General features: G+C 38.3%; 2 protein-coding genes across 4 annotated transcripts; one reads left to right on the forward strand and one right to left on the reverse strand.

The window, feature by feature from the left end:
- Window positions 1-5,320: 5,320 nt before the first annotated feature.
- LOC149016762 (las1-like family protein) lies at window positions 5,321-32,361 on the forward strand. 2 transcript variants are annotated; one of them, XM_089154833.1, is made up of 10 exons: window positions 5,321-5,608; window positions 9,344-9,517; window positions 9,588-9,679; window positions 10,030-10,101; window positions 15,224-15,330; window positions 15,479-15,534; window positions 16,900-17,062; window positions 27,038-27,121; window positions 29,836-30,147; window positions 31,222-32,361. In XM_089154833.1, the coding sequence occupies exons 2-10, from the start codon at window positions 9,359-9,361 to the stop codon at window positions 32,103-32,105; spliced, it is 1,929 nt and encodes a 642-aa protein (XP_089010959.1). In that variant the 5' UTR covers window positions 5,321-5,608; window positions 9,344-9,358; the 3' UTR covers window positions 32,106-32,361. The 2 variants fall into 2 exon arrangements, with proteins under 2 accessions (XP_089010959.1, XP_089010960.1); XM_089154834.1 differs by lacking the exon at window positions 27,038-27,121.
- Window positions 32,362-37,561: 5,200 nt separating this feature from the next.
- On the reverse strand, window positions 37,562-58,430 carry LOC149016763 (putative glycosyltransferase At5g03795). Of its 2 annotated transcripts, XR_016173366.1 has the most exons (5): window positions 57,317-58,430; window positions 57,080-57,210; window positions 51,081-51,429; window positions 39,257-40,226; window positions 37,562-38,575 (listed from the first exon to the last, which is right to left on the reverse strand). XR_016173366.1 is itself a non-coding variant. In XM_089154835.1 (4 exons), exons 1-4 carry the CDS (start codon window positions 57,761-57,763, stop codon window positions 39,519-39,521), a joined length of 1,635 nt encoding a protein of 544 aa, XP_089010961.1. In that variant the 5' UTR covers window positions 57,764-58,430; the 3' UTR covers window positions 38,589-39,518. The 2 variants fall into 2 exon arrangements, 1 of the variants encoding a protein (XP_089010961.1); XM_089154835.1 differs by lacking the exon at window positions 37,562-38,575 and having other exon boundaries at window positions 38,589-40,226.
- Window positions 58,431-72,089: the final 13,659 nt, after the last annotated feature.

Consider the following 72,089-nt stretch of genomic DNA (forward strand, 5'->3'; position numbering starts at 1 on the left):
TTAGATCTTAGTAGCATTCATACTTTTGCATATCATACATATCATATATGCATTGTTGATTGTGTTGACATATGGATGAGAATTATGTTATCCTTATTGAGTTTGTCATAACTCATTCATTTTCTTATATCTATTATATAAACTGCACAGATGGTGGCCCAACGTCGGAAGTTGGAAGTGATCCATATGAAAGACCCTTCTTATATGAAGAAGATGTGGCACCGTCAATGGGAGATGGAGATAGCTTGTATGGGAGCTCATGAGAGTGCATGGAGTGCGCTTATAGCACCCATTGATGGACGAAGGAGACAGGTTGCCAAACATTTTGCTGACCGTCTGGAGAAGAACTGGAGAACCCTTTTTCTTGATAAACTTGAGTTGCAGTTTTTAGTTGTAGAGAAAGAAACTGGAAAGAAACTTATTTAGTTATTTAGATTGCTTCCGCTAAACTTTTTATTCTTTTTTATCATTGATTATTTCCTTTTTGTTGGAGTATTTGGACTCCTGTAATCTTTCTCTTAATTATTGCACTTATTCTTGCTCATGATTATCTATTACTTGCATTTATTATTATTGATGGTAAGATCGTGGATCCTGTGATGGTTCGCTCCCACGAGCTGTTGGGCGGGTAACCGAGACCGGTGGGTGGGGTGTGATAGGTTTTGCTAACACGTGAGTCATAGTTTAAATATATGTACTAAAACGGTAAACAGTCTAAAGCTTTAGGTTATTTCTAAAACCTAGGGGTGTCAACGGTGCGGTTTGGAGCGGTTTTGGGCCGGGCCTAACAGTTTCGGGCTGAAAAACCCCCAGCCCAAACCAGCCCATTTAAAAGATAACGGTTTCGGTGCGGTTTCGGTTTGGTGCGGTTTGGGTTCGGGTTGATTAACGGTTTGGACTAATAGTTTGGATTCAATTTGACTAACAGATCCAATAAACATTCCAATTGATTGAACCATTATCCATTTTACATAGAAGAAGATATAGACAATCTAGTAGAGTAAATCTTCAAAGCTATTTTCCATGTTTGCATCCTTAGATTAATTGTAAATTGTACAAATGGGCTGGACCATCTCTGTTAAAACCCCCAATGCAAGGATCTGTGATGTTCTCCAAAAATTCAGATAGCTATTGCCAATATGGCATTTTGTCTTTTCCTTTAGGGGGTCCATATACACAAACAATCCAGCCTCTTTTTATAGAAGGATTACCCATAACCCACAACCCACCTTGTCTTTCCACCTTCCCATAATAACAGGGGATTTGAGCAATAGAATTAATTAGTTAAAGAAATAGAGAGGGAGGGAAGTTTAACGTGAGAGAATAGATGACATAAATGAGAAACCACTTGGCTATGACTTCGTGTTCCAATCTCATTAGGTTAGGACTTAGGACCCACATAGAAAACAATCAAAACATCAAAACATCAATGGAGTTTTCAAACACTAAATGTCTCAAACTAAAACTAAAACAGCGTTAACAATTAAGAGTTATCAGTTAAGACTTTAAATTTTAAAATAATAAAACTAAATGAAATTTGAAAATTAAAAAGTTAAAACTTAAAACTTAAACGTATTAAACATTCAACTACTCAAACTCAAGTCTTAAAGTCTCAAACAACTGAAATTCAATGGGTCATTGATTACATTTAATATTTTAATTTTATTTATGTAAGAGGCTAACGGGCTAACGGGCCGCACACGGGCTGGCCCGGCCCAGCCCAAAACAGTTCGGGCTGAGGACCCTCAGCCCAATTACGGCCCATTAAGGATCGGTTCGGGCCGATTCGGGCTATAACAGGCCAGTTCGGTCCGGTTTTAACGGTTTGGGTTGAAAATTGACACCCCTACTAAAACCTATTCTCAGCAACATTTGGGTTTCAGTAATTAAGTTTTCATGTGCAACAAACAATGGAGTTGTAGAGCTAATACATTCCATTTTAATTGAGTGCACCTAGCATGAGATACTTGGCTTCTTTATCAGCTTATGGTTCTTGTAACAAAATCAAGTCCTTGTAAGCATGTCAGGATGCACTCTGTGCTGTAGACGGACCTTCATCTGAGCCGATCGTCTGTTTGGTTGCAGAGAGACAAACTGAATTATAGTCTGAACAGACGAACGTTTGTCTGGTTTTAATGAAGCACAACGGGTATTTCTTAAATGAGAATCGAGGAATATAATGAGATCTCATTATTTCATTAAAAGTAAAAAAAAGCATTCCCATTTTGTACCCTAACATTGTACATACCATACAAGACTCTATGCCAATTTTGCCAGAGAAATGTGTCAATCCGTGTCCAACCATAAAAGATTTCAGTATAGATTCTATGTCAAATTTGCCCAATTTGGCACAGAAGTATAAAAAGTGAATTTTATGCAGAATTGGGAAATTTGTCACAGAATCATTGCCATATGGCACACTGATTCTGTGCCATTTGCCTAGTTTGTCACAGAAGTTGTCAAAATTATTTATGGTAAACTAGTTTAAAATTAGTGTGTTGGTTCAACAAAAGTGTTCTGAACTGGGTGTTTGGCACACAATTTATGTGTCAACAAGAAGCTTCTTTGACACAAAAGCAATTATCGTGAAAAAGTGGGGCACACTGCATAAAGGCGACGGTGATGAGGGTTAATTTTGTTAGAGCCTTCTTCCTTAATGAATGCCTACCCCAGGAGTTAACCATACTCTAGTATGTTTTATTCCTAAAAAAGGGGAACCTAAGGAAGTGTCGGACTTTAGGCCTATAAGTTTGTGTAATGTGTCTTATAAAATTATTGCAAAATTTTTTGCCAAAAGACTAAAACCATTTCTTCCTAGTTTTATTTCACCAAACCAGGGGGCTTTTGTGGCAAATCGACAAATCACTGACAATGTCATCATTGCCCATGAAAACATCACGCACCAAGACTGGATTTCTTGCGCTGAAGTTGGACATGACCAAAGCTTATGATGGAGTTGACAAAAATATTATTCTAAAACTCTTTAACTTTCTTGGTTTTGAAGAAAAATGGTGCACTCTTATCATAGCTCTAATCTCTTCACCTACTTCTTCAATAAAGCTAAATGGGTCTCCTTGTCATTGGTTTTATGGATCTAGAGGATTAAGACAAGGATGCTCCTTGAGTCCTTGTCTATTCCTTTTGGTTATGGAGGTCTTATCTTGCCTACTTGATGAGTACAGGAATCTGAACCTTCTTAGTGGCATAAAAGTGGGACGTGAGGCACTAGAAATTTTCCACCTCTTCTTTACTGATGACACGTTTCTTTTCTGTAAGGCCTAGATGGAGGAAATACTTGCTTTAAAAGCATTATTGGAACTTTTCTCGGATTTAACAAGCTAAGAAATTAACTTCGACAAAAGCAGGGTCTTTTTCATTAGAAGTGGAGCAAGAGAAGACAGAAACCGGATTTTGGCTATACTGCAAGTGCCATAAATCAAGAAGGAAACCACTAACTTGGGAACAACATTGTTGGTGGGGAAAGGAAAAACAAGATTACTACAATCTGTTTTGGATCGGATGGTGAGGAAGATGGCATGATGGAAAGCTAATAACTTGTCACTTGCAGGGAGGGGAGTTCTAATGCAGTCTGCAATTCAATCAATGGCACTGTATCATATGCAATGTATCAAATATCCAAAGAACATTTGCACAAAAATAGATGAAACTTGTTGAAGATTTTGGAATGGGAAGCCAGGAAAGCATATGCAATTGAGTATGATTTCTTGGGATAAATGCTGCCAAATGAAAAGAATGGCAGATTGGGATTCAAGAAAATGGAGGATTATAACTCAACTTTATTACTTAAACAAGGGTTGCGGACAATCACTCCACCACAGGCGTTGTGGGTTAGAATCCTGAGAGCAAGATATTTAAAAACCTCCTTGATTTTTTATCCCAAAGTGGGTAAGAAGAGAGGGTCTTGGACATGGAACAGTATCTCAAGCATACTCCCACAACTAAAAACAATGATGTGTCGGCAAGTAGGGAATGGAATGCATACTTCTTTGTGGTTCAATCCTTGGCTGCCACACCAAATTGAGCTGCTATCAAATACTCAAGATTTTTCACTTTGGCAAAGGTGGAGTACGGTCGCTGAAGTATTCAACGACTTACAAATACTTGATAGGGAAATTTCCTCTAACTCTTCTAACCCCACCCCCATTTTACATCTACCACTTAATTTGTCAGATCAGAATGATGTTTGGGTATCTCGGTTGACCTCAAATGGGGAATTTACGGTCAAATTAGCTCTTCGAGCAATAGTGGAGTCAAGATCATCACCGTAGGTAGATCACGTGGCCAGGTGGTGGAAGTTCATGTGGAAATTGCCAATTCACCCTAAATTTTGAGTTTTTTTTTATTTATTATTATTATTATTTTTATGGCATGTACTGAATGAAGGCTTACCTGCTAGAGCTAAACTTGCTCAATGGAATCACACCCAACCTGATTGCGTGTAATGTGGGAAGGGAAGGGAAATTATTTGGCATGTTTTGATTTCTTGTGATTGGACAAAGAGAATCCATGCGGCCGCGCCATTAGGATTGAGAACTAAATACTGGAACGATACATCATTGTTGAGTATGTATCAAAATACTCAATGTCAAATGGATAAATCAAAGGCTACATGGATTTTCTCTGTTTTCATAATCACTAGTTATTTTATATGGCATGAAAGAAACTGTAAGGTTTTTTTTCACAAAAAAATTCAGCACCACTCTCAGTTCTTTCTCACATTAATAGTTGGGTTGGAACCCTACAACTGCAACCACATGCAAATGAGAACTTTGAGAGACTTCAAGATGACCCCATTAATGAGATGATGTCTTCTACATGTGTAGAAGAACATGTATGCCAATTTATACCAATTAATACTAATATTGTGTTAATGTGTGCATGGATTTTTAACAAATGGATGAACGCGGTTGGATGGAGCATGGGGATTGCAGTCATGGACATATTAGGTCCGTCAATTTTGGCAAGTTAAACACTGAAGACATATTGGAAGCAACACTTGTTGGATTGCAAGTAAGAATCAATGCTTCGTAGGATCAGGGACTTGAAGTGGGAGAAATCTGAAGTAACCATTCGGCACTAACAAATTTCTTACCCAAACCTATCGCTTCTTTGTGGCCTTTATTTGTAATAGATAAGTTAATGCAGCTAGGTAATATAATATAGACTATTAGATTTGATGCATTCCCATCCCGGTGCTCCATCAATGGATAGTAACCTAGCTCTAAGGGCTACAATCTTATATTTGTAAGCGTTTTCAAATAATTTAACCTTTTATTATTAAAAAAAAAAAAAAAAAAACCTCTCTCAACTCTCTTGACTCTCTGGTTCGTCTCGTCTCTCTGGTCTCTCGAGACTCTCTCGTCCCTCTAGTCTCTTTCGTGTCTCTCGTCTGTCTGGAGCCCTAAGCAAGCGTAACAGGTCGAGGCAAGCTCTCTGTTTGGAAGCATTTCTGCAACCCATCTCTCTGCCAGAAGCTGAAGCCCTCTGTATGCAAGCGAAGCCCTGTTTCTGCAACCGATCTCTCTTCAACAGAAACCGTGTGTCTGCAACCTCTTCTTCATCTTCGTTCAGTTGCTTCTGATTCGAGGTATTTTCCACTTCCTTATGCATATTCTGGGTAGTTGCTGCTTTTATTAGTCCTGCGTTCATAGGCTATTGGGGATTTTCTTCAGATTTTTGATCATTGAAAATGTGTTGTTTACAAATCATTCGTCTCCTAAACTCATTCGTCTCCTAAACTCATTTTCGGTTTTTCAAATGGATTGTGTAATTTGTTGGCCCTCTTATCATGTTGGCTTTGGCTATAAAAGTATTCAGACTTGCGTTATACGACTGTTATTTCTTAGTTCTGTTTCTCACTAAAATAATAGGGAAAATCAAATATTACCGTCAGTGGGTCTTGTTGATCAAGTTGAGATTGTTTGGTGGGATTCTGGATTCCTAACGATATAATGCCTTTTCAGATTATGGTTTTCTTGTTGAAATTCGTTGATTTATCTGGGAAAAAAAATATCTGTACTTTCTTGCTCACATCTACAGGTTATCATTGGAACTTCTTATTATTCTCATCTCCCAAAATCCCATTTTCAGTAAAGGGACTTCCAATTGTCTGTGTAAAATTCTGCAGCAGTTGTAGAAGTAGAGTGTTTGGAGAGAAGAACATGATGCAGATGAAATGCTTGTTATTGGCACCTGCTAGACCTTAATTTTCTCCAAGCTGCAGAATGTAAAATTTCTGGACCTTTATGAATGTGAAATATTTCCTATGTATCATCACTAAATTAACTAAGGGCCTGTTTGGTTACTTGGGTCTGTAGATTTAAAAAATCTAGAGATTTCAAATCTATAGACTTCAAATCTCTAGAGTCATGGTTCATAAAATTAACTGTTTGGTTAGCTTGAATTTTTTGAATAAAATTTGTAGATTTATCTTAAAAAAATATTTATTGAATTATGGTTCAAGTGTTTAATGCTTTGATATTAGGGGTGAAATCCGAGATTTCACCTCTTACCAATAAATCTACAGATTCACGTTTTTAGTGTAACAATGCGAATCTCTAGATTTCATGAATTTAGGGATTCACACAACCAAATGGGTAAAAATCTCTCATTTGTGAATCCAGATATTTCAAATCTCTGGATTCACGTAACCAAACAGGCCCTAACAGAAGGTCCTTCAAATGTTTTTTGTTCAAATCTGGTTTCATGTATGCATGGGGTCTGTCATGTAGCTGAATGTAAAGCTATGAAATTAACAAAGAAAATATGGTAATAACTTGAAGAATGCATGGTTTCCGTATGTGGGCTTGGTTTGCATCAGTAGTTACTTTTTCTTCTTTTTAGTTTTGAATGGGTTAGTGACAAGTAAAACAAGATAAAGTTTGAATGGTAGGCAACTGTTGTTCCCTTTCCCCTCTTTAATGAACACTATTTCATGGCTTTATATTAGATATCTGATAGCATTCACTTTTGGAAGAGTTGCTGTCTTTATTCAAAGTGATCCTTGTGTGATCACATACCAAAAATGGTAGACTAAATTCTCTTTCTATCCATATGTGAAGAAAATCTTGGGTGACAAAAGTATAATTGTGCTTCACCAAGAGCATGTGAACTTACAAACCCTTCGAAGCCGCTGCTTGGATTACACAACCACAACAACCAATCTGATTAGTCATGTGAAAATTAGTCTTGGTGTTCTAAAATCGGAGTTATATATAAGCTGCTAATCTGTTCCCACAGGCTATGATCTTAGGTTGCAATGCCATGAAAAGACCTGAAGTTTGAGAAAGTGATTGAAACTATTCTGTTTAAAATTTGTAGACTAAAAGAAATTCAATAAGAACTTTTTTGTTGACTTTTACTGTTTTACCTAGGCTGAACATTGCCATTCCAAGACCTGCATTTAACAATTGGCTTTAGAATCTAGACACTTTAGCAAATGTGAAAGTTCCCCTAACTGCATATAATTGTAATTCAAGTTTTTAAAAAACTTGTATTACCTACCAATGTGTATGAAAATGAGGAATGGAACAGCTTCATTGTGTTACTCTTTCCTCCCCTTCGTCACCTGCTGTCAACATAGAGAAGTTGGTCTGCTCTATCAAATATTATTCAACACAGATTTGCATCATAATAGGTTTGGAATCCAGTATCTGACATTTCTTGATTTGTAAGTATTTTCTGGTTGTCAATGATGCACGACATTTATTTTTTGAAGCTAATCCATTATTTTTTCTCAATAGAACAGGAAAAAACCTTGTTGATTGAATGCATAAATGGCATCCGTCAGAACTATATCGCATTGAGATCATTGTCATTTTCAGTCTTCTTGCTGGCTGTACTAGGCAGACTCTTTCTTTCCCCTGTAAACGCTGTGCACCACTTCTTTATTATTTGAAGAACATGGCCTTGTAAAATGTGTGATCAATTGATTAGTGGTTGAATATATACCATATGATCATCAGTTTTGTTGTAGAATGAGGACATGTAAAAAGGAAGACAACCTGAACTGAGGGGGTCAGCTATTGTCTACATTTTTTTTGGGGGGGGGGGGGTGGAGTAGAAAACATGAATTTGTTCATGCAGAGAATCAACCCATTTGGTAACTAGTTTTCTTGACTCCACCCAACCCAGAAAAAAAAAAGGAAATCATACAAAGTGAGAATTTCCGTACAGAATTTCTACTGTTTAACTGCATTCAAAGCTTCTTAGTCTGAGTATGGTTTCCCTTGGCAAAGAGAGATGCCAAGTATAGATGTTGTTTAGCTGTTGCACCTCAATTAGGTGCACTGTTACAGTGTTACTCTGCTAGTGATCATATTTGGTTGGAAGATGGATTACTCTATAGCTCCGAACCAGGGGAGAATTCTGAAAATTAAATGTCTTTTTCAGTGTGGCTCTTGCCAGACAATCAATTAACATTTATCACAGAAAAGATCCTCACTAAATTTATGTTGCAAGGTTGCCCTACTACCTAGGATGAACATTTTACATTATATCTGAATCAGGTGGTTGTGCTGTAAGTTCGACAGAGTTCAAATAACTTGTGAAGTTGACATTTTGGATTTGTGTTTTCCATTTTCTTGTTCTTCTCCACCTTGGTCTTTTGGTTGGTCTCCTGAATGATCCTTGAAGTTTAGATTGCTCAATTTCAGTGGACCACACTGCCACTAATCACTTGAAACATTATAATCTCACCTGATTTTATGTGAGCAATTGTGTTTCAACTGATGTGTATTTACCTTTTTTAATTATTTTATTAAAAAATAAAAAATGTACATTTTGTACTTGGGTTTTGTACATACCATACAAGATTTTGTACCAATTTTACCAGAGAAATGTGCCCATCTATGCCCAACCACACACGATTTCAGTAAAGATTATGTGCCCAATTTGCCCAATTCAGCACAAAATCCTAAAAAGTGCATTTTATGCTGAATTGGGAAATTTGGCACAGAATAATTGCCATAAAACCCCTAATACTGATACTGACCACTAAAACCCTCCAGTTGGAATCCCTTATTTGAAAATTTTCATGCATTCTCCTTTGCTAGGTGGGACCCTGGGGGGGGGGCCCCTGTGGGTTGGGGGTTTTTTGGTTTTTTTTGTTTTTTTTAATAGGGGGGTTATTGGGGGTTTTAAAAGGGGGGGCAGGAGTGGAGGGATAGGAGTTTAGAGGTTCTGGGCGGGGGGGGCACCATAGAACCAGTGTACTTGTTATTTCTTGCATTCTGGTATGAATTTTTGGGAAATATTATTAGGGTTTTATCAGCTACTTTGCAGCACAAAACAGGCTTACTGAAGCTAGGTTTCTGCTTTGCAGAGTTCAACTTAATTCATGGAGACTTTTCTAGGGTTCCAGTTGACAAAAGAATGGGAAGATGACATGTCCGGCAGCTACAAGTTGGTTCCATGGTTAAGCTGGAATGAATGGAACTTTGTCAGAGAATCTCTGTTCTCGTCTTCTCCAGATTCGATTGCCACAGCTCTTAGAAGAGTAATGCAGAAAACCCTTTGTTAAGGAAGGAAGGTCTTTTAATTGTGCACTAATTTGTGTGTGGTTTCAGATATCCGCATGGCGAAGCAGAGGATGTCTTCCTGTTGTGATTGATGTTATGGCATCTATAGTTGAAATTCAGCAGAAAGATCCCTTTTTCCGGTATCTATCTTTTGGTATTTTTAGTTGTCTCCCCCTCTACCTTTCTAATTATTATCGTCTGTAATTTTGGGTTTGCACTCTTTCTCTATGTATCTCAGTGCTCTCTTTTATTATTGTGAAAACAGCAATATCAAAGAATGGAATAGCCATTATGGATGGAATTAACGAATTCTCTAGCATTCTTTCTTACAATTTATATGTGGTTTTGTGCAATCTTCTGGGTATGTCTTTGGGTGATGATGGAAGTGCTTACTAATTAAAGAAGAAAAAGGAATTCTTTGACTAACTTTATGATGATGACGTTGGTTACTGCCTAATTGCTATTTCATCTTTGTTGTGGTTGGTTGCAGGGAGGGTTGCACTAATGATGCTTTGGAATCAGAGGAAATGCTGGCTATGTTGTATTGCATGGCAATCACTAGGTGAAGATTTTTTATGAACAACTTTCCTGAATATGGTTACCCTTTGTAGACCCTGCAGTAGCTGGAGCCTTGTCTCTGGGATGCTCTTTTATCATTCCTGAATGCCTTATGGATTTTTGATATTTTAATACATTTACAATCATTTACCTCTGAATAGTTATCCTTACATGGTCTGAATGATGTCTCTAACTATACTTAAAATGTATTGACTGGTGATGGGAGCTCAAAATTTTTTATGGCTTGAAACAAAATGTCAGCGCCTTCACCAACAAGATTATCATAGAATGAACTTGTATAGATTTTTCTATCTATTTAAAACGACATATCAAAATTAACTTAAAAAAAAAAAAGGTGGCAGGGTGAAGCTCTGTGCTTGGGGAGTGCTAAATTTATTCTTCACCATTTTGTTCTTGTTACCAGATTCATCCCATGCATCAGCATTCTGTGGAATTAAATTAGTTTTTTCCTTCTCATTTTTTATGGGGCTATGCTCACTAAACAGTAAAATAAATTCCCTGTAGACAAATAGTTTTGTCTGTTACTATTGCTCAGCAATGTAGAGGACTTAATAACCACTGTAATGGGGCTTAAATTAGACCTAGAATTTGGTGAGCAAGGAGACAACAAATGTATCCCCCCAAAAAAAAATTACACAACAACAGTATTGTACATTTGTAGTCCTCAAAGATGATTCCAACAATTACTGCATATCAATGTAAATAGAAACTTGCTGAACAGATTTTTGTTTTAGCTAGAAGATCCATATAGACCAATGGTCTTGGATGTTCACCTCCCTCCACAAACTCATAAAAGGTGTGACTGCATGAGCAATGAGCATGGTTTGTGATCTTGGCCGGCCTAAAAACTAAGATCTGGTAATTTTTCTAGGCTCAAGTTGAGTGAACTCAAGTATGAGCAATGAGCATGGTTTGTGATCTTGGCCAGCCAAAAAACTAAGATCTGGTAATTTTTCTAGGCTCAAGTTGAGTGAACTCAAGGGTCCATCTTGGTGGGTTTTATGGCTCAGTTTGGGCTGAAATTGAGTATTTAGCCTATTTTACGCCTTCTAAAAACGGCAGTGACCTTAAATTGTGAGAAAACAAGGTATTTATTGATACATTGAAAGAATGAACATGCAGATTTATAAAACATGAAATGAAATGCGCAACTGTTTCTTGATATAAATGAAAACATAAAGATGAGATTTAATATAAATGTGTAGATTAGGGAAAGATATTCAGTATACATTTAATCCACATCCAAACACCTAATGTAGACCATATACATTTGAAAAAAAATTAAAGTTGGGAAGAACACTCGCCTTGCTTGAAGATTGGCTTCAAAATCACTAGATTCTTGGTGATTAGTTGTTGTAGATGAGCTAAATGGAGTGTTGATGCAGCCTAGGGAGAAATCTGAGCATCTTTCCGGCGAAATATCCGGCCAAAAGATGAAAACCAGCAAGGTGGGTAGAGGTCAAGTCTAGAGAAGGCGAGATAGTCGAGATCCTGTATTTAAATGAGTAGGTTGGACCAAATCCTTGTTCGAAACTGAGATCTCAATTTGATCAACATCTTGATCAAGATCTTGTATTCTCTAGATTTTGCTTCAAGTCTTGTCTCGGGGTCTCATGAAACCGAGATCTAATGAGATCTCGAACCATGGGTGTGAGTTTAATGATAAAGTGGTGGAACTTAAAAAGAGGTTGGTTGAAATCTTTCATTAATGAAGTAATCAAACAAGAGAAGCGGGAATTTGAGGGCGGCGCTCATATGATATGGAATGAGATGGGTACTTGTACTAGGAAGGTGGTTGAAGATGTCATTGGTGAATCAAAAGGAAAGAAATATTCTTATAGAGAAATTTGGTGGTAGGATGGTGAGTTTCCCGTAGCCATTAAGAATAAGAAAGCTAGTGTTAATATTTGGCAAAGGACTAAGGATTTAGAGGATCTACAAATGTATAAGTTGCTAGAAATGAAGCTAAGAAAATTGTGGGAAAGCAAGGGAGAAGAAGTATGAAGATATGGGTAACAAGCTAGGCACAAAGGAAGGGGGAACTGTTTATAAGAAGCTAAATAAGGGACATGAAGAGTAGAGATCTAGACCACCTTAGGTGCATTAAAAGTGAAGATGGTTGATGTGAACTAGAATCAAGACCGAAATGGGGCCTATGGAGATAGCCCCACACCCTATGGCCCTCTAGTAAAACTAGAGGTATTTTGATAATTTTAAATTATTCTAGTATTTTCATCTAGGGTTTTGTTGGATCCAGTATGTTTGCAGGATCCCACATCTACTTTTATTTTTGAGTTTGAGTCCTTGGTTGTCAAGTTATTGAAGAGTACTAGTCAGATAAGGAGTCCCAAGGAGAGAGGTATTCCCTTAGAGTCCACTTCTTACAAGGGACCTAGATCAACTGTTATTTTGCAAATTGGATCATCCTAGGATAAGTTATGATAGAGTCCTAGTATGAGTGTGTCTCAAGTCTAGCTAGAGGCCAAGATAGAGTCACCTTCTTAAGTTGAATCCTAATTTGATTGCACACATGTAAGGCTATAAATAAAGCCACCCCAAGCTCGTCAAAGATAGATTATGGTTGTTGAATATAATTTGAGATTTGAAGGTGCAAGTGAGGAGTTGTGGGTTTTCTCTAGGAGGGAAGACTTGCGCCTACTGTTGTGAAGAGTTTTCTGCAGAATTTTAATTCCACAAGCTACATCATCATCTTCAAGTATAAGAAACCCCCACCCAATCTTGCCTCTCTCCCTTCTTCTTCTCTCATCTGCAGCATCTCTCCCCCATCCCCCACCCTAATTCTGCAACTACAGCCTCCTCCCCTCATCGCACATCACCTCTCCCTTCCCCTAAATCTGCAGCGGCATCCCCTCCCCTCCCTTCCCCAGCCTAGACTTTTCTTCCCCAACCCCTCTCTTTCTATTTCTTCTTCTTCGTTTTCTTCCTTGTGGCAGTGCTGGAATTTCCAGATTTCTTAAAACCAAATTTACCTAAACCCTAAAATCACTAGATTTCCCTAACCCCACCCCCTTTAGGAATTAAGCGCCTCTCTCCCTCCCTTACCTTTGATCCCCATCTCAGCCCTTCCCGTCCCCCTAAACCCCTAGTGAAATCTAATTTTCATCTTTTTCATTCACACGTTGTTCATAACCTTCAAATCACTCATCCAAACCCTAAATCCTTTTAGGATCATCCTCCCTAAATCCTCCTTGACACTCAACCCTGACCTTAAACCTAGGCCATCTCGTCAAAACCCTAATTTTGGAATTAAATCTGGAAATTAAAATTCAGAATTAACTCCCTCATCTTCTAACCCTAATTCAGCTTGGCTGAACCCTATTCTTCTTTTACCTCAACCCTAATTCACTCTAGGCCTTTAGGAACCCTAACTACAGGGTGTACTAAGCCCTACACAGCTGCTATATTCCTTTGAATACCTAATTACAGGGTGATTAAGCCCAGTTTACTGCTGTTTCAATTGAGTAAGATCTTGATGGTGAACCTTAGATTTAGTGTTTAATCCATTTTTATACCCTAGATCCTTGGTTCACATCAATGGTAAAGTATAAGTACTTGATGAAGACATCAAGAATTTCTGTTGCCTACTAAACCATAACATACTTCAAGTATCTGTGTCTAGGATGACCTTTTGCCATGGTACTAGCTTTCAAACATATATGTGGAGAATTACAATATTCGAAGTAAAAGAAGCTTTAAGGAGGATGAGTTCCTAATAAAATTTCAGTATAAGTATGAAAAAGCTTAGGAACCTATGGGCGGGGTTGTAGAACAAAGATGAAACTAGTGTAACTTTGGTTGTGACCAAAAGGATGGTGAAGGGTGAGACTTGATAAGGATATTCTAGAACGCGATTGTTTTAGGTACCTTGGCTCAAGCATAAATAAAAAAGTGATATCTAGGATGATGTTTCCCAAAGAATAAAAATAGGTTGAATGAAGTGATTAAGTTAAGAGTGGTGTTTGAGGTCTTGTGAGATCAACGTAGTCTTTTAAAGTTCAAAAGAAAGCTTTGTAGGACTGTTGTACGACCAGCTATGATGTGTGATGAAGAGGGGTGTCTGAGGTCTTGTGAGATCGACGTATTCTTTTAAAGCTTAAAGGAAAGTTTTGCAGGATTGTCGTACGACCAACTATGATGTGTGATGCGGATTGTTGGGGTTGTTAAAAAGCATCATATAGATAAACTTAGTGTAGCAGAAATGAGGATGGTGAGATGGATGAGTGGCAAAACTAAGAAGGATAAGGTAGGAATGATCTTATTAGATCTGGTATGGAGTAGCTTTGATAAATGATAAGCTACAAGAAAGCCGATTGAGGTGGCACAACCCTATCCAACAGAGGCCTTTAAATGCTCCTGTGCAGAGAAGCAATTTAATCAAGATCAAAGGAATTAGAACTAGGGCAGACCTAAGATAAACTTAAGAGAAGTGGTGGAAAAGGATATGCATAGTTTAGGCCTTATATCTAGTATGGCCTCAAATAGAGCTAATTGGAAGGCAAGGATCCATGTAGCCACCCTATGTAGTTATAAAAAGGCTTCTTATTGTATCCATACAAAATATATTAAGAAAACAAATGTTCAAATTGATATCTAAGAATATCTAGATGGTTACAAAGAACAAAACTTGAAGGAAAAAGAAAACCCACCCTTGGCAAAGCTATTTTCAGGAATCCTAATTCCTCAATTGAAGGAAACAAAATCAATCTAGGTCTATTGTGACTCACTCTTGGTTCAGTTTGATGCCTGGTTTTCTGCTGGCTTGTTTTTCTGAAATACATCAGTTTTACAGATATATGTATGGAACCTTCTAATTTTTAATGGAAAATATCTGTTAAATTTGCAGGTATCTGTCTGAATCCTGTGAGGTTTAAAGCTGGATTTTCTTAGAATTTCTTTTGCTTGACTTACACAATATGTTCAAGGACGCTTTAGTACTATTTTATGCTAGAATAACTGTTCTCCCATGTATAGATTAGGTTATTGTCTACAATTTGCCAATTTGCTTGTATTATATATGCCTGTAGGGATGAACAAATGTTACAACCTATTGCTTATTCTTTTTTTTTCCCCTCTCCTTTCTGAAGGCTCGTGAATGGTGTCATTGAGAAAACACGTAATAGAACTGCCATTTCAATTGCTGTAGCAGCTGATGCAATTGGTATTCCTCGTATGCTTATCGACATTCGCCATGGTCTGTAGATCTACTGATGTACATTATTCTTATGCACTTTCAATCTCCATGTGTGTGTGTGTTTTGGGTTAATTCATGATTTTTCTCTACCTAAGTTTTGGTGCTTGTGACTGGCGATGTATTTATGATTTCATTTGAATCTATGCAGAGGGTTCTCATCGTGATCTTCCTTCACTTCAGCTGGTTCGTCTTGCCTCCATGAAGGTAAGCTATGTACTTTGGTGATCACTTACTATTATTGAATTTTTTATTTTTTACATATAAGTAATTGTGCTACTACCTTTAAGTGGGTTGCAGACATATGAACATCTCTGTAGTGCACTATCATAGACCTACTTCAAGTTCAGACAACAGTGCTTTTAAAATTAAGTCAAAGATTTCTTACTTTACAAAGACTCTCTAGACCTTGTTTGAGCTTTTGAGGTTTAAGTAAACCCCAAATAGTCAGAATACAACTCAGTGTGTGTACTGGTTTCATAGTTGAGAACGACAGATGTATATGAACTTAGTAATAATTACATCAGGGTATGGCTTGCCTTGAACTCCCAATTATCCTTGCACTTGTGTCTGCAAGTCTGAAGCAGGTCAGAGTGTTCGTGATCTACAGTTTGCAGTTACAAATCACCAGTGAGGCTAGATGCTGAGGTCAGCTTCATCATCACTTTGTGGACATAGGCACATTACTGAACCATGTTATATCCTGTGTTTCTGTGGTTTGCATTATTATTGTTTGATATTGGAGTGCACTGGTTATTTGGTAGACCTAGCCACTCTGGAAGAGATATGGCAACGAGTCTGTAACTATGATTGTTTGAGACAGTGTCATTGGTATGGGAATACCTAGAGTGTGTTGGAAATTAAATTTGAAGAAGTTTTGTGACTCTGGTTCACCCCCTTTCGCAGTTGGTTATCTAGCTTTCCACTTGTACGACCACCATGGCACGACCTTCCTAGGAGGCACTTCCTTTTAGAGATGTTTGCTTGTTTCCATGGCATCAGCTTTCTTTTGCACCTGTGAGAATATCTCGTTTCTGGTGGCTTACACTAGTCTTCTCTGGGGGCAGAACTCCCTTAGGGCCAGGGGGGCCTTGGCAACCCCCCCCCCCCCCCCAAAAAAAAAAGAGTAGAAAATTTTTAACAGTGAAGACAATGGGTAGAAAGGTCATTGTGTTTTTGTTGCTTTTTACTTGTTCTTATTTTTGTAAGAAACTAATATTGATTTTGAATTAATACCTGGTACCTTTTTTTATTTATTATTATTAATGGTAGAAATTTTGTAATCGTTATTTGGTCCCTCCAGATGTTTAGTCCTGGCCCAGCCCCTGGTCTTCTCCTCTAATAACTAGTTTGTATGAACTTTCTACTGTCCTTGCTGGATCTGTTGATAGTTTTTTACCTTTGAAATAGAATGCCCATGTTTATGGGACTGTTATTTTCTCTATCATCTCTATGATTTTTCTTATATACTTTTTCACAGATTCATTTGTACTCAGTGATTTTTTTTTTGTGTGGAATAAGGTGAAGTTAATATCACCACTAATTTGGATTCTGTTCTCTTGACAATTTCAGGCACTTGATTGGTTGCGATCTTATTATTGGGAACCTCAAAGGAGTGCAATTCCATTTCAAAAGGGTGGGGTTGGTAACATTAGAAAAGAAATTATGTCTCGACTGCGTGAATTAATCTTTCATCTAAAGAATAGGCAGTCTATCCATTCAATCAAGGGAAAACGTGAGTATAGAACCTCTTTTTTCACCAAGTTCAATTTATAAATATGCATGGAAAAGTTATTTTCTATGTATCTTTTTATAACTATATATGATGTAAGCGTTACTTTCCATGGTTGATTAAAATGTTTTCAACTCTCTCTCTCTCTCTCTCTCTGTGCATGCATGTAATTATGAGTGTAGATTGAGTTTTGGTGGAAAACAGTGAAATATTGAGACAAAAACTAGAGAGGAATGTAAAAGAATTCAAGATTTATGGAACTCAATCTTCAGTTTCACTTCTGATGGAGATAATTGTTGCTTTGGCATGTAGCTTTAATTTGGACAAACAAATGTATGCTTTGTGTTAAAATTTCAGCAACTGTAATCAGCCTAGGGACCGAAAGAAAAATTCAGAAAGAAGAAGAAGAATAAAGGACGAATGGAGGAAGACTGAAGAAGAAGAGAAGAAGGAGAGAGCTTGTGCATTTGTCTTTTGGCTCTCTCCTTGTACTTCATTTATAATGTAAAATCAAGTCTTAGTCTAGGAAAGTTTCCTAAACTGAGTTCCAGCAAAAAGGAAAATTACATATTGCATTGGATATCTCAAATCCCCTAAAACAGACCCTATCCTTGGGAGATTACTTGTTAACCAACAATAAGGAAAATAGAAAAGTAACCAAAATAGAAAGTAACGGGAATAGAAACCTAAGCTAAAACACAAAGTGATATTGTAACACTCCCCTTCAAGCCGGAGTGTACATATCAAAGGCTCCATCTTGGAATTATAAGAACATATCAAGGAACTTCATTAAACTTGAGTGTATGTAGCAATAATAGATGCCGATAATACTTCACTTAGGAGATAATCAACAGCAACTTAAGTAATCAATCTTCATGTTGGACGAACCATCCAACAATGAGAATAAGAGGCGATGGTGAAGAGGAACCCTATCCGTAAGTATAGCAACAACAATTACTTCAAGGGCACTATCCAAATAATGCCAAGAGTAGGGAGCAATCTACACACAAGAAGATAAAAATTTGAGCCAAAAGTCGCATATCAGCTCTTCGCAAAAAGGGAAGTAACAGGTAAACGTATGGGTAGGTAAAAGGTAGTATGGGTTACTGCGGACCACATGTAGACAAAAGACAATATTGGTTACTACAGACCAAGTGGATAGATAAAAGACAATATGGGTTACTGTAGATCAAGAAGGTAGACAAAATGCAGTATGGGTTACTGCGGACTAAGTAGGTAGATAAAGATAGTATAGGTTACTACGGATCAAGTAGGTAGATAAATGACCTAGTAGTTAGGCGTTGCTATAGAATACCATTTTAACGAGGATAAAAATCTTCACTAATAATATTCTACAAATTATGAGTAGATATAAAAAGAGTCTCCGATCTCCCTCTCATGTGTTGCATCACACGTGGACAAATAATGATGACTAATTACTAGCATCTTAAAGTATGAGTACAAAAGACATCCAAGAAGCAAAAGTAGTAGCCACAAAGTAGTGTATTATTCACCAATAAAGCTGACAAAGTAGCAATAAATCGTCTCACAGGACAAAGTCTTGTTTTTCCAGAAAAGAAATTCTGAACCACTGATAGCACTCAAACAGGGCAGCAACAAATTAAATCAAAAGAAATTACTGAAACATCTTTGAACCTCAGACAATAGTAGCTCAGCAGAAGTGCAGTAACAATTGCCACAGTAGCAGATACAATTAGATGTGTTTACCAAGGAAAAAAGAAGCAGCAGCCACTGTGGTGCAGATCGGATTAAATTTATAGTTCATAAAAAAATCCAAAGGTCCTCGCTAGTGCAGTCTGATCTTCAAAAGAAAGGAGACGTCTTGCTTTGTATCTGGGACCTTAAAATCAAACTTTCGCTAGATTTGAAACTCTTAACAGATCTCGTTATAAAGAAAAAATAGTCCTCCAAGTCATTGTAGAAGTATTAGATAAAGGGAAGGCTGGACTTGATTCTCAAATAAACAACGGAAGCAATAGTAAAGCAATACAGTACCAGCAGAATTTTTTAGAACATAGAAATTCAAAGAAACAGGGGCAGCAGTATACAACTTGCAGCAGAACTTATAGCATGAACAATGGAGGACAATACTTAGGTCTTGCAATCCAAATAATGGTCCTGTCTTTGCAAAAATCAAGAGGAACCCCAAGACATGAGTACAGTGCAGATCCAACTTCAGATTTGCACAAAAAAATAGGTTAAGGCAGCAATAACACCCATGGAACGTTATATCGGCATTCGCTGGTTTCGCCAGAAGGCGAAATAAAATTGCCATCGAAACGATATTCAATTGCCCCGGAAAATCGTCCCGGCGACCATTTCAGGCAAACTTCCTTTCGCGGAAATCGTTCGCCACTTTTTTTTTTTCCCTTTTTTTCCTGCTCTTTGGTCGTGGGTAGCTGGCTAACTGGCGCTGTGTTCCTGCTTGGTGTGGTTTTCACCAAAAGACTTGACGTGGGCTCTGTTTGCTGGTTTTGGCTCAGGACTCCAGTTCATCGCTGGAGACCGTCTTCTGGGCCTGGAGTTTTCGCCTTTTCCATTGCGACATTCCCTCTGGAGTTGGGTGGAGATTCCCCTGTTCGCTGCCTATAAACAGGTAGTTACAGATTGAAGGGAGGCAGAAACCGAGAGAGTGGAGTGGAGGGATTGGCACAAGTGGTAGGGTGTGGGATGTTGCTGTGCGAGAGGGCAGGTCCGTGGTGCTGTTTCTGCACGATTTCCTGACTTTGGTACTCTGGGGCCCAGATATGGACTCGCTTCCCATGGCTCCGAGCTGTGCACCTGATCTCCGTGGTTTGGTGCCCGTGCTCCACCGTCTCCTACTAGCTATCATACTTTCAAATCGTCGGCGATCTCACATCCAAGCAGAAAGAGAGAAGAGGGAAAGATCCCGAAGACTGAACAACATCTCTCCGCCGAGATCTCGCCGGTCTCGGTGTTTCTTTCGCTCGGTTCGCCGGGCGGCGCCGGCGCTCGCTCGTTCCTTGATAACACCAACCAGAATATGGAATCGAGGTTACTAATTGAAGCGCTGTAGCAGTTGAATTTTTTTTCCGTCTAAGCAATAGATGCTGTCCAAAGAGTCAATTAGATTCAATTGATAGCAAAATAGAAGTTGTTCAAGCTGGCATAGGGCTGTAGCAGGTTCGATAGGCCCTCCTGTGTATAAAATTCTTCACTGATCTTTGGTTCTATTGTATTGGTAATAGAAGGTACGTAGATCGCTTCATGAATTTTGAAGAAAGATCTAATGTATCACTAATGCAGCAAGGGGTGGCTGCGCACCATGTACATACGAAGGAAAAGCAGAGAGAGCTGATCAAATTGAAAGGGAAGAAGCAGCCCCTAGTCTGGTTAAACCTGCTTTGATACCATGTTAGAATTTCAGCACCTGTAATAAGCCTAGGGACTGAAAGGAAAACTCAGAAAGAAGAAGAAAAAGAATAAAAGAAGAATGGAAGAAGACTGAAGAAAAAGATGGAGAAGAAGAGAAGAGGGAGAGAACTTATGCTCTTGCACATGTCTTTTGGCTCTCCCGTGGTGCTTTATTTATAATGTAAAATCAAGTCTTTAGTTTAGGAAAGTTCCTGAAACTGAGTTACAGCCAAAAGAAAATTACATATTGTATAGAATCTCCCAAATCTACTAAAAAGGACACTATTTAGGAGAATACTTGTCAATCAAGCAATAAGAAAAATAGAAAGTGACTAGAATAGAAACCTAAGCTAAAACAGAAAGTGATATTCTAACACTTTGTAATATCCAAATTTGACAAGCAAAGATATTTTATTACACCTTCCAATCACGTGCTGTGACTGTTGTCCTATTTAAAATGGGCAAAGCCTGCTATCTTTGGTTCCAGTTTGGGACAGCAGAGAGCTCACTTGAGTGAGCTGTATCTGTTATCTAGTTTTCTGCCTTCTTTCCCCCACATTTTGTTAGCTTTCCTAGAACAACTCTTGATTATGGGATTTTCTGTATATGTATTAAATTTTGTTTTCTTCAGAAAATCAGAACAGGTATCAAATATTTTTTTCTTTTAAATAAATTAACTCACTCTCGTTTAAAAGAGTAGATGTGCTAGCACACTTAAATTAGCAAAGCATCATGCCAAAAGGCTGGCGTGCTACTAGTCAGCTTCAATTCGATTTTGTGGCTCTAACCTGCTTAGCACATTCCAAACTTTCAGAATAAAAAACCCAACATTAATGACTTGACTTTACTTCTTTGTCAGTTGTGTGATCTTGTTCAACTGATTGTCTAAAAAACATAAGTGAGAGTTCATGGGGACATTTGTACGTATTTCTTGATTAGTCTGTTGAAAATGGCCAGCTTGCCACAACTTGCACCAGTATAATAGAACAGAGGTGTTCCCACCCATGGTGACTTTAACAGAATCTTATATATTTATATTTTGATACCACCATTATTTTTACTATGACCTCCATTTCTTTACAAGACAAAAATAGAAATGAAATATGCAAGCTCTATTATTTTCTTTCATTTCGTTCTTGGTTATCAATCTAAATATATGTGGAAGTGCTTTGAATTTGGTTTCCTTGGGAAATTTTTTGTATGATTAGCTTTTTCCTGGGGATAGTGGAGGTGATGTGGGTTTGGCCATATGCTTCTTTTAGTTCTTGTCCTTTATACTGCTACTTGCTTAGCCATTATCTGTGGTGCTTAGGGAGCAGGGGAAAGCAAGACCTCTGGAGGCTCAAAATTTCCGGGTAAGGTAATCCTTCAGAACACTACAATTAGGCACCTGGTAGCCTATAATGTAGAAATAGGACTGGGATCCGATGGTCCAACCAGAACCATAAGGCTGCGTTTGTTTGCTGGAATAAAGGTGGGGTGGAAAAATTCTTGAAATATGTGTAGATTTCTTACTTTCCTTAAACCTAAAATGGTAAGTGTTTGGTGCTTGGGGTGGGGGAGACAGGTCCTGATCGGCCTGTCTGTGGGTTCCTTTCCCACCCCTGCTTTTAAACCCCCTTTTGGTGGGTTTTGTGGGGGGGGTAAAAGTGGGCCCTCCCATCCTTTCCACAAAACCCTTCCTTCCTTTCTTCTCCCTCCCCCCCTGTGGGCCCCCTGTTTTTTTCCCCCCTTTTTCCCCCCCCCTGCCCCGCCTCTAAAATGAAAATTTTACTGTTTGGACCCATGTGAGTACGGTGAAAGTTCAATTTTTGAGGCTGTACCTGTACTCTTTGCAAGCTAAAATCCTACTTGGGAGAAATCCTTGGTGATCAGTGAAGGGTGTTAGGAGGTCATTGTGCTGGGAAATTCAGTCTACTATTGGATGATTCATTGTGGTGGAAAATTTTCAGTGTGTGGAGATTACAAATGGGGTTTCTGCTCATTCTGATCAAACTGGAGGTGATCTGAAATAACTCAGATTGTTGAGACCCTTGCAGATGAGATGGAGGTTCCTTCCCCCTCTTTTTTTTTGGGTGAATAAGTAGTTTAAATAAACAAAGAGAGGAGAACAAAAATCTCCATAGGGGATAAGGAAAAAGTGCAAAGAGCCTCACCTCTAACATGGGTTTTCGTGGCTGGAAGGAGAAAGGGTGGGAGATCCCCCATAAGGCTAAAATCTGCCTATTCCTAGGAATGGAGGTTGAGGTTCTTGCTGACCTGTTGAATGGATGTTGGCTGATGGTTGTGATTGTGATCGATGACTTGTTGATATTAGTAGGATTCTACTTACTTGACAACTAGTGTCTCACTAGTTGTCCAGCCATAATAGTTCCACCTAGTCCCACTGTGGGAGTCTCACCTAAGCATACTTGATGTTCTCACAAGTACTCTAACAAGTCCGTTCTTCTAATAGAAGAAAGTTTGGACTGGCTAAAGCTGCCTCCGTGAATTTGAATTTATAGGAGGAGGAAGAGGTTAGGCTGCCTCTTGGATACACAGACTTAAAATAAATGGACCAGTGGAATTCCCAGCACCTAGAAAACAAAAGCCAACATGTAGAAAATAAAACCTGGACTTTGAAACTAAAACCAAGAAATAGGAAAATGTTCTGAAGACTTGGGAACAATAAGAATAATTAAGGAAAATATTATAGCCACTTAGGAATAGGAAAAGACACCTGTGACAAAATGGCACTAAATAAACCAGAGATAACACGAAGAAGCTGCAATCCTGCAAGAGGGGCACAGGTTGTAGCAGCTCTCCCTCTCTTAATTCATATAAGTTAAGTGTGTCCCAGAGGGCAGTTACAAGCAGGGGATGTAACCTTTTAAAAACTAGGAACATAAATTATAAACTGCCAAAAGTAGTAAAAAAGAAATATAACATAGATAATAAAATTACCGTTCACATAAAGAGTTTCCAGGAAAGCTGTTTGCAATACTGTTCACATAAACAGTGTAGTGAACAGTTAATTGGAAACTTCTAAGTTTTAGCAACACCTAACTAACTAAAAAACTAACCAAAAACACCTGATGCTGCCTAGGAATTTAATAAGACATACGAACAAAATTCTATTCTAGGTGGCTTGCTTGATTGTCCCAAGGAATTTGCTATAATTGCAAAAAAAAAAAAAAAAAAAAAAAAGGAGAAGAAGCAGAAATCAATTGAGGTTGGACTGTTCTTGAACTTTGACTCACTGGTTCTTGAGTTTGGGTTGGGACGTTAGCTTGGGCAGGGGCTGATAAGGCCTGGCTTGGACCTTAGCTGGTACCTTGTGGGTGATAGACTGTTCTGAGCTGGGCCTGGTAGGGTTGCCAATGGCCCTGCATCAAAGCACATTGTTCATTTGGGAAGCTAAACAAGGAGTTTGTTTGTCTGTAGATATTTCATAGATGCTGAAGCACATTATTCATTTGGTATTTACCTATATCCATGAGACTGATTCAACTCAAAATGGGGTTATCATTCCCAAGAGTTTGATGCTACCTCAGGTTCCAAAACCTGCTTTTGGGTTGCTATGTGCCTGCCTAAGTGATCGGAACTTAGGGTAATAGGGAGAGGGGACTTGTTTATTTCAGAAATAATTCAAGCCGTTACAACTGAAGGAAACAAAATAGGATCAGCTGAAACAAAATGTCGAAAAGGGCTTTTCCGATATTTAAAGTGAAGTGGGGATGAAATAAAAATAGAGTTTAGAACTGAGAGCTTTTTTGTTCCCCAGGTAACGAATTTGGCCTTATGAAGAAGAAGAAGAAGAAGGATAAGTACTAGACTACTAATTGTAGTAGTAGTTGTAGTATTAGTGGTCCATGCTTGATTTTTATATTATGTCTTAATTGAACCAGTTCGAAGGAATTAGAAGTTCAAGGGGCAGACGTAAGATAACCTTAGGAGAAGTGGTGACAAAGGATATGCATAGCTTTGCTTTGTATTTAGTATGACGTCAAAATATAGCTGACTGGAAAGCAAGGATCCATATGGCCTACCAGTTGGGACCAGGCTTATTGTTTTAATTGATCCAGTGGTTCAATTCGAGTACTTTTTTCCAATTTCTGTTGTGGGAATATCCCCTAAGCTAGACCCCCAGGAAGGGGGGAGGGGATTTTTTTTCTTCCTTAAAGGATATAGTATAATGGTAGTCCATCCTCCATGAATTTAAGAGGAGGTGCATACTGTTCTAGACCCAGCCTTGGAATACAACTCTTAATCTGAACAGGATTCGGCCCTATTACCATATTATGACTATAGAGGATCATGGGGAGGCAAGACCCAACTCAGATTTTTGTAATTGACTTATGCGAGCTACTGCCTCCTCCTTTTTCCAACGTGAGAACTCATTTTAGTGTTTGATCTGTACTCTGGTGGGACCATGGGATTGTTGTGGAACCAATTGACTCCTTGTGGTGGGAAGGTGTCCAGGAGGTTCAATTCAAGCTGCCTTTCAAGTTGATCGAAGATCTCCTTCAGTTACTTGAGTTTACATCAAGTAACAAGCTTATGCCAAGGATTTCCTGTAAGTCTGTAACTACAGTAAATTATTGACAAACCCCAGCCCCCAGCTCATTTTTTAATCCTCCATAAGCTTGAAATTTCATCCTTTTTTTCTCAAGTTTCTATTTTCATACAACCTCCATTACTTTGCAAACCCATGAGAATCCTTCCATATTTGGATCACAGCTCCCCAACTAACCCCTATACTTGGTCCCCCTTGTAGCTTCATCCATCCTTCAAAACCCTAGAATATCACTTTATTGTTTATTAACTTGAAGAACCAATTTTCAGATTTGACTATCCAACCATCAGTTCTGTTTAATATGTGGACTGAATAACCACTCACCAAACCCTACTAGAGCTCGGTCCAAACCCTAGCTCTAAATTGCCACTGCAAACACTAATTTCACCAATGATTTCTTTTTCTTCTTTCCCCAAAACCTGGAAACCAAACCTTTATTTGCTGGAATTTCAATTTCAGTATTCAAACCTCATGAAACCCCAAACTTGGACTGGTAGGTTGCCTATCATCCATTGACTGAACACAGAGATCAAACCCTAATTTATGGCACCTAAATGAATGCCACACCCCACCTAGGGATCCCTCTACTGCCTTGACCATCAGGTCACCTTGACAGCCCTTATGACACTTGCAAAACAAGTGTTCTGAGCATTGTGCATCATAGATAATAAGAAGTGACATCCTACAAATGTCAAGTTATCTCTGCTTCATGCCATCTCTGTGATTCAAATTTTCATTGACAAGCACCAAACCTACTGGTAAGTAATAGAAAATGATGAGCAACTTTACACCCCCCCCCCCCCCAAAAAAAAAAAAAAAAAAGAAGCAAGAAGATTTGAAAAAGAAACTTCTTTGTGTAGTACTGGCGTAAAGCAATTCCCTGAAGTTGGTGCTAACATACATAGGTATAGCCACATGAGAGAGTACAGTAACATAGATTGAGAAGAGAGGTATGTATGTCTAAGTTCCAGTCTAAAACTCTCAGTTCAACCAAGGTAGGGTCACCCAATTGTTAGGATCTATCTCCCAAAGTTTATACTTAGACAGGACTCAACCGAGAGAGGCAGAGAGAGAGAGAGAGAGAGAGAGAGAGAGAAACAGGAATTACTGAAGATAGGACTCAACCGATAGGAAGTTCTGAACTGAGCCAGAGAGAGAAGGATCAGCAGGATGCAACACGTTACACCCGTGCCACTCAATATGTCAGACAGCACATGAATTCATAAACAAAGGAAAAACACTCAAAAGTCAATGCTAAAACAGAAATATAAAACAAATCAAACTAGGAATTACTAAACAATCTCCTACATTTCCCATATCTGTAATATAACATAAATAAGATAGGAGATTACAAGAGTAGCCCTTGTTGGGTCATAATCCAAGTTTTTGACCTGGTTCATCCCGGTTTGGGTTTTTCCAGTCAGATCTACCTGTTCAGCCATATACATGCAACTGCATCAGTATTCTTATGGGAACTCCAATTTCATTTGTGAGGTTTCAGTTTCTATGCTGTTGTAGGTTTTGGCTATTTCTCAGTTTTCTTGTCTTGGTTTGTGAGGGTTCTCACAATCTCATTGTAAGGTTTCAGTTTGTATTCTGTTGTAGGTTTTCGCTATTTCTCAGCTTTCTTGCCTTGGTTTGTGAGGGCTCTCATTCTTTCTCGGGGTTGGATGTTCTGTACTTGTAACATTTCTTGCCCTCATATCAATAAAATCTTGGTGGCTTATTATACAAAGTCTGTAAAATTTCAGACCTAACTTCATTATGAGTTTCATAATTTAATTTAAATTTAGTTGAACATTCTAGTCGAATGGGATATGATTTTATACACGGAACTTTGCTATAATGAAACAATAACATTTCCCTTACTGGATTTCTGGGACAAAAGGGGGAATTGGTTGTTAGATAATTATGTTTAATAAGGTGTTCTTACCCTGATATGCATGTCTATGATTTGCTGAACAGCCTATTCCTATTTCCAACATCAATTGGCAATCGTTCTTTTATTAACTTATCTTGATTTTTAGGTGTCAAACAGTCTGACCTATTGTGTGGGGGTGCTAAGTTCTTCTCCCGCATGGCCGGGAAGCTCCAATCTTCGAAAACTCGAGGTATGATCATCAAATTAGATTGTAATCTCTCAAGGTAGCTCCCAACTACTCTATAGTTAATTTTGTCTGTTGTAAACTATGAGAGACAGCTTTTCCCTACCTCTCTGCTGTTTCTTTTTTGTCTTCATGATCAAAACTTTTTATACAATGATGAAAATGTCATCATCTAGCTAACGCCAATCAACTACTGAGATTGTTGAGGCCTGTATATGCATCCATATGTGCAATAACCAGTAGCGGTTACCTGTTGGTCAACATCCAGGTCTTCAAATGATGCCTTGAGTAGTTAAAAGTATTAAACCACCATGGCTGTCCTAACCAATTCCAGAGTCTCCAGGCACTGTATTGAGACCACCCAAGCTAGGAGATGCTCTTAATCTCACGTCTGAAACAAAGCCTGCAGTTGGGTCATGAGTTACTACCAAGCAAATGACCAGAAGTCCATGAGTTGCTACCAAGCATATGACTTAAGTTGCTCTTTGACATGAAAAATTGCATTGTTGAATTCTCTTGATTTGGCATTGACTCACATATTACTTCTTCGATGATTCATCCAATAACCCTGTTGTGGAGTTGAGCTAAATCAAGCCAATTCTCCGGCATGGAGATCCATATGGTGCGGAGGTTTGATGCATAGCACTTTCCTGGTCTTTTAGGTTCCTCTTCTGGTCTTCCAAGTAACCTTGGATCTGTCTAAACTCCATTGTATATGTTCCCATAAATTGTGAATAGAGAACCACAAGTTGAGAGCTGTGGCTTCAACAAACCCACTCAGCCTCAGAGATTTCTACTTGGAAGTGCTCAGGGGACCACCGCTTGTAAGCAGTCCCTGAAGTACCTTTGCTGTTCTGGAATCAGGGGCAACCAAAAGAATCCCTAAGGACCCATATAATTGCATTGATTTCTAAACTGGATAGGTTGATTGAGGATGCTCTGGAAGTGCATTCCCCTTGGCATGTGGCGTCAGTGTAGTTCCCAAAGAAACCAATAGGCTGCTTGGAAAATTATACTGGGCTTCTCAGAGCAAAGAGCACCGAATTCCTGAGCTTTGTGAACCAATTTTGTCTTTGTGATCATGACTTTCCACTTATGCATCCAAATTGGCACTCATTTGAGTCATGCATCTTCCTTTCTGGCCTCAAATTGTCTGTGTACCACTACAGGGATCTAAAAGGGCACCCAATGTTGCAATGGTTGCCACAGGCCGGTGACTACATTGGACACCATACAAGTCTGGAAAAAACTCAAAATCGCACGATATGCTCATGACACCATACAAGCTAGATCACAATCAACTGTGGAGTCTAAGTCGAGGCATGCAGTCTAGACTCCGGTAGTAGCTGCAGCCTATGTACATGCATCTATGAGTGTTGAAGTATCCAAGGTCTCAGAGTTGGTTGATGTGGAACTGTTCCCCCTCACTCCCTCCCATCACTCCCTGTCTTGTATTTATCGTTAAGGTGATGGGCATGGTGGCTCTGATTCAATTGAATTATCCAACATAAAGTACATGCTTTAGGTAGAGAGGCCTAACTAATAAAAGCTTATGCTTTTGGCAGAGTCCTAATTGATATGTGAAGTTTGCTAGGCACCCAGAGCTAGTAAGTGTGGGATTGTCACTAACACTCGTCTTAGCATGTGCCTTTTTTTGGGTGGCAATATACATGACATGTGCAGCCTCTATTTAGTTTTTCCATTACATGGGGTTATCATTGTGGTAGGAAATATCGGCAAAATATCGTCAAAATTGGGCGACATTTCGTTGTGTCGCTATCTAGCAACACGAAACATGGGTCGAAACGAAAAGTCTCAAATTTTGGTCATTTCGCTGAGGAAATTCCAGTGAAAATTTGAAAATTCCAGTGAAAATTTGAAAATTCCAAGGGTTTGTACCATACAAGGCTTATGGATATGGATATGGATATAGTGGTTAATTTGTTGATTGTAGTAGCATGTCTGCATGAGTATGTAGATGGATCAGGTGCATCTTTTGTCTCTCAATCTTTGGATATCTATTAGGACCAGCACAACTAGTTATGCCAATGATGGACTATATGGATAACTTTATTCGTACCATGTTATGACATGCTTATGTCCAGTATTTAGAGTACTCCTCCATGACCCAGGGATTTATCCATCCCAACACATACTTGTATATTGAATTCTACTTGTTGTATGTATTGCTGCATTTCAATGAGAATCTTAGTGTTTTGTTGCATAATATTCATGTTTCCATTGGTTAAATTTCACATTCAAGACTTCTAGTTTTGCCCGCATACAATGGGCATGTGGTAATAAAAAACGCCACTTTAGGGTAGGTTTTAGGCAAAACTAACACTCCCACTGTGTTTATTGGCCTCAAATTAAGCTAGACACAAAAAACCAGCCCAAAATGACCCCAAATACCACCAGAAACTGGGGGGGGGGGCCGAAATTCCACCGAAACATTCCCAAATTTCAGCGAAATTTTGCCCAAGTTTCGGGGTTTTGGTGGTTTTGCTAGGTGGTGAAACCTGAAGTTTCCGTGAAATTTCGTACCTTGGTTATCTCTCCATGATGGGCCTGGTGGCTCTGGTACCACATCGAAGTATCCAAGGGCCCTAAGTTGGTTGATGTCAGACTATTTTAAAGCATGCAAACTGTCTACTGTAAATATTACAAGCTTCTCTCATATATTCTTCTCAATCGCTTAAGGATGTACCATCTGATTTCAGGACCTAAAAGACATATTACCAAGATTATACGAAATCTTGTTCAGCTATATTCTTTGTTCCCTTCAGAAGTAGTTTCAGTGTTATTGGAGTTCCTGCTGAAGGCATCTGATTCCTCGGCTGGAAATAAGGAAGAATCCTCTGATAATTTGCTAGTGGACTACTCTGGCAATTCAAAGATCCTCGCAGGCACAATTGATGACTGGAAACACATAATAATGCGACTGTCAAATAAGGAACCGGAATTGCTGCTGAGCATTTGCAAGTCAATTCTTGAAATGATTGAGACTCAAGAAGCCAAGAAAAATGAAATTGGTAAAATTTCTGCTCCTCCTACTCCTTCCCTGAGTGTAGATTGCTTACCTTGAATGTGATGCAGGTTTATGTCAGATTAGCCTTTTATGGGAATTCCTCTGAAGTTCCATTTCGTTACCAGAACAAGTAGTTTGAGATTGTTCATTTAGGATTTTTATTTATATTGGTCTCTGACAGTATAATTGATACTTTCTTCCCATAACTACCTTTCACCTCTCATTTTCCCCCCCCCAATGACATCTAGTGATTGAAGCTTCGAGTCAGATTCACTTGATGATAAAAGACTTAAGTTCTTGTCTTCCTTCAACACATTTTGTATTTACTAAATAGGAAATCAAGTGATGTCTGCATATGGCTTTGTCAATAAAAAATGGAATTGTTTATTTTGCGGCCGGCTAAGAAATCAAGTGGTCAACCTTGATTGGTCCACATTGCTTTGCTCCATATTTGTATTCCAATAAAAACAGCATTGCATCTTCTGTACTATTTGACTTTCTTTTATCTGGTTTTGCCATTATACTCGTCTGCTCCCTTTTGATACTTGATTCATGAGAATAGCTGTATATTTTCTTTGTGCTATACATATTAAATCAATTATATTCTTTGTTCTTTTACCAAAAAGGAAAGAAAACCAAAAGATATTCCTTGTTGAAGACCCGAAGTTGAGTATCAATGCAGTGGCTCAGGCCTGAGATCGCAATGAATCCATTTCTAATCTAACCAGGTTAAGTCAGATGTATTATTGAAATTTGTTTTGGAAAATAATGTGGATACTTCAAATTATGAGCTTGGAAATTTGTCATACAGATTTCTTCCACCCCCTCCTCCAACCAGACTTTGGTGATCAATCCTTTAGGAATTCTCTCCCCACCCGGGGGGAAAATAAATGCTGATTTTGATGTTGGATTGGATAAAGACACAGTAATTGGATCCATGTTGTGGTGGATAGTGTACGTTGGATATGGGTCTGCACGGATGTTATCATATATGATGATGCCCTCTATTTTATTAATGATGTTGCTTAATTAGAACATATTTCTGAACTTCTATGTCTGTTTTGTGTTTCTATGGCAGGACATTGTTGCATTTCATGGGAGCATGAGGCCCAGATTCTTCAAATTGAACATCTTTCCTCACTGGTTCCATGGCTTGTTGGGAATCTTAATAAATTAAAGCAGCATAGACACACAGGATATTTGGCTGAAGCCAATGAATCTATGGCGGAAACGAATGTTTTGTCTGGAGCAACTTTAAAAGAACTCCTTCAGAAATGTATAGTACTATCTATGGGCAACGAACAACTAACTGCTTCTATGATGCTGCTTGCACAAATGACAGGAAACAGTTATTTGGCAGAGAGGCTTAAGAAACTGCCTGCAGTAAGTTTTCCAGATCATAATTGCAACATCAAAACCCCCACATGTATGGATATTGGAGAAATCCTTTTCAAGGAGGAGAATGAAATAAAACAGGCAGCGGAAGAGCTGGAATCTCTTAAACGCCGTATTAAGGGTGGAATGGTTGATGTAGTTCCGACAATTGTTGATGATGAAACTGAGAAAAGCATGTGGTGTGTAGCCAAGTCTTGGAGCCCATGTCCATTTGGCATGTTGCCTCGTGAAATAGGTTCTTCAGGCATTCTTCCTGTTCTTGAAAGAAGAGTTGACCAGCCAAATGTCCACCATCAAAAGGGTAAAGAATTGTCTGATGTTGATGAACAGAGTAAGTTGAATAGTTGCAATGGAAAGAGAGAAACGAGTTGTTGGGACATTCAGCTTCTGGAGGGCTCAGCTGCCACTAAGAAAATGAGGGAGACATCAACTGCTGGTCGATTGGACAGGCAAGATGGTTCATTGCTGCAAACCGAGGAAGGTCTATTGATGATTGATGGGATTTGGAGGAAGGTTGCGACCCAGGAATTACTAGCCATTGGATCTTCTGTTAGAATTTTGATATGAACAACTTGTCTGATGTAGAATTTTGTTCAATGGTAGGCAAAGTTTGACTTCCATCCTCATGGTCAGAATCTTTTTTCTTTTGTTTAAATCAATGGTAAATGAATGTATACCAAGCTTGATAAAAAAAATTTGTGCAAATAGAGGGTTAGTGGAATAGATAAAATTTTTGCTTTTCAATGGATAATTCTTGTCGGCGGTATTTTCATCCCCTATTTCCAAAAGCAATAAGTACAAGCCGAACTTTTTCCCCTGTTCTGAACATAGCTCCTCACAAGCATCTTTTTGTATAGGATATCAAGCCAAGCTTGGAGATGGATTTTCCCAATGATTTTAACCACTAACAGTTGGTCACGCCAGGATGAGGAGAGATTGAATTTAATGGTTAAACATTATTGGGAGAACTTGAGTCTTTGTTCTCAATCTACATGGTTAAATGATTGACACTTGTTTTATCTGAAAACAAAGTCATCTTTTTATAAGAAAACTTGGAAAAATGTAGGAATTGAAATATTCTTTCATTTCCTAAAAATTAAAATTTATATTTTTAAATTAGACGCATGTCAATCGTCCCAACTATGTAAATTGTAACTTTTTCTCGCTATCGCTGGGTAGAGAAAGTGAGAGACCCAACCAATTCAATCTACCTATAATTTAGTAAGAATAAAAACGCCTTATTGCAAGGGAATATATATTGGGTGCCCTGGATGAAATTTGGACAAACAATCCTGACATTGCAGATATCCTACCATAGCTTTCAAGAAAAAAATGGACTCTTCGGAACTATCAATTATACTAGTATTGGCAACAGCGACAAAAAGGTCGGAATACAAACCTTTCACAAGCCCAGTGCTCCAGATGTATTTTGAGGGGTATGCCAGAATGGCAGCAACCTTACAAGATGATTGTAAAAGAACTATTTTCAATATCTCTGTTTTTTGACATAATATTAATGCAATTTCCTTTTTCCTATAAAATATATATGGGTAAATATCACTTACCTCCCCGCTTAGCTGGACAAATAGTACTTACACCCCCTCTTAGTTGGATAATATCACTTACCTCCCCTCTTACCTAGCAAATATATCAAATACCTCCCCTCGGTTAACTTTTCCGTTAAATTTAATTTTTACCGTTAAATATTTTTCTAAAATCCCAAACTACCCTTGGTTAAAAATATTTTTTATTTTAAACCCTAAATTATCGTAATCATCCTAGCAATTAAAATACTAAATTACCCTCAATTAAAAGTAATTATTAAAAACCAAAACACCATAGTTAAAACCCAAATTATCTTTAATTATTAAAAGCCCAACATAAAAAAATTATCAAACAATTAAAAAAACACATACTACTATCAAGTAAAATTAAAAATGCAATTAAAAAAAAAAAAAGTAAGTTGATAAATTGTTTAATAAATTTAATTGTTTGATAAAAAAAATTTTAAACAAAAAGGTATGTTGGACTTTTAATAATTAAAGATAATTGGGTTTTAACTATGATGTTTTGGTTTTTAATAATTATTTTAATTGAGGATAATTTAGTATTTTAACTGCTAGGGTGAATATTGTAATTTAGGGTTTAAAGTAAAAAATATTTTTAGTTTGGGGTTTGGGGTTTTAGAAAAACATTTAATGGTAAAAGATAAATTTAACCGAAAAAGTTAACTGAGGGGAGGTGTTTGATATATTTGCTAGGTAAGAGGTGAGGTAAGTATTATCCAACTAAGAGGGGGTGTAAGTGCTATTTGTCCATCTAAGAGGGGAGATAAGTGATATTTACCCAATATATATATATATATATATATTGGGTGCCTCCATATTCATCTCAATTATTTAGTTTTAAACTTCTCCCATGTTGCTTTATCTATCTACAAATCCAAAGGAGTTAATTGCCTCTATCCTTAGCAAAAGTGATCATTGTTGTCTTACCAGAAAGAAAAGAAAAAAAGGGATCATTGTTGAGACTGCTTACCAACCTGTACAATTTGAATTGTGAAGAACTTGAAATTCCTTCATAGATTTAAATTTTACTTGCAGCAATTCACACAACTCCGCCAATGTTTTGCTGCCGGTCCCAAGCCCGGGTAAAGGAGGAGGGTTGGTGCGTCGGTCGGCAGCCGGCACCGGAAAAAATCTAGCCAAACCTTTTTCATGGATTCGACCTTATATGATAAAGCTATGCTGGCGTTCCCGACAAAAGAGCGCGCGCTACCTATGGCCCGGTGTGTCATGTGGGCAGGGTTGCTAGGCGTCCCTCGGCGCGCGTCGCTCGCGCCCGATGCGGTGTGTAGGCGGGTTCCGCCCGTGGCGTCGGGTGAGCTAGTCCATGCATGGATTAGATTGGCATCTTGAAACATAGGATCTCTACTGGTGAGCTTAGAATTGATGATGTTTGAGGGAGAGGATTAATGTAGCTTGCATTCAAGAGACTAGATGGGGGGTAGCCAGAGTTGGATGACTTTAAACTTTGGTATCTGGGGATAAAACAAATAAAATGGAGTGGGTATAATAGTGGATAAGATTTAAAATGATGTGGTGGATGTTAGGTGGGTGTGGTTATTGCTATCGCTTGTATGGAGAAGAGTTCGTAATATAATTTGTGCATATGCACCTCAAGTGGACTAGATGAGTCTAAGCTAGAATTTTGGGAAAATATGGGTGGATTCTGCGTTCGTCAAGGAGAAAGATTATCATAGGAGGTGATTTAAATGGACATATTGGAAAAGATCAAAGAGGATATGGGTGTTCATGGAGGTTATGGTTTTGGAGAGGATGGCGGGGGTTTCAATTTTGGATTTTGCTACTGCTTTTGATCTATCTATTATAAATACTTACTTCAAAAGAGAGATGAGCATTTAATTACTTTCAAAGTGGACGCATAGAAGCCAAATAGATTTCTTCCTAACTAGAAGGCTGATAGATTGTTGTGCAGGATTGCAGGTGATCCGGGGGCTTAGCTGCACAACATGACTTGTGGTCTTGGATATGTGCTTAGTCCCAAGAACACATAAAGGTCTGGTAAACTATCCCGGATAAGATGGTGGATTTGAGGGGTACTCTAAATCCTTCGTTAATGAAGTAGTCAAACAAGGAAATGGGATTTTAAGGGGATACCAATGCAATGTGGAATGAGATGGCTATGTGTATTAAGAGGTGGCCAAGGATGTTCTAGGTAAATCAAAGGAAAGATCCATTCTTATAGAGATGTGGTGGTGGGATAGTGAGGTTCAGCTGCCATTAGGATAAAGGCTAGTTTTAAGACATGGCAAAGACTAAGGATGTTGAGGATCTTCAAAGGTATAGGTTAGATAGAAATGAAGCTAAGAATTGCGGGAAAAGCAAGGGAAGGTATGAAGGTTATACAATAAGTTGGGCACAAAGGGGAAAATCTATTTATAAGATAGCTAAGATGAGGGATGGAAGAGTAGAGATCTTGACCTTGTTAGATGTATTAAAAATGGAGATGGTAAAGTATTAGTTTGTGAGGAGGATATTAAGAGATGGGAAACCTATTTCTCTAGTTTATTAAATGAGCATTCTTCAAGCACTTATGTTTGGACGATTACACTTTTCACCAAGGCACTGGTGTCCGAACTTATATCGTGATTTCGATGTCCGGGTAAAGAAGCTTTAAGGAGGATGAAACTCGGCAAGCACAGGTCCGATGAAATCCCAATTGAAGTATGGAAGAGCTTAGGAACCCATGGACTAGTTTGGTTGACTAGTTGTTTAATAAGATTATGAGCACGGGGAAAATGCCGGATGATTGGAGGAGAAGTGTTGTGGTTCCAATTTACAAAAATAAAGGAGATATTCAAAGTTGTAATAACTATAGAGGCATTAAATTGATGAGCCGTCGATGAAATTATGGGAGAGAATAATTGAAACCCGGTTGAGACACTTAACTACGGTTACGGAGAACCAATTTGGGTTTATGCCGGGAAGATCTACACGGAGGCTATTTACTTAATTAGGAGACTTGTGGAAAGGTATAGAAAATGTAGGAAAGACCTTCATATGGTATTTATTGACCTAGAAAAGCTTATGATAGAGTCCCTAGGCGTTAATTTGGCAAGTACTAGAGAAAAGAAGTGTTGCAAGTAAATATGTAGATATAGTTAAGGATATGTATGATGGTTCGGTGACTAGTGTTAGAGCGGTGGGGGGACAAAGTAAGGAATTCCCGATACGGTTGGGCTACATCAAGGGTCAACTTTAAGCCCATATCTATTTGCCTGGTAATGGATGAATTAACCAAAGACATTCAAGATGAGGTCCCGTGTATGCTTTTTGCGGATGATATTGTGTTGATTGATGAGACCCAAGTGGGGATTAATACCAAATTAGAATCATGGAGAGTAGCTTTGGAATCAAAAGGCTTTAAACTTAGTAGATCGAAGACGAATATCTAGTTTGTAACTTTAGTCATGATCGGGCGAGATGATGAAGTGGTGATACTTGACGATAAAGAGATTCCTCGGAGTGATTGTTTTAGGTACCTAGGTTCAATCATAAGTAAAGAGGTGATTTAGAAGATGAGGTTTCCCAAAGAATTAAAATAGGGTGGATGAAGTGGAGAGGTGCATCCGGGGTCTTATGTGATCGGCGTATTCCATTAAAGCTTAAAGGAAAATTTTATGGGACCGTTGTCCGGCCGGCTATGATGTACGGTGCGAGTTTGGGCTGTTAAAAAGAATCATATAGATAAACTCGGTGTAGCGAAATGAGAATGCTAAGATGGATGAGTGGCAAAACTAGGATGGATAAGATAAGAACGATCATATTAGAGTTGGTCGGGGAGTTGCTCCCATAAGTGATAAGCTTAGAGAAGTCGTTTGAGGTGGCACGGCCACGTTCAACGGAGACCTATAAATGCTCTGTTCGGAGAAGTGATATAATCCATATTGAAGGAACTAGAAGAGCTAGAGGTAGACCTAAGATAACCTTAGGAGAAGTGGTGAGAAAGGATATGTATAGCTTAGGCCTTGTATCTAGCATGGCCTTGAACACAACTGATTGGAGGGCAAGAATCCATGTAGCCGACCCCATTTAGTTGGGAAAAGGCTTATTGTTTGTTTTTTTTTTTTTTTTTTTTTTCCTTTTTTTTTTTTTTTTTTTTTTTTTCGCCCCTTTTTTTTGTTTTGAAGTAATGAATGTGATATTTGTCATGCCTCATTTAAACCCCATGAATGTTATTTTCATTTCCATAATCTTGGTGAAACTTATATTAGGATGTAAACGGACAATGAAAATTCGAATTCAATTCATATTTGTATCCATTTAAGAACATTCGAATTCGATTTTTTTTTTTTTTAATTCGAATTCAAATTTAAATATACCAATTTTAAGTTAAATATTATCCGATTTTGATAGAAACCATCAGTATCTAATAGCTATATCCAATTAAAGTTTAATTTTGAAAAATACATCATTATTCGTTTATTAATATACTTTTATAATAACTAATTACATTAAGCTACCAATAGAAACTCTAATTGGATGTCGGATATTCAAACTACTTTCGGATATTTTTATACGGATACACGGATTACTTTGAATACGGATAAGATACTACCCAAAAATTCGATTAACTAAACAAATTCAAATTGGGTTATAAATTTATCGAATAGATGTTAGATTCGAATTTGGATAATGTCTTTAATAATCGAATTCGGATTCAGATATTACCATATTCAAACCGAATTCGATCCACTTACATCCTTAAGCTTATAGATATTCTATAATAATATAAATTGCCAGATCTTATTGTTAAGTTCCCGACATGCATGGCCTATGCAACATTCATTTTGCAAGACCCGATCAATGATCCGCCGAACAGATTTATAGCCCAAAGCCAAGCATTGCAGTAAGAAAATTAACCCCCAGACTATACTTGTGCCAACCTCTCCTAAAACCGATTTTGCTATTTATGGGTTTGGCTCCTCTCCTCCAGAAATCTCCCTATTTTGGTGTATACCCTAATTTTTGACTTCATCGCAGAGGTTCACAGTATCAATATATATACCAAAACCAATTAATCATCACTCAACCATATTAAAGTGTTCAAATAAACTTAAAATATGGGAGTGCAATTATGCTAACAGTGCAACTAATATATAACTAAGTCATATGGGCCAGTAAACTAGGGCTATGGATTAGCATCTAATATGTTTATTGGTTTGTCTCCCTCAAGAGACCACTGAAGTGAAGCGACGAAGGAAGTATCTCTTGGAAAGAGCTGCTGACATCCAAGTCACTCCCATTAAAGTGTAGATACTCCTCATCAAAGTAAATAAATGTCAACCATTAAAAAATGATTCTGCGAAGAACAATAAATTGAATTGATCTTCTTCACTCCCCATTCCCAATAAAATAAAATACGAAGAGTTCTTATTTTCATGAACTACCTGGTTGTCACCAGTCTCCTTTCAGGATGTTATTACTAGCAACTACAAAGAATCCTTGCTTCACCTGCAAGTGACAACCATGGAAGTTTTAGACTTTCAAGAGGTACAAAGAATTATGGAAAGACGATGAGGGCATTATGCAACCATCAGAACCAATGATTTTGCAATAACACAATCCTTCCATTATCCCCAGCATGCTAATTAACAGTTTGCTGGTGACCAATCATTGTTCATCCTCTGTTAGTGCAAGACCGGCATTCTACATATGCCTAAACCTACTCTTCATTTTCAGACAACATAATTAATGAAATTGACTTGGAAAATAGAGATCTAATACAACATCTATTCACTCCCTTAACACCACCAACCCAATCCCCAACCAAAAAAATTAAAAAGAAAAGATGAAAAAACATTAAAAAAAAATGTGTGTGTGTGGGGGGGGGGGGTGTTTAGGTTTAAACAAGAGACAAAAGAGCTGGTTCAATCATTCTAACATCAGACCATGGAAGTTCCTTGGAATGCTACTCAGATTGCAATACTGATGCTGAATAAAAGAAGAGAACACACATACCATCAGGACTGGAAATTCCAAATCGCAAGCTTTAGAACTACAACCATGGATTTGGTGGATAATGTATCTGAGGAGCCTAGGGATCCTATGTTATCAGAATTAAAATATTCATGGACTCCTGGCACAAAGTAACTACAGAGATGACAGCATTATGAATCATGAATAAGCCCATACCTGGAATACAGAATCATCATCATGTTCCATCAGTGTTCCTTCTCGCCAGATACTCATCAATGCTCACATATCACTGCCATCAAATTATAAACTCCCAACCAGAGAAAATAACCGGCGACTTGGTTCCAAGAATATAACAGAAATGCACCCTTCACCTCAAATGTCCAAACCAATTTTAAGTCCATCCTATTCAAGGCTGTCCATCTTCTGCAGGATCGTCTGCTGACTGAGAATTTTGAAGTAAAGTAAATTGACCACCAAATCAATCACCCATAGGAATTTCCAAATCCTGCAGAAGTTCAACCTGGTTCAGCCTACTGAACCAAAGTGAATGCAAAATCATATGAAACAAATCATATCTGACTGGTAGCGCGTTCCAAAGAAAATGCTTCTGCAACATCTTCACATTTGTTTGCATAGAAACATAGTTTCTCAAGGGGATAGCAAGGAGAATCTCCTTCAGATTTGGTATATCCTTTTCTGCCACGATTACAGAGAATGCGCTCCAATCAAACACATCATTTAATGGAGGAACAAAATTATCTGCAATGATCACAGGAACACACTCATAATGGATTGCCTCAGCAATCCTAGGGCTGTTCACCTCATATCCCATTGCGCAGATACAATATCTGCTTGATTTCATGTGTTCAATGTAAGACATCTTTTGGGAGACACTGAATGGTAGAGGCCCATATATCCTCATGTCTTCATCCTTATCACTCCAGTGTTTCAACAATATGGGGCGGACCCTGCCATGCATCTTTCCAGCAAAGAAGGCAAGGATTGGGCGTTGAGAGACTCTTTTGCCCCCAACATTTCCGTTAGGCCTCCTGGGGTTTCTAACTGCGGTCTCTGGCAGGGGGATATCCCTTCCAGAAACAAATATTCCTTCAGATAAGTCAGCATTGCACAGAGCTTTAATGGTGTTTCTGCGAAGTTCCTCATGCTCGTTCACAGTGTATGGACCCTGCAAAAAAGTAAGATTGAATTCAAGATACTCTGAGAAACCATACTAAATAAAAACTATGAGAGTATTACATGAAAATAATTGCTTAAACTTAATAGAAACAGGTACACATTAGTGATGGTAGAGAGAGAGAGAGAGAGAGTGAGAGAGAGAGAGAGAGAGAGAGAGAGAGAGAGAGAGAGAGAGATGGATGGCTGGCGATAGGTATTACCCTTGTGTCATTATAAATAAGGAAAAAAGATATGCTGAGAACCAAATAACCATAGGAAACTTAAACATAACTAAAATTGATACCAAAAATGAATCCCAACTAACTTGAGTTGCAGCTGTAGACACCAATCAGCATGGAGAGTAACTTCAAGCAGGTAGCAATATCAGTTCAAGCACAACAATCATCAATGGCATCAATAAATCTAATCAGAAACAAGATAAATAAGCAGCAGAAAATACCAACTGCAACCCACAATATCATAAAAAGAAACAGCAACATAAAAAACAATTGTCAAAGAAGGTCGATAGGACAAAGTACAAATCTGTTCAGACACAACACCTACTAGGTGCACTATAGTTTAAGACAGACCAAGATCTGATTAGTAAATATCGGAGTCATCCCAAGCCCCAAAAAAGGTTAAGGGATGTACCCAGTGCATGAGGCCTCCAACTACTGCAGAGTGAGGGAGGGTCACAATTTTTGCAGCCTTACCCAAACTTAGCAGAGGCTATAGTTGGGACTGGAAGCAACCTTTTGCTTCTGACATGAGCACCGCAAGAGATCGTACTTGCACTTCACAGGAACAACAAAATTGAAAAGCTGAAACTCATATGAGATAAGATTTATGTGGTTCAGCAAGAGCACCTACATCGACAGAGTGAGATCCAAGTTTCGGCATGAAGCATGAGATGAGAAAATAGTACAACCCTTGCAATTTGATACTCAAACCCGAGCCCCATGTACACCTTTGTCTCATCTCTCTCATTCACTCCACATACCTTCGTTGTGGTGAGACCAATTTTGATAAGCTTCAATGTTCTAAGGCCATTTTCAGGTCTAAATGCGCCTGGATGGCCAATAAATGGGAAACACCATCACCAGATAAGCAACGGCTTGTGTCCAGAATTTTGAGAGCTTTGAAAAGACTAGCTGTGGATCCTAATCTGTTAACAGGTGCTTTTGGACTTTTTTTTAAAAGCATTTTTTCTTTTTCTTTGCTTAAGTTTTCTCTGTTTTGTTATAAATAGACGTATTCTTATTTTGAGGGTGTAGAACTTGAATTTAGGGCTATATCTCTTCTCTTCTCTTCATCTTCCTCATTGTGAAAACCAGCATCATTGCATGCAATTGGCAATTTTTATGCTTGCATCGCTTTGAGCAAGATCTGGTCTGGACCGTTTGTTTTGATCAACGGTTGATCAAAGTGATGGAGGTAGATCCATCTGAATCCAAGAAGATCCAACAGTTAGATTAGCATCATTAACCTACCCATTAGAAAGGTATCCTCATCGATACATTTGATCAATCTGGACCATAGGATTGTGCAGGCAAATGATCTGACAACTCAAATTTGACCATGTATGGATGTGTCTATACAAGAGGTACCTATCTATATAGAGTCATGAACCTACAGACTAGGTACCACCTCTTTGCCAATAGGTACCCCCGGATCACAAAACAGACTACTGTACATTCATAAGAACTCTGTGTTCAGATTTGTCAATGCATAACAAAAATCTAAAAAACTACTTCTGTTGGGACTTTCTTGTATCCTGGGAGACTATTCGCTGAAGCCCTCTTGCACACAGTGGGGGCAAATAAAGTCTAAAGGAAAGTGACGCAGTAACATACCTACAAGTGCCAACATCCAGTCTCCTCTCTATGCTATTTCAAGCCATCTTTTCTAACAAGTCTTATGTCATTAGATGTAGAAACCAAATAATAAAGTAAGGAAGGAAACATTACTATAACAACTCCTATTCCTATCTAGATAAGCCTAGAACAGTAGAACCTAATTATATTAGGAAACTGATAAACATCACTATACTAGGAAAGCAAAAGAATATGACAACTAAATCCCAACTTACTTAGCTAAGACAATCATCAAGAGTGTGTATCTTAAATAGTATGCCCATGGCATAATGTATATATGGTACTCATATAGGATGGAGCAAAATGAACCATTTAAACTACAAATGTACAAGCATTATACATCAGTACATCACTAGTAGGTAGCCCAGTGTTGGGCTAGCCAGATTATACATCTAACTAAGAATGTACAAGCATTATACTTTACAGAATATTTACACTTGGGTATGTATATATTGGAAGAACTGAGTGAATCCTGACTTGTTTTTGAAGGACATAGCATGAGCTTTATTGATATATGAAAGTTTCAAAATACAGGACAAATGAAATTTTCCCAATGAGGGAAATCTTGCAAGAAAAATAAGACCCTAGAAAACCCACTCCCAATAAGGAAAGAACAAAAAAATGAAAGTAAACTAACTAAATCAAATCACCCAAATCTAGAAGATTTGCTCCACACAATTCTAATTTAAAACACTCCCTCTCAAGTTGGAGAATAGATATTTAGCATACCCAACTTGCCAATAATACTATTGAACACCTTCATGCTTAAGCTCTTTGTGAGCACATCAGCCGGCTGCTAGGGTTGCAACCGGGATGGGTTAGGTCGGGCTTATTCAAATCCAATCCCAACCCTAAATGCTTTTAGGTAGGCTCATTGCCACCCTAACCCTGATTTAGGGCCTAAAATCCTTGTCCCAAACCCTAAGCCCAGACAGGCCAGCCCTTCCTGTCCCACTTTGATTGTCCCTAATTGGGCCAAGACGGGGCGGTTGGCCCTGGTCCTAGACTAGGAACTCTAGTATAAAAATTATCTTAACTAAGTCGAACATGAGATGCCAAATTGAATAATGACACTTCCAAAATCCATATTCTTATTACTCTTAACATAAAAAATCAAAAGAAAAAAAAAAAAGAAAAAAAACCTTCAAAGCCATTATTATCAAATCTGATATAATAATATCTTAACTAGATGTACAATAGAAAAATAGAACTTCCATAATCTAACCGTTTTTGTTAAATCTAAATTGTTAGATTAAAAAAAAAAATAAAAATAAACAAATAAAACATAACTTCCAAGCTTTTCTATATCCTTGATAAATTTGATATCAATAATATCTCATTTATATGAACAATACGAGGAAAAAAAAAAACCTTATACATTAACCCATCGTTAAATTGAATTATTTGGTATCAGCCTTTAAAAAGGCTCTAGAGCACGGAGCTTCAAGATGTGATAGGCTAGCGCGCTACTCTGGCTCGCTATATAAAAAACATTTTTATATTTTTTAAAATGCTATTAAAGCTGATATATATATATATATATATATATATATATATATATATATATATATATATATATATATATATATATATATATATATATATATATATATATATATATATATATATATATAGGCAAACTGAGAATAACATGCAAAAAAATATAAGACAACTAAAACTCCATGTTGTTTTCTTCTCCATAAACAACAAAACAATTTATAAATCCATATTGTTGCCTTGACCACAAAAATTAGGGCCAAATCAAAATAATGGTCAAGGCCAAAATCAGGTATGGGTAGGGACGAACCGAGCAGGATAAACACTAATCCTAGGCCCTCCCTTAGCCTTAATTAAGGGTCAAAATATTATGGCCCTAACCCGCCCTCAGGGCCAAAATTTTGAGCCCAAGCCCTATTCAGGCTTAGGGCAGGACAGTGCAATCATGGTCACAGGGCCAAACTTGCATCCCTAGTCTGAAGTAACAAAGGTGACATAGATCAACCTAGTCTCAATCTTCTCTTTGATGTCTGCCAATCTCCACATGCTTGAACCTGTCATGTTGTACAGGGTTGTGAACTATGCTGATCGCTGACTTACTAAGTACAACTATATAGGAACCTCCAAATCTATCCCAACCTCCTGAAGCAGCCCTTTCAGCTATAGTACCTCACAAATGCCCTAAGCAATCACCCTAAACTCGGCCTCGGCATTGGACCTTGCAACCACAGCCTATTTCTTGGTTCTCCAAGTCACAAGGTTACCTCTCACATACTCACAAAATACTCAAAGGTAGACCTCCTATCATTTGGACATCCTGCCCAATCTACATTTGTATATGCCTCAATCTTCATGTGTTCCATGAGCTGAAATTAAAATCCATTTTCTTGGAGTGGCCTTTAAGTACCTCAAGATCCAAACACTGCATCCAAGTACGAGTAGGGGTTATGCATATACTGGCTAACAAGACTAATTGCAAATGTGATGTCAGGCTTAGTGTGAGATAGATTAATAAACTTTCCCACCAACTTTTGATATCTTGTCTTGTCAACTGGTTCTCCTTCTTTTGCCTTCGAGTGTAAGTTAGGATCTATAGGAGTCTCAATAGGTTACATCCTAGCATCCCAATTTCCTCTAGAAGATCCAATGTGTACTTCCTTTGAGAGAAAGATACACCACTGGTAGAATATACCATTTCCAACCCTAAGAAATATTTGAGATTTCTCATATCTTTGATCTCAAATTCGATTCTCAAAAAAGTCTTTAATGCTTGAATCTCATCCTTTACTGCCTGTGATCACAATACCATTCACATATACTAAAGGTATAGTAGAGTGGGAAGCATCTTTTTTTATGAACAAAGTGTAGTCTGCATTTCTAAACTTATAGCCATTATATATCATGGCCTTATGGAACTTCCAAACCATGTTCTTAAAGATTGCTTTAATCCATATAAAGCCCTCTTCAACTTGCTCACTTTCCCATTAGTCACAGTAGTAGAATACCTAGGTGGCACATCCATGTATACCTCCTCTTAGAGTTCTCCATGTAGAAAAGCATTCTTCACATCTAATTGTTGTAAACTCCACCCTCTATCACTGCACATGAAACAATAGTCCAAATTGTGTTCATCTTGGCGACAAAGACAAATGTCTTATGGTAGTCAATGTCATAAGTCTCAGTGAAAGCTTTGGCCACCAATCTTGCCGTGTACCTCTCAATGGTCCCATCTGCCTTGTGCTTGATCACAAATACCCATTGCACCCAACAATCCGCTTTCTTATAGGCAAAGTCACCAATTCCCACGTTTTGTTTTTCTCTCAGAGTTTGCATTTCCTCATCCATAGCTTCCTTCCAGTTTGAGAGAGAAAATGTTTTTTACCAAGTGTTAGGAACAAAAGAAGAGGACAACGAAGAAATGAAACTTTGAAATTCTAGGGATAAGGAATGATATGAAACATAAATGGAAATAAGATGTTTGGTGCAAGTCTGAGGCTACTTTCTCAATGCAATTGGTAAGTCCAAAGTAGGATCAGAAGAAGGTTCTAAGACAGACTCACTTGGAGGAACAAATTTTTCAGAATGAGGAATTGAAGCTTCCAACTGGCTTGGTTTAGAAGGGGTCACTCGTTGCTTTCTTTGATAGGTCTTCAAAGGTCTAGGCTCCCCCTGCACATCATCCACCAGCTACTCCTATTTAGTCATTCCATTTCCTAAAGGAGGATTATCTGCAAGAATCTCAGGAAAAATATCGAGAGAAGGAATCAACACCAAAACCTCTTCACTAAGACTCTCCCCTTGAAGAGGTGTACGGGGACAAAAAGGAACTTGTTCTTGGAACACAACATCAATACAGACAAAGAAACAATGAGAACCAGGATGATAGCACTTATGCCCCTTCTATGTAAAAAGATAACCCAAAAAAAATGCACTATAACCCATGAGGATCCAACTTACCATAAAAATTGGTGGTTTCAGACAAAGGCAACACAACCAAGAACCTTTAGGTGATACATTAAAGGCTGCTCTACTTATAAGAACCTCAAGGGATAAGACACAGGAAGGCATTCAGTTAATTAGATAAGCTGCAATAAGAACTGCGTCACCCCAAAACTGAGAAGGCACATGCATAGCAAACATAAGGAAACTTGCGACCTCAAGTAGATGTCTATTCTTGCATTCAACACTCCATTTTTAGGTGGAGTGTCGACGCAACTGGTTTGGTATATAATGCCATGGTCAACTAGGTAAGAAAGGAATGTACCACCCAAGTACTCAAACCCATTATTCGAATGAAGGATTTTGACTATAGCCCCAAACAAAGTCCTAATCATATTATGAAAATTTTGGAAATACGAGGAAACATCACTCTTTTTGTGAAGTAAACCCATGTGATCCTAATGCAAAAATCAATGAAGGCAACAAACCATCTATGACAAGACAAAGACACAATCTGAGAAGGACCCCATACATCAAAATGAATAATTGAAAAAGGAACATGACTACGATGGTCTGAAATAGGGTAAACATACCTAGTCTGCTTGGCCAAAATACAAGCCTCACAATAAAAATTGTTCAAATTACATCTTTAACCAAATCCAGAAATAAATTAGACGAAATAGGTAATGGAATGTGGCCAAGACGATGATGCCACTACAATAGAGTAAAAAGTGCAAGAGAAATGGAACTAGAGGCCATAAAAAGAGCTGATGGAGACCCATCTAATAAGTAAAGCCCCCTTTCTGTCGACCACTGCTAATCGTATGCCTCGTTTCCAAGTCTTGAAACACATAGTGAGAAGGAAAAAAAAATTATTTGTAGTTCATATCACGAGTAAGGCTATTAATAGATATAAGGTTAGCTGAGACCTTAGGAACATGCAAAACAGAAGGTAGGGTAAGAGAGGGTGTACAGATAATGGATCCCTACCGAGAAATAAGAGACACTGACCCATCAGCCGTTTGAACAACCTGAGTTAAAGGAGCATAGGAACAAGTATGAAACAAGGAAGATGAACCATTTAAAAGGTCGGTTGCCCCGAGTCAATTATACATAAGAGATAAATTGAATTGACATTGTAACAACAAAAAAAAAAAAACCTGTGGAGGATCGTGGATCAACAGAGAGAACAATGGAAAAAGCTACAATCACACTGGAAGTCAATGCTAGAGAAGATACGTCAAGTCTGTATATCAATTGGTGAAGGTGCTACGTAGCACCAATATTATCACACCAAAGATTAGTGGATAAATACGTAGCACCAATATTATCACAATCGACTAACGAAATGAGCTGTTGAAGTACTCTAGGTGTCAAAACTTGCTTCATTTGTATATGCTTGACTGCTGCCTCTATTTCCATTCCTACCTCTACCACTAGAATTTGTTGGTCATCTATTAAACTTCCAACACTAGTCTTTGGTATCATGTTCTTTTCCACAACCCGCACTTCACTAGAGTGCTGGAATCTCACCGGTACTAGATTAATGCTGCTAGAACCAGCCACCAATATAGTTCAATAAGATGTCTGACTATGTACCCTAGCTATCCTCCAACTGTCTTCAATATCAACTATAGCATAGGCTTGCTTCAAGGAAGGAAAGGGCTCTCGTGATAGAATATGTGCACGAATCTAATCATACTCAATGTTTAGTCCTTCTAAAAAGTCATACACTTTGCACTTGTCTTCCCACTTCTGATAGGCAGCAACATCCATAGCACATGATGGAGTAAAGCGAACATAGAAGTCAAGAGTCTAATAATAGCCTGGAAGAGTGTTGTAGTACTGAGACAAAGTAAAATCCTTTTGCTATAACTGATGAATTTTCCTTATTTCAAAGCACTGAGCATCATTCCCAACCTTGGAATACATATCGTTGACAATCTCCAAATCGTGGTAGCATCAGGAAGAAGAAGGTAACTTTATGCAATACTTGGTTTAATGGAATTTAGAAGAAATCTCATAACCAAACATTCATCTATCTCCCACTTGTCTTAACCCATACTAGGTGAAGAAGGCTTGATAGAAGTTCCATGAAGACGGCCAACAAGAACACGAGCACCAACCGTTAAAGAAACAGAATGAGACTAGCATAGGTAATTGGTCCCATTAAGATTAGTAGTGATCAACTGGAAAAGAGAAAAATCATATTCCAAGAAACAGATGAAATCATAGAACAAAATTCGGTCAAAACTTGTGAAATTTCAGTATACTTTGGGAACCTTGAAATGAAAAACTAGGGGACCGAAAAAAATCCCAAGTTTCGATCAAAACAGTCGAAATTTCATCGAAACCTGGTTTATGAGAAAAAGAAATTCTCAAATTTCGTGGAAACCTAAGATTTTTCCCTGCAAGTTTCGTATCACAAATTTTCAATTTTTTTGTTTTTTTCATGTTTCCCCAAATACCATGACAAATAACCCCTCCATCAAGACTTCCCTATCCAAATTGTGTATTCCCTTAGACTAGTTATCTTAGGCATGTTGATGATCAGACTTATAAAGTTGCAATTGTCGATTACCTTGACAACCATAGGCATAAAATGTCATGGGATGTCTATGTACGTTGGTTGGAGGAGAAGATGTTATAGGCTTAATACTACTCAGCTCACATGATGGATCCACCGAGGCACTCCTCTTAGCATTGAGTTGTATTTTCCTTCTATTGTTCGTTACTTTGTATTTGATGTTTTGAAGTTAGAAATTATATATTGAATGTTATGTACGTAAGTAGTTAAGTTTATAGTGTACTTCTCGGACAACTCTACATTGATCTTATGAACATTGAATGACATATCTACATTGATTTTTTTAGCAAAATGCATATGTCAATGTGTTCTTTATACTCTAATTCTCTTAAATGCAGAGTCTCACCCTAAAAGACTCCCTAAAACCTATCAAAATTGGCACGAAAAAGTCCTAAGTTTCCTCGAAATGTCTCAGTTTCCTACCTAGGTTTCCCATTTTCACCTAGTCAAAACTTGAGTTTCCCTCGAATTTTTTTCTGTGGATGAAATGGGAGGATTCTCAATACCAAATGCACTAGAAAAGGCAGGGGTAACTAGATCAACACCCAGAAACCTAAAAATGTCACAGACCAAGGAATGAAATTTTAGTAGGAGAAAGATACTCACTACCAAAAATTAGTCAAGAAAAAAATCATAAATTCTTATGACATAGGATGCATGGGGCTGGTTGGGTTCTAGTTAGGATTTTGGTTGGGTTGATGGGTTCTGGTTCTGTTTTGGTTCAATAGGTTCTGGTTGGGTTTGGTTCAATGGTTCTGTTACACTTTCTTCTTCCTTCGACAGGGAAAGAGAAAGAACAAAAAGATGCGATGGTTGCAGATGCAGAGGGAGAAAAAAGAGGTTTGATGAAATCATGAAAATGAGAAAGAAGGTAGAAAGGAGGTTTGATGGATCTGGATGGAGAAAGAAGGTGATGGGTTAGGTTGCAGGTTGAAGAGGCGATGGGGTTTACAGATTTCTGGTTTTTAGGTTATGCTATCACAAGGTTTGCAGAGGTCTTTAATGGTAAGGAAGAATAAGAATGGGCGTAACAAACACTTTTGCAGGATGACATTTTTGGGTTCCAAATATCTTGCGACAAAAAAAGGGAGAAGAAGACAAGGTGTGATGGTGCTGGTTGAGTTGCAGGGTGCAACGATGGTAAAAGAGGCGATGGGGTTTTCAGATTTCTGGTTTTCTGGTTATGCTATCTCAGGGTTTGCAGAGGTCTTCAATGGTGAGGAAGAAGAAGAATGACGGTAACAAACACTATCGCAGGATGATATTTTTGGGTTCCAAATCTCTTGCAATGAAAAAAGGGAGAAGAAGAAGAGGTGTGACAGTGTGGTTGAGTTGCAAGGTGCAACAATGGCAGTAGAGATGGGTGTCGATGGCAAAAGAGAAGGCTGCGATGGGTTCTGCAATGTTTAGAATCTGGCAGAAGAGGGCAGTGGTGGTCTTGCGATGCTCTTGCGGTGGTGGGTGCAGATGGCAGAAGAGAAGGCTGTGATGGCTTTGCAATGTTTGAAATCTGGCAGAAGAGGCGATGTTCAGAACTTTTTTTTCCCCCTTGGGTCGTTAGAACACAGCAGTAGGTGATGTTCAGGGACGAATCAGAGTTGGCTCTGATACCATGCTGGAATAACTGAGTGAATCCTGACTTAAGTCTAAAGGACACAACAGGAGCTTCATTTATACTTGAAACTTACCAAAAACAGAACAAATAAAATCTTCTCAATGTGGGAATTTTATAAGAAAAATAAGATCCTAGAAAATCTACTCCCAATAAGGAAAGAACAGAAAAAGAAAGTAGCCTAACTAAATCAAATCATCCAAATCTAGAAGATCTCCTCCACGTGATTCTGACCCACAACAGTATATCTACCATATATAACATGCAGGCTGGGTGAAGGCAGACACAGTTGAACTGGAGGCCTCGACCATCTGGTCTGCACCCGGCATGGTTGAGTCAGGTCCAAGTTGCAGCCCCAATGACCAAAGAAATCATTTTGCATTCTTGAATTATTAGGTAAGAAACATGCAGGAACTAAATGGCATTATAAAGTTATTATAATCAACCCAACTTTTGGCCTAGCAAGTCTCTTAGGTGGGTTCTAAGTTTCCCTTGCACCATTTGCTAAACTATAACTCTGAAGGATGGTGCATGCATTCCAAATCTAGCAAAGAGTACAATACATTTCTTCATCAGAAGTATGTTTAATTCCAAAAGTGAAAGTATCACATGTTCTTCCCATCACAATTGGAAGTCTATCTAGAAAGCTACTCGACATCTCATTAGGATTATTCATTTCATGTCACAGAATAGTAGTTTCAACGAGGATACTTGGCAACAGAAACTACAAAAACTCCACATATAACGATTTTCTTTTTGACTTTCATGTTTTACTCGGTTCTTATAGAGTTAATAAAATAAAATAGGCACATTTAAGCAGAGAAAGAATCAACAGTTGAAACATAACTACCATACCCAATCATGGCAAGCAACCAGAAAATGATCCGACCCCCGCGTGTGGTTCCAGAAAGGATACTTTGAAGCAATCAGGTTCACATACTTTGCCAGATATTTTGACAAAGGTTGTAAATCATGTGAGTCGAGCACATACAGAGATCTCTCCAGTTGGCGTGAACTATATGGAAGATAGAATAAGTGAGCTTTTTTTGGGTCCTTTGTGACAAACTGCCTGTTCTCCTTAAGTAGTTTCATAAACCATCCTTCAGAAGCATAAATGCCTTTCAGATATGGTTGGTGAAATATTGGCCTTCTTCCATCAGGGTAAATGTAAACCTTAAGTATGTTTTCCATCAATTCATAGCTCCTGAAATATTAAAATTCACCTTTCAATGCACCAAATTCCATCGGGAAAACTGGAGGAGAACATAAGAACTCCAAGGATGACACAGCTTTCTAATAGTCATGATCAGTATAATATGATACCTGGGTAGAAAAGTTCCATGAAAAAAATAGCAGGATAATCGAACCCTAACCAAATAAAGTTGGATGAAATGATCATGGGGAACATCTGGAAATGCAATAAGGTTTAAATACAATAATATGACAAATCATTGCTTACATCCAAATCACAGTTATTTCTTTTCCAAAAGCCATAGAATCTTACAAAATGAACACATGCATTGAATTGAATCTGTCTAGCTTTTTAGGTATCCAATATTACATGAGAAGATAACCAAGTTTTATGAGGAAATTGCCCCTTCAAAATCTGAATTGAAGGAGATTAAAAAAAACCCACCATCAGGGGCGGACCCACTAAGGGACTGGGGATCCCCCCCCCCCCAGATTTTTAAATATTTTTCCATAATTCCTTTAATTTTTTCACTTTTTATATTAATTTTCTTCATTTTTCCAGTTTTTTCTCTTCTCACATGTAAAATATCACTATTTGGCCCCCCTTCAATATTGAGAACAATTTTTAAAGGTAAAATAATGGGTATAAATGCCATCCTAGTTAAAAACTAACTCCTCAATCCCTATTTATTCTCCCCTCTCTTCTCTCTCACATCTTTTCTTCCTATTTATTCTCTTCTCTTTCTATAAACATGGGTTAAAGGAAATTTTTGAAAAAAAAATCTTATTAGATATTCAAAATGTCATTTCTAATTAGAAACTAACTCCTCAATCCCTATTTATTCTCTCATATCTCCTCTCTCCTCTTTTCTTCCTATTTATTATCTTCCATTTCTTTCTTCCTATTTATTCTTCCCTTTCTATAAGCGTGGGTTAAGGAAAATTTGGGAAAAAATCTTCTCCACAATTAGGTACTCTTTCTCTTTCTCAACTTATTTATTGTTTATCTTTTTTTCATTTTTTTTTTGTTATTCTTTATTTGATTTTATATTCTTTGTTTGTTTATTTCTTCTGCAATTTTTTTATTTGATTTTATATTGTAAATAAAATGGCTACAGTTAGTAAGGTAACTAACTACCATTGGTTTGCATCTCTTACCTAAAAAAATTTGGTTTGCATCTGACTTTTTAGGGTTGAAGTCATGTGTATTTTTTTTTTGTACTGATGCTTTAATTTACCTATATCTTGTTGAAAAAAAATATCATTATCAATAATTTACTTATGTTTTATCAAATATATGTGGGCCCCACAAAATATGTGGGTCTATTCCTTAATATAATAAAATAATTCATAGGTGGGACCCCCAATGAGTCTTATAAGGGCCCACACAATATGTGTGACGCAAAAGTATAGGTGCTTCCCCATCTGGACTTCCATTTTTGCCCCCCCCCCCAATATTGAATCCTGGGTCCGCCCTTGCCCACCATCACACATGCCCCTTGGATACTCTACATTCTGCTCCATCAAGCATACTGGACTTGTTTCTGTTAAAATAAATTTCCAGTTCCGATCAGCTGCATGCAGATTGTATAGCTCTAAAGAAACAATTTTGCCCCATTCACCATGTTGTGCTTAGATGATCTCAATTTTTCCTCTTTAGAGACAGTTGAACTGATAAAGGAAATATCATGATCTTTGATGGGAAGTCTGTCTTCAGAAACTCCATTACACTTCTTACTGTTTAAAATGGTGTTTCACATTTGATTGTGAAGTAAACGCCAAAAAAAGGCAAATGGCTGGTCCTCCCTGTTTTAAACATCTTTACACCATTCTCCTTTTTTTGAATGGCAGAGTGCAAATTCTAGCAGGAAAAAAACACTCATTTACAATTTATGATTAAGCACAGAAGGGTTTCCCACTTACCTTTCCCCTTCTCAGAACCTCAGTAGTCCCAAACCATGCACCATTTTCTTCTCCCTATAAACCATCCTCCGTTCGTGGTTTGTGTGAGCTTGAAGCCTCAAAATAAATGTAAAGTTTGAAGAAGTCTGTATATCTCATTCTCTCTTGTGCTTCCTCTGCACTTTTGCAGCTTTTTATAGCTACATTTTGTTCTTTAAATCCCTGATTAATAATAGATTGGGATAGCAGATGTAACTGGTTAGGATGTTTCTATCTAGTTGTCACTCTGTCCCAAAGATGAAGAAACCAATCACATCCCTAACCTGGTTCAGCCATCTTATACCTCATTTCCTATCATGTTTCTCACTGGCATCTTGTTGTGTGGTACTCATAAATCTGATTCTAATCTCACTGTCTATAAATTAAGCCTGATCATGTACACCAGAGACTAAATCAGCTTTATCTGATATCATCAAAGCTAAATTCTGTGCAATAGAAGAGATGCTCATGGGCATACTTTTTCCCTCTCACTCAAATGCAATTACCATGAGATAAACTCTTTCCAAAAGCATAAATTTAAAGTCAACCTTCTTTTTACTTTAAAGCCTCAGCTTTTCCTTACTTAAGGTTTATTTGTCTCCTTTCAGACCTTGGGTCAGTTTTTTCCTTTATGTGGGATGCTCTGTTTCTGTCTCTTCAAACCTTCCTCATGAGAGTGCAGACCTACCTTATTGTATCACCATTCATTGTCCAAGTGGAGAAGGCAACCACGGTACCACATAACTAAGCTGGTTCACAAGCAAAAACTGTGTTCAAGATCTCTTCTATTCTTTCTGGTACTAAAGAGATGTAGATCAGCAGATTTTCTTCGTCAGCATAAAAGAAAATATGTTTCTTGTGTAATTTCACACTGGTAATTAAGGTAGTGTATTACATAAGTATGACATATGTGGAATAGAGTTTGAACATGTTATGTTAAGATAATTGAATCTGAAGCGAAAGTTGAATGATATAAATTGAAGGGATTCTTGAACATTATTGTTTGAAGTTCGAGAGATTACTGCTCAGGAGCTATGATTTATTCATAGGCCCCAATGGGGTATTTATAGTTAAAAACTGAGTAAGTCCTCCTCCAAGTAGGAATACAAATACAAAAACAAGCAGCAATAAAATACTAATCCTAGACTGATTAGGAAACTAGTCTAACACAGCATAGGAAACCAAAATATAAAAGATAAGAAAACAAAAACATAATTAAAATAGGAGTCTAAAGAAGAATCCTAATCCAACTACGAGGGATATTTCCCTATCACAATACTCCCCCTCAAGTAGGGGCATTGATATTGCATGTGCCCAACTTAGTCAAAATAGGATGACACATCCAAACTGCTGCCCTCTTTTCCTTTTTCTTCATGATCTGAAATAAAATATACGCCTAAACTAGTTCTGCCCAGAACCTGTTCTCCCCAAACCCTAAGTTCTTTTTTTTTTTTTCCCATCTTCCATGGAGACCTAAAGTAGTGGCAGATCTGAGATCTTTTCTGCTGTACCTTAGCAGTTCTCACCCTTTTACAATCTTTTTTTTCAGGGCTGCAAATTGTACACAGTTCACCACTCCCAATTCTAATTTTTTTCTTTTCTTTTAGCAGGTGTTTAGGCTTTATTCTGAATTTAAGTCAGTAGACAGTTCATATTTTCAAAGAACTAGCATGCGGCAGGGGTTTTCTCCAAAACGAAAACCTGAAACTGACGTACTTGCATTTGCGGTAGCTTCCAATCTTATAGTTAGATGAGAATAGGAGCCCCAGAGTTGCAAGAAGAATGACTCAGACTTACAATGAAAATTAAAAGAAAAAGGGTCTTGCTGTAATTTTGAGGAAGAGCTTCAAGTTGTATTGTTTTAGCAAAATCACTTCAAGACGAGGGATTGAAATTTGAGTTTTAGGCTTTGATACCATGTTGTAATTTGAGATATTATTGCTTAAAAATTATGATATATTTATAGGCCCCAGTGCGGTATTTATAGTTGCAATTAAGTCCTACTCTGAGTATGAAAAGAAATACAAAAACAAGTAGGAATAGAAAAACTAGTTCTGATTAGGAAACTAGTCTAACACACTACAGGAAAAAAATAGAAAAGATAAGAAGACAAAACATAATTACAACAGGAGGTTTAAAGAGGAGTTGTACTCAATTAGGAAATCTCTCAATCTAGCGCTAGCGTCAGATCAAGAGGGATATTTACCTCTCGCAACAATTACAATAGGTGTGAACTATATATCATTAACATTGGATGTTTTGTTGCTTTGCGCATTAGATACAAGCACTTTTAAGTAATAATTCCCCAATGTGTAAGAATATGTTGCCCTTAAAAAAATTTGGTCATCGTCCATTTTCTCTTTCACTTTTTCTGATCGTTGTATTTGGCCACTTCATTTGTTATCTTTTTCCATTTAAAACGCATACAGTTGGACTCTCTTTTTTGTGATGATCATGCTTTCCAATCCATTCCTATCCATTAGCCTCCATTAAAGCCTAATCCCATCATAAGTTTCAGGACATTATTTACATTTATCCTAGAACAAATCCAACACTGTACAAGAAAGAGTTTGTGTTGTAATGTATTAGGGTCTTTATGGTCTTTTCACATATGTAAGGGATATGAGAGTCTTATGTATTTGTATGTAAGGGTAATAGAGTCATTTAGGTGGTTTATATATAAGGTTCTTTTGGGCCTTAGGGTTTCAGATGATTCGGTCACACTCATTCTCTCTTTGGTGTGTGAGTTAGAGCTGGTGTTGCTCTGGTGAAGGCACTGTATTGCTGCTGCTTCGAGAGGAGTTCTAGCGTGATGTTGATGAAGCTTAAGAGCTTCTAAGGCATGGAGTTACTGCTGGTTTTGGTGGTCTTGGTTTGCCTTGAAGAGAAGAGATAATGTGTGCAGTTTATCAGGTGTGATTGTTCTGATTCTGATAGTCTCTTTCTTGGTTCATGTCTTGTGAGCTCACGTTGGGTAGCAACTAGATCTGTAACCTTCTTTGATATCTGACAGTGCAATGCTTGATGAGTCTTTCAACTCATCCTTGGATGTAGGTCTATATGACCGAACCAAGTAAAATGATGTATGTCTTGTCTTTGATTTCTTTTCTTTGTTAATTCCGCTGCTTTAAGGTATAGATTTCTCAACAGTTTGGTGACGCTTCATGTATGTGAGCGTAAATCAATTGATGTGAGGCATTTAGATGGAATCCTCCAATGGCGAAGGGGGACCCACCTCTGTTGGATTCTATCTGAATGCCTCAAATGCATTCATACATGTCAAGAATCCCTACACTCTACAAGAAAGAAATGGTTCACAAAAATCAGCGAGAGTTACAGACATATCAACAGAACCATTACATACTGAAGTCCAGAAAATAACAGACTCATGCATGCTATATGTGGCAGACACGCAGACAGAAAAGAGCATGCCTTCAGAAACATATAAACTGCAATGATCTCCATACGTATACTATTAACCGATCATCTAATATACAAAATGACAAAGTAAAAGAAAATGGGATTTTTCAGTTAGTAGCCATTCAGCGGAATAGATACCAAAAACTTTTGTTTAAGTTATAGCTTCACTGTGAGTGCTCACATTGATCATCTACAAAGATGCATTTAATAAATTCAGACAATTTTCATAATTCAATTTCCCATCGAAAATGAAGATCAATTAAGCAGGATAAAACTGGTTATGGAACTCTTAGAAAACTCACCTTTTAAAAGTAGAAACATTCCGAAACAAAGGGGAATAAAGCTCAGGATCATCAGTGACAACTGGAGCATGTTTTATCTCTTTCTTTGCATAGACAAGTGCTTCACCAGGTGGCATGGAGGATACATATCTCTTCATATTGAAAACCAAAGAAAACAAGCAATTATAATGTTAAGAAAATTCCAAGAGTTTTTATGACAAGAATAAGGAAAAGACAAGTCCCCCATATAGATTCTACCTGCCAGGAAGAGTAATCTTTTTTGAGTGGAGGAGGTGCAATCACTGCCTCATGATAAACATTCTTCGTTCCCCTGCTTGTAGAATTTATCATTGGTGGATCCTTGGGAGCATTTTCCACGGCTGGAACTAATTGTTCTATTCCAGTAAAATTTGGTGCCGTAGTCGGGGAAACTGGAAACGACTGAAACTGTTCAGTTCTTGACGGAGAAGGAGCTTCATTCACCTGCTCTGTCTCATTCGAGATTTTGTAAGATGAAACCTCAGCCGACGGCAAGAGAAACCAGATCGAGAGAGGTTTAGGGAACGTGCAGATCTGAAGCAAAGCCAAAGCTGTTGTCAAGACGGCTGCAATAAGAAACAGTTTACTGCACCAACTGAATCTATAACCTGCGCATCGGCGTCTGAGTGCTCTTATTTGACTTGCGACATCAACAGAAACCTCCATCGTGACCTATATCTCGATTTCATCAACCACAAACACTGCTAGATGTATCATCAACCGTGAAGGCAGTAAACTTATCGACAAATTAACTAGATTCTCCAAAGCCCATTACTTCATTAAACTCGCAATTTAGAACTTCAGAACAAAAAGAAGAAAGGGATTATTCCCAACTGCACACCCAAGAAGCTTCCCCTTGATTAACAAAAGGGTGAAAACCACATAAAAGCTCGACAGGAATTAAAGAAATGAATCAGCGTTTCTTAAGGGGATTGAGGTTTCGTATAGGATAATGGTTACTAAGGTATGCTCTCTGTGATTCGATTCCAAACCCTTCCTCAACATGGGTTCTTAGGAATCCCTACAATTTTATTGACAAAAGAAGAAAACAATAGCACCTTCGGCACCTCCATGGAAGCTTAGAGAAGCAGATCCATAAGAGGATTTATAGATACGATCTTCTTCGTACTAATTAACTAACTGGAAAGTGAATTTCGAGAGCTAGAAGTCTCTGCTAACCTACGAATAGAGAACCGTAAACAAAAGGAAGAAGGGAAGATTTGCAGAGGTCTATGTTTGATCCTTGGTCAAGATATGAAAAACATAAGCGCAAGCGGGACCAACTGTGACCCTGTGAGAGTAACCGATGTTGGAGCACGGACACGCATCCGAGATATGTGGGGGAGGGAAAACCGGAAAAGTAGGTGTATTGAATATCGTATCAGTTTTTTCATTCTTAAAGAAATTTTACAAGAAGCCCCTCCGTTTTTATTGAAAACTCAGTATCTCTCAAAATTGAAATCTTAGAAAGCACCTTCTAGATTTTACACGGTTATATTTTTGTTAATTTTACCTTTAATTTTACAATTTTACTTTTAATTGAATAAATTTATTTAAAATCTTAAAAAAAATTTATACAAGCCCCCTTAATTTATTTTATCAAAAAAAAACTCCCTTCATTCGATTGAAAACCCATCTCCAAAATCAAAATCTTGCAAGCCCCCCTCCACACTTCGCACCGTCTATTTTCTTTTAATCGTGAATATGGTTTTATTTTTTTACCCACACGTAATAAATTCATATAAAATCATAAATAATATTTTTAATGTGCATTTTTAAATTCTAAATAATATTTTTAATGTCACCATATTACCCCAAATTATATGAATATTATTCACAGCCAAAAAAATTCTCACTGTATTTTTTTTTTTTTGGTATTTGAGGTTCATCCGGGCCAGCTTGCGCGCACCTTGATTACATTCTCAGGGGGATGCTTGTTGTCCGCAATGGTCAAACCCATGACCTCTCCACTAAGAAGTATGGATCTTACCACTCTACCAACCCTGTATTTTTTTTTTTTTGGAAATGAGGTTCATCTAAGCCCTGTATTTCATCCTACCCCAAAAATTCGTCCAATATTTTAATTTTAAAAACCATCTTTAGAAAAGCAAGAAGAAAAAAAATTCCTAAACAATTATCCCATCATATCAACATTAATAACTCATAAGCATTTAAAACTTTTAAAATCATAAAACTAAAAGGAATAATTTTACTTTGACCATTAATTTGTGCTCCTAAAAAAAGACGTTTATATATTTAAATTATTTCAGAAAATAACAAAAATCATGTGCGTCTGCACTTGAAACAAAATTAATATGTCTTATCTTTCATTATTTAAAAAAAAAAAAAGTTAAATATCTATATTTTTCATTGACCAGTGATACCATGCATCTATAAAATTGTTAATAGAATACCAAATATGGAGAACACTCTTTTGCTTTCCATATTTTTTAGTTTTGTATGACTTTAGATTACATGCATATTTTATTTTGTACATTTAAATTTAGTATGAAATCGACTTTTTAAAATCATAAAATTTCAAAATAATTTAAATAATTCATTTGTGAACAAATTTCTTTTGTAATTTTGTAGTGTTCATATAAACAAGATCCACAACTAAAATTTGAAGGTTTTCCCGAGAAAAGCTGCTAGAACTAGTCTCTAAAATCTCTTTGTCTGACCATAGTGTTCTTTTCTTTCTCAGTTTTTCTATAACTACTAAGATACACCATTACAGGCCCCACATAGCCCTCAAACCCAAGAGTTTTCATGTCTGATAGATAACATTTCAATTGATGGTGTCTCAATGAAGTGGATGAACTCAGATGCACATTCTTAGACAATTTTCGTTGCTTCTTTCGAATTCTTTACATTTACTAGAAGTGCACGCTTTATTCGTGATATGACTATCGAGAAGAAGAGCATACACACTTTGTCCACCATATGAAAGATTTGCACTTAAAGTATGTTGTATGCTTAATATGTAACATTGTTTGGAGTTTACTGAACTCATTTGAAGTTCAACACAAGAGCATGATAATGTCATATGGAGTTGTCTCTAATACGAAAATTATAAAGGTTAGTGTACATATTTGATATACATTATCCCTATGCGCATGCACTAATGGAAGTTTTACATGCTTTGTGCCACAATGTGAAATATAAACACTTAAAATATGTTGTGTGTCCAATATGTAACATTGTATATGACTAAGAAAATTCATTCAAAATTCACACTTTAGAGCATGACAATGTTATCTATAGATGTCTTCTCAATTTGCGAAAACCACTTTATAAACATTAAGAACTATATCTAACATACATGCAAGAACAAATATATATATATATATATATATATATATATATATATATATATATATATATATATATATATATATATATATATATATATATATATATATATATATATATATGTTCTTGGATTATTTTATTATCTTTTGTGTTTTTATTTAATTTTGACATTATAGTTTCTAAATACTAATTATCTAAAGTAGTGTCTTGAAAATAACATAAATTTCGAAGGCTAACACAAACGTAACTCAAAAAAAAATTATAAATTTGTTTTAATCTTTACCATGGTGGCACGAAGCGTGGATGGTCTCCTTTTTGCTAGCGCATGCACAAAAGAACTACCCTCCTTTCAACTTCTCGATCTCATGTCTCTCGCTCCCCTTTCCCATTCTATAAAAACCAGAAGTACGCAATATTGTTGGTATTGTTTAGTGGCAAGGAGAACAACAAAGGGAAGTAAAATGAGAGGAATTCTTCTTTCCTTCAATGTCGTTTGTTTATAGATTATTTTAGGGCATGTTTGGTTATATGAGTATGGAGATTTCATATATCTATAAATTTCAAATCTATGGAGTTATAATTTATAAATTAGATGTTTGGTTGTGGAATGAAATTTGTGGATTCATTCTAAAAAACTATTTGATCGACGTGAATTTTGTGAATGTGCAAATGTATAGTTTTTTTTTGAAATCTCTGGATTGCACCCCTTACCCATAAATCTACAGATTCATGTTTTTAGTGTAAAAATGTGAATCTCTAGATTTCATGAATTTAGAAATTTTTACAACCAAATGATTATAATTCTCAGATTCATGAATCTAGAGATTTGAAACATTCTATAATTCAAATCAGTGGGAGTAATTTTTAAAATATTTTAGGGATTTTTTCATAATTCTGAAAAAGTTCAGGGATTTTTTTTGTAATTTGCAACAATTTTAGGGGACTTTTTAGTAAATTTTGAAAAAGTTGAGGGACTTTTTAATTTCTCCTTGCAATTATGGCTGATCCCATATCTCATTTATCCGGTACATCTGAAAAGTCTCCCATGTCTTCTATTCATAAGGATTGTGAGTTTTCTCCGCTTCAGATAATTACTGTGAAACTTAATGGGACAAATTATCTTAGATGGTCTCGTTCAGTTTCCTTAGCTGTTGGTGCTCGTGGTCTTACTGGCCATCTTGATGGGATTTCTACAAAACCTTCCACGCTCATGGTTTTACTAGCCATCTTGATGGAATTTCTACAAAATCTTCCACACCTGGTCTGCAATTTTCCAAGTGGTATACAGATGAATGCTTGATTATAGGTTTTCTCATCAACTCCATTGAATCTAACATAGCAGGGAGTTATCTCTTCCTTCCTGATGTGGCAAATATTTGGAAAGTTACTAAAGATACATACTCCAGAGTTGGCAATGATGCACAATGCTTTGAAATTAGACGAAAAATCAATCAGTTATAGCAGAAGGACCCCTCCCCCCCTCCCTTAAAAACATCCACCAAAATACTACTATATATTTATTTTAATTTAATTTTAATAAAAAAAATAAAAAAAAAAAAAAAACCAAAAAAAAAAAACAAAAAAAAAAAAAAAATTTATTTTTATAAAATTTAATTATTTTTTTAATTTTTTTAAATTAAAAATTAACCCTCTAAAACCCCTCCTTTACCCCCCCCCCCCCCCCCCCCCCCCCCCCTTTCCATAACCCGGGCGGGGACCCCCCCCACACAAAAAAATCCCCCCCCCCCCCCCCCCCCCCCCCCCCCCAACAAAAAAAAAAAAAAAAAAAAAAAAAAGGAAAAAAAAAATAAAACTAATTATCATGAATAAGATAAGATTAACTAAATCGAGTGCGGAATATAGATAATAATAGAGTGTGATCAAAATCATAAAGGGTGAGAAGGTGTGGTAGCCACCCTCTCAGAGCAGCGGAAAAGAAGTAAATCAAGTTAGTTACATATCCAAGTGTCACAAGAATAATCCAAAAACAAGTTAATTACAAGATCCAAGGTTCCACAATTACACTAGGGGAATGGGGCACTATGCTAAGGTTTCTTCTATACTAATGGTAGTCTCCTCAACAGTACGGATGAAGTAAACCCAACGCTGCCGCACCCGCACAACTGTGGGGCTAACCCTGGTGCAGATAGTAATCCTCCTCGGCTCCAATATACGGATCCTCACCGATGCCACTACCCGGAGGGTAGTATGTGGAATCATAGTCCGCCTCATAGGAGGTGCCATCATAATCTTCGATACCTGGAATGTAATCTAAAACATTTGCACAAAAAGGAATGAGTTTGAAGAACTCAGCAAGGAAGTTATTCCATAATTAGAAATCATACACATTCAGAACATATAATAATGCAATGCGATATGGAACATATGATGCAGATATGAGCCTAACTCTATGAATGCTAGTCTCTAGGGTAGACATGCTTTAAGTCATAGCACCATACTTCTCTGGGTCGTCAGTCACTCTCCCATTTCCATATCTTGGGAATGCCCAGGGAAGATCGGTAAAGTCATCAAAAAGCCGTGGTAAGGGGATCGGTCACCACTCTCTCACATCACCATTTGGTCAAGTACTGGCACATGTCACAGTAAAGCCTAACCCAATGCAAGTCATCTACTCAGTCGGTCAAGTCAGATTCAGATACGTCCATTCCTCGCCCCCGGCGATCATTTCCAGTATCCTTCACACTAGAGTCAGCGAAATCCCGGATTTCGGACTCATCAACCCTATTGGTCATCCACATATAGTAAACGGGAAGCTCTCACGTCCTCTCACGGATTGGTTACCGGTCTTGAGCGCCCGTGAGCCCAAGTCTATCCATATGCAACTCTACCAATAAATGGCCCCTTTCAGGTATCCGTAGCATGGTTTATGTCCCCTACCGGATTGGCTACCGGCCTAGAGCGCCCATCCAACCATACACTACCACGGGTTGTTCGGTCTCAATGCCCTTCCGATTCGGGTCTGACACAACAAGGATGAACCTAGCCACACAACTAGACAATCCTATGTATGTCATCCAATAACTCGGGAGAGTGTCGATAGGCACCATCGGAGAACATCCCATACTATTCCCTCCGATGCCCAAGGACAGAAGTGTCAATAGGACACCCCCCAAATCCCAAGTCATACGTAAGCAATCACACATCCAATCTCATCATTTCTCATGCATCCAATGCATATTCATAATAGTAATCAAATCATGATATTGAAACGAATCATTATAAACATAAGCAAATCAAAATGATAAAGTAACACAACAAGAGTATAAAGATTTAAATGCTACTGTTCTAACACATATGTAACAGTCTCATAATGATTGAAAGGAAATTTAGGGATTTCATTCTTTAAATAAAGCACAGTTCAATATTTGATGACTTATATGTTTATGGATATAACCATCCTTACCTTGGATGAATTGATGATGAATTGAGAATACCAAGAATAGTCCAATAGAATTGTTAAGGCCCTAAACAAACATCAATAATAAGTTAGAAAAGAAGTCGGGAAGATCGGATGTCATTTGGGTCAAAACTGACCAAGGTTGCTGTCAGCAACAACTTTGGTCGATGGTCTTGGTCGATGGTATCGACCAAAATTGTCTTCGGGGCAGAATAGTGGATTTTGGGGATTTTGGTCCGAAATGAGTCTTCTAGTGTTCGGATCAATTTGAAACTTGGAGGCATACTTAACAACAATACTAGGACACTATAAATCAAGGAATTAACCCAATCCAATGGTCTAATTAAAAAGCCCCAATTTGAGGTATCAAGTTCAAGTGATAAACATCATGGCATGAGTTGGAATTGATTGCATTGATGAGGAATAGCATGCAATAGTTAGAGGAACTAATAGAAATTCGATTGGAATCATATGGCAATGTTAAACATGAACATAATACATTCTATAGCTCAGTTTGATATCAAATGGCATGATGTTAATAGGTAAATCATGGAATACATATGCTAGGCATGAGATAGAAGCATAGCATCAATGAATAGCTAAGGAAATCATGGATTGAACATGAGTAGGCACTTGGAGTGGTGGTTGCAAGGTTGCAGCACCATTCCAAATGTCTCATCAGCAAGGTGACAATAGAAATGAGTAGAAAATGGTAGGGTAGAGAGTGGAATGAGGAGTCATACCTTAGTGTGGAAGATGAAGACAAGAATCAATGATAAACTAAGTGTCTTTGATGAGGTACCCTTCACACTAACCAAGGAGCTGCTTTGGGAAGCTCTCCCCACATTCCCAGGTGAGAAAATGATTGCAAAAGGCTCAAGGCTCAAGGCTCGAGGTCATATTAAATAGAAAAGAAATATTCCATGGAATCATTAACTTGGCAGACTGGGATATTTTGGTCGATGGTCCTTGGTCGATGGTATCGACCAAAAGGATCGACCAAAATATTTTCAGCAGAAAACTCAGGTTTAGAACAGCAACTTCAAGTAGGGATTTGAAAGGCTATACAAGGTCAAATTGAGTGAGGTTTTCTTCCACAATTCAATCAAGAAGTCTAGTTTCGGGGAATACCTTCGGATTGTGCACAGGAGGTCATTTGGTACATCAACCATATTAATCTTCTCCGATGCGCAGACTTTCCTTAAACACTGACAATGCATTTAAGCAAGGGGTATCATTGTCAATGTCCATGGGCTCGGTCTTCGAATCATGATCATCAATCATAATGGTCCATAAATCTCTTCTTCCACTGCTTCGGGTCTTAGGACCTGAATACAACAGTGGATCCGGGTCAGGGTCAAGGTTAGAATAGGGCTAGATATTACATTCTCCCCCCCCCCTTAAAAGAATTTCGTCCTCGAAATTGAAAGCGTACCTGTGCTTCCAAAAAGATGAGGAAACTTCTCCTTCATGTCTTCTTCTTTCTCCCATGAAGCTTCTTCAGGGGTATGGTTTTTCCATCGAATCTTCACCAGAGGAATGGTGCGATTCCGCAACTGCTTGTCCTTTCTATCTAGGATCTCGGCTGGTCCTTCATCGTAAGAAAGATCGGCACTAAGTCCTTCGGGTGCTTGCTGTAGTATGTGCTCCGGGTTTTCTAGGTATTTCCGAAGCATTGAAATATGGAACACATTGTGAACTTCAGCAAGTGACGGAGGCAAGGCCAAGCGGTATGCTACAGGTCCAACCCTTTCCAAAATCTCAAAAGGTCCAATGAAGCGGGGACTAAGCTTTCCTTGCACATCGAATCTCGTCACCCCTTTCATAGGTGATACTTTAAGGAAAACTTTCTCTCCAATTGGAAATTCTAAGTCGGTTCTTCTCTTGTCGGCATACGACTTCTGTCTAGATTGAGCAGACTTGATCCTTTCCCGAATCATGTCAACCATATCACTTGTAGCTTCAATCATCTCTAGACCTAAGACTTTTCTTTTACCAGTCTCAGTCCAATACAAGGGCGTTCTACAAGTGTTACCATACAAAGCCTTAAACGGAGCCATGCCTATTGTTGCTTGATAACTGTTGTTATAGGCAAACTCGACTAAGGCTAGGTGTTCATCCCAATTTCCACCCATGTCAACCACACAAGACCTAAGCATGTCTTCAAGAATATGAATTGTCCGCTCGGATTGTCCATCGACCGTGGGTGATGAGCTGTACTCGATTCAATTGGGTTCCCAAGGCTTTCTGCAGTCCATTCCAAAACCTTGAGGTGAACCTAGGATCACGGTCCGAAACGATACTCACTGACACTCCGTGTAGACGAACTACATTGTCCACATAAAGTCTAGCTAGCTTATCCAAAGAGTAGGTGATCTTCATAGGAATGAAATGGGCTGATTTAGTCAACCTATCAACAATCACCCACACAAGTGTCATTTCCCTTACTCGTCCGCAGCAAGCTAGTCACAAAGTCCATTGAGATATCTTCCCACTTCCAACTAGGAATAGGAAGGGGCTGAAGTAATCCAGATGGGGGTTGGCGAACAACTTTCACACGTTGGCAAGTTTCACACCTGGCAACAAAGTCTTCAACATCTGCTTTCAAACCATTCCACCAAAAATGTTCCCTCAAGTCCTTGTACATTTTGGTACTTCCAGGGTGTGCTGTAAAGATGGACTGGTGTGCTTCTTTCAATATTTCCTTCTTAATTTCATCAACAGCGGGCACACAGAGTCTACCTCTAAACAATAAGGTACCATCCATAGATGTACTAAAAGTAGGGTCCATTTCTGAATCCGAGGCAATTTTATCAATCTTCTCTTTCAACTCTTGATCAGAACTTTGCAAGGCAACAATTCTATCTCTAAGGGAGGATCTTGTAGTCATGGCATAGAGAATACAATCCGAACCCTTAGGGACCACTTCCAAACCAAATCTTTCCATTGAGGACAACAAAGGCCGACTCAAAGCATTTAAATCCAACTCTTTTCTTTGACTCTTTCTACTAAGAGCATCCGCCACTACATTTGCTTTACCCGGGTGGTACTGGATGTCACAATCATAGTCAGAGACCAACTCCAACCATCTTCTTTGTCTCATATTTAGCTCCTTCTGGGTGAAGAAGTATTTCAAACTTTTATGATCCATAAAGATGGCGATCTTCTCACCGTATAGATAGTGTCTCCAAATTTTCAAAGCAAATACAACAGCTGCAAGCTCTAAGTCATGAGTGGGGTAGTTCCGCTCATAATCCTTTAGTTGTCGAGAGGCATAAGCCACTACCTTTCCGTGTTGCATCAACACGCAGCCCAAACCGATTTTAGAGGCATCGGTGTAGACCGTCAATCCACCGGAACTATCGGGTATAGTCGAACCGGGCGCTTGTCAATCTAACTTTCAGCTCTTTGAAGTTCTTCTCACAAGAATCGGTCCAGGACAAACTTCTCTTCTTTTCTAGTTAGCTTAGTCATAGGGGCAGCCAACCTAGAAAAGTTTTCAATGAATCTCCGGTAGTCTCCTCGCTAATCCAAGAAAACTTCTTATCTCGATCCACGGTCTTCGGTCTTTCCCAATCGATAACAGTTTGGACTTTCTCTGGGTCAACACGAATACCCTCGGCTGAAACAACATGGTCAAGAAATACTACACTTGAGAGCCAGAAGTCACACTTGCTAAATTTAGCATAGAGTTTCTTTTCTCTCAACCTTTGCAACGTGCAGTTCAGGTGCTCCGCATGCTCTTCCTCATTCTTTGAGTAAATCAAGATGTCATCAATGAAAACGATTACAAATTTATCGAGTACATCATGAAATACTCGGTTCATGAGGTCCATGAACACGGCAGGGGCATTAGTTAAGCCGAATGGCATCACTTTAAATTCATAATGTCCGTACCTTGTTCTGAACGCTGTCTTAAGGATGTCACTTGACTTCACCTTCAGCTAGTGATATCCCGATCTCAAATCAATCTTTAAAAGACAGCAGCACCCTTCAACTGATCAAAAAGGTCATCAATCCGAGGCAAAGGGTATTTGTTCTTGATTGTCAGCTTGTTCAATTCCCGGTAGTCAATGCACAGACGCATACTACCATCTTTCTTCTTTACAAACAAGATCGGAGCTCCCCAAGGCGACACACTTGGCTGCACGAAACCTCTCTCTAAGAGTTCATTTAATTGAGTTTGCAACTCTTCGAGTTCGGTAGGTGCCATTCTATAAGGGGCCTTGGATACAGGAGCCGCTCCAGGAATTAAGTCTATAGAAAACTCAACTTCCCTATCAGGAGGCAAACCTGACAAGTCATCCGGAAAAACATCAGGGAATTCACTAACAACTCGACTTCTTCAAGTCTCTTCTTCTCTCGACCTTGCTTCCAGACGAAGCATCTCCCAAAAAGGCATGGACTTGCATTAGAGTGGACAAGGTCTTCTTGCTAAATCTTCCCTTCTCTCCTTGAAATTCGAAAACTGAATTCTCTTCTACACGGAACTGAATCTTCTTTGAGGAGCATAAGATCACGGCATTGTAGAAGGTCAACCAGTCGATTCCCAAGATTACATCAAAATCTCTCATGTCAAACAATACAAGGTTTGCCTTGATTCCTTCCACAAATCAAAACCAGAACAATCTTCTAACACTTTATCTAGTTTAACAAAGAGACCCAACAGGGGTACAAATAGATAAATGACTAGATAAACATTGAGGTGTCAAGTTAGTTCTCAAGGCAAAAGTAGATGATATGAATGAATGTGATGCACCCATATCAAATAATACAAATGCGGGAAGAGAAGCTACTAACAGTACACTGTTACAACATCGTGGCGGGGGTCTTGCTCGGTACCGGATATATGCTAAACACTCTACCGAGGGAGGGGGGCGAAGTAGCAGCGGGAGTACTCTTCGCTACGGGAGCTTGAGGTTGCACGGACTTCTTGGGGCGGGAACGAGCATAATGGCCTGCTTGCTTGCAGAGGAAGCAAGTAGTATCTTCGGTCCAATAGGAGCTGCAGCGGGGGGAGGTCTCCGATAAGCTGGTCTAGGATTCACCATCCTAGGCCTAGGAGGATAAGTAGCTCCCTGAGGTCTGGCTCCACTGGACTGACCATAATAGCTCACAGGAAGGGGATTAGGATTCTGACCAAAATTTCTCGGCTAAAAGGCGGGTGCGGGGATAAGGAGTAGGTCTAGCAAAACGCTGATCGGTGTGGTCCACAAATCCGGAAGGTCTAGGTTGCCAGGGTTTCTGAACTCTAGCATTTTCCTTTTCATTTTCTTCAAGCTTCTTCGAGTTTTGAACCACCTGAGCATATCCTTCAAGAGGCAAGACAATGAGATATGCCTTAATAGAAGGTCGCAAACCCTTGAAAAACTTTTTCGCCTTGGCTTCTTCAGACTTAATAGACTCGGGGGCGAAGAAGAAAAGTTCTTCAAATTTCTGCTGATACTCAAGCACAGACAAAGTACCTTGTACTAAGGCCATGAACTCGGCCTCCTTTGCGTCCTTTACAGCTTCCGGAAAGTAGTTCTTGCAAAAAGCTTCCTTAAACTTCTCCCAGGTAACAACACCACCATTCAAGGTCTCAAGGATAGGCCTAGTGGAAGCCCACCATGCATCGGCTTCTTGCTTGAAGCTTTTGCTCGGCAAACAACACTTTCTGAGCATCAGAACATTGCAAATGTCTGAAGGCCTTCTCCAACTCACGAAGCCACTTGTTCGGAAAGAGGGTGTCCTTGGTCACACCAGTAAAAGAAGGTACTTGTAACTTTAGGAAACTTTCCATCAAACGGGTGTGGGGTGTCCCGGTGAATCTTTCCATAAGAGGGGCTGCGGCTCCAGAAGTTCCAATTCCGGCACGGTTCTCATTGCGAAGGGTAGCAAAACCAATCATCATTTGATTAAATTGGGCAGCCTGCTGTTGCATCATGTTGGTCATGACGCTGACGATATCTTTAAAGCTACCGATATCGGGGGCACCAGGAATGCCATTCGTGGTGTGGCTATCGTCCTGTGTTTGCTAATCAGAGCCCCCAGCAGGGGTTTCTTCGTTTCCGTTGCTTCCGGATCCGATGAAACGATTTCTAAGTAAGACCATTCTGCAAGGATCAAAGATAAAGATACCAAAATTTCAAATTTGACAAAGACAACTTGGCCAACGAATAGGATAACCAAATCATGGTTAGAATTATCAATATAACAGTCAAATAAATCAGCATTGATCAAAATCCAAAGGAAATGAGTCAAAGAATCAAAAATTCCCAAAATAACCCAATGCAGAAAAATGATGAATTTTGGTCGATGCTTCTTGGTCGATGGTATCGACCAAAAGGATCAACCAAAATAAATTATGCGCAAAAATCAGATTTAAAGGGCCCACTTCTCATTTCATTTTCATTTCTCACTCAACCATTTCGAGTTTAGCTCTGGAGAAAGCGATTTTCTAGGGTTTTCAAAAGTGCTAGGACTTGATTCAAGGCTTCAATCATTCTTGATCATCTACACAAGTAAGTTCTCTTTCTTTTTCTCTTTTCTTGTAAACTTCATTCACCATTGTTGTGTTCTTCAATAAAAACTGAATAATACTTGTAGCTAATGGTTAGAATCATGCATATAAATGATTAGAAACGTGTTTTCATAATTTTTCAAGTAAGATTAAGTTCCAAACACAAGATTGCATCTATTTTGGTTACCAAAACGCTATTCATTTCACAACAAACCCAACTTTACAAACACTTGTCTCATTTTCAACCCAAAAGGAATTTTGACATGAAACAAATTTCTACAACACTGATCTACTATGGGGAAAGTGTTCCCACTCTCCATTCGGTCAAATTCCAATTTTTCAAAAATCACAAATGCAAGCCAAAAGAGGGATTTTTCTCTCTTACTTGCTGAATTTTCACTTTGAATATGCCAAAAAGATGGATTTTCACCAAATAAAGTATTCTAGCATGCTTGTATAGGTCTTATGCATATGTTAGAATGATCAAATCAAAATTTCACCAAAATCTAATTTTCTGAAAATTTACGAAAATGCCCTTCATCTAACAATCACACACTGAGACTAATCCAAATGAGTTTCTTTCCTTGTTTCAACAGATCCACCATGCCTAGAGGAGGGAGACGAGTGGACAGGGGTAGAGGACTTGTTCCCTGGGTTGAGGTCATAGACGAGGAGCATTTTACTACTCCTATGGCGGAGTTTCTATACGAGCATTATTTCCATGATATACCGATCGAGCACGGACGATTGGTGGATGTGGATGATTTAGAGGTATTTCGCATCCGAGAGAGATTAGAGGCTATGGATTGGCTTCACTTATACACTACGACACAGCCAGTCTACCCAAATCTTATCAGATACTTCTATAGTAATTTGACTTACCGTATAGAGGATGATCCGAGGGATGGTTCTAGGATTGTCATGGATTCCATGGTCGGAGGTAGAGAGATCAGTTTCACTACGAGGACACCGGCTCGCATCTTAGATGTACCGATCGTACGAGATTCCCGTTGGTGGATTCCCGGCTGGCACGAGATATCACGAGGTGCCGGTAGAGGTGTGCATGACTCTATGGGATGACATTGACTGCTATATGCCCCGGTGTGGTACCGCGATGCGTCCTTCAGCTAGAGTTATCCCTCGCATCGTCGGGCGAAACATCCTTCTGAAGGCAGGGCATCATAGCAAAGTGTCGGCGATGGAGACACTGGTCATTTATAGTATGTATACTGGAGTACAAATCGATTTAGCATACATCATGCAAAATGTCATGATTGATCGGATCGAGTTTCCTGGGGATAGGAACTTGGCTTTCGGCCGACTCTTGACTCGTATCTTTGAGTACTTTGGTGTGGACTTGGAGCATACACCTATGATTCAGGGTCGAGATTTAGGTGAGCCCATTGGTACATGGTTGATCAGGAAGATGGGACTCCAGGATGCAGTCAGATCAGAGGATGAGGATGATATCGATGATGCATCAGGAGATGACGACTCGGAGGATGATAGTACTGATGATGATGATGGTGTTGACGATGATGAGCATAGTGAAGATGATGATCAGGGCCATGATGATCAGGGTCATGAGGAGGCTTCGAGGCATGAGGAGGTTCCCGCTCCAAGATTTACTGAGGTCGGAGGCCCATCACGCACGACTTCTGAGGCTCCAGATGTGGCTTCTCATCAGTCATCGATTTACTCTATTCTTGAGAGGATCGAGGCTCGGCAGGAGAGGATGGAGTTACACATGTGCACCCTCA

The sequence above is a fragment of the Hakea prostrata genome, chromosome 5 (genome assembly GCF_041222555.1).
Source record: "Hakea prostrata isolate BN-2017 chromosome 5, UWA_Hpros_2, whole genome shotgun sequence".
Lineage (NCBI taxonomy): Eukaryota > Viridiplantae > Streptophyta > Magnoliopsida > Proteales > Proteaceae > Hakea > Hakea prostrata.

Excerpts from the sequence above, each read along its gene's own strand:
- LOC149016763 (XM_089154835.1), bottom strand. The coding sequence starts at position 57,763 with ATGGAGGTTTCTGTTGATGTCGCAAGTCAAATAAGAGCACTCAGACGC. Across the intron at positions 51,430-57,079 it reads AATGTTTCTACTTTTAAAAG|GAGCTATGAATTGATGGAAA; the intron begins GTGAGTTTTCTA and ends TTAATATTTCAG. Across the intron at positions 40,227-51,080 it reads TGGTTGCTTGCCATGATTGG|GGTCCATACACTGTGAACGA; the intron begins GTATGGTAGTTA and ends ACTTTTTTGCAG.
- LOC149016762 (XM_089154833.1), top strand. The coding sequence starts at position 9,359 with ATGGAGACTTTTCTAGGGTTCCAGTTGACAAAAGAATGGGAAGATGAC. Across the intron at positions 10,102-15,223 it reads TATTGCATGGCAATCACTAG|GCTCGTGAATGGTGTCATTG; the intron begins GTGAAGATTTTT and ends TCCTTTCTGAAG. Across the intron at positions 27,122-29,835 it reads CCAATCTTCGAAAACTCGAG|GACCTAAAAGACATATTACC; the intron begins GTATGATCATCA and ends ATCTGATTTCAG.